Source organism: Nuphar pumila, chromosome 4 (genome assembly GCF_984573655.1).
Source record: "Nuphar pumila chromosome 4, dmNupPumi1.hap1.1, whole genome shotgun sequence".
NCBI classification, from domain to species: domain Eukaryota; kingdom Viridiplantae; phylum Streptophyta; class Magnoliopsida; order Nymphaeales; family Nymphaeaceae; genus Nuphar; species Nuphar pumila.
Genome location: NC_143252.1, coordinates 40,636,275 through 40,708,363, shown reverse-complemented (window position 1 = coordinate 40,708,363; position 72,089 = coordinate 40,636,275). Strand labels below are relative to the sequence as shown.

At 38.0% G+C, this 72,089-nt stretch overlaps 2 protein-coding genes across 2 annotated transcripts; both read left to right on the top strand.

The window, feature by feature from the left end:
- The first annotated feature begins 1,957 nt into the window (after window positions 1-1,957).
- On the top strand, window positions 1,958-8,607 carry LOC149840083 (two-component response regulator-like APRR5). The gene is made up of 8 exons (XM_090003031.1): window positions 1,958-2,492; window positions 2,847-3,008; window positions 3,113-3,243; window positions 3,360-3,515; window positions 3,804-3,957; window positions 4,047-4,503; window positions 6,941-7,769; window positions 7,900-8,607. Exons 1-8 carry the CDS (start codon window positions 2,297-2,299, stop codon window positions 8,002-8,004), a joined length of 2,190 nt encoding a protein of 729 aa, XP_089859157.1. The 5' UTR covers window positions 1,958-2,296; the 3' UTR covers window positions 8,005-8,607.
- A 42,147-nt stretch (window positions 8,608-50,754) lies between these two features.
- LOC149840082 (NDR1/HIN1-like protein 12) lies at window positions 50,755-51,342 on the top strand. Its single transcript, XM_090004990.1, has one exon. The coding sequence runs from the start codon at window positions 50,755-50,757 to the stop codon at window positions 51,340-51,342; it is 588 nt and encodes a 195-aa protein (XP_089861116.1).
- Window positions 51,343-72,089: the final 20,747 nt, after the last annotated feature.

The window sequence follows — 72,089 nt, the reverse complement described above, 5'->3', positions numbered from 1 at the left end:
TGCTAATGCTAAGTTAGATCAGGTTGAGTTGAGCTCAACAAAAAACCATTCCAACAAAGGTGGCAATGGCGCCATGGTCACTGGGCTAAGTCATGGTGAACTTAAAATTGGGCTCAATGCAGTTGAATCTCCTTGTAGATCGGTTTGGTAAGATGAAATTCTTTATTGTCAGGCACGTAGAAGTGTAAGCCAAGCACGCATGTGCACCATCGTGTGTTCCCAAGATCATGATCCCCGCGAACACCATCACCAAGTTCGTGAACTTGTCGTGTCGTGAAAGGCTCAAGATAATGCGAATCAATCTAGGCCCATAGGCAAACCGAACCAAGTCCCTAAACTTTGACTCGGGGTTTGACAAGATCTCAAGCCTTGACCCTGAAACTCACCAAAGAAGATTCATCGTGGGAGGTGTGTGCTGACGTGGATAGAGGTGGCCTGGACCAGCTGCCATGTCCCAGGCTTGGGCCTATAAATTAAGCTCAAGTTCAACCAGAACCCCGGCCAACACGGTTCGGCCTGGCCCGACCCATATATATGAAAAGCCATAAGAGTGGACGACTTAAATTTGGACACCCATCCAACGTTAATCTACGACGATGATGACCACTATTAAATGTTTGGGCGGAAAAATGATAATTAATATGGGTCATGACCGTTGTTAAATGTCTTGGTGAAAAATGAGAATTAGCCACAATTGCAACCGCTGCTAATCCGCAAGAATGGTGGATATTGATCCAAGTGAATAATTTACTTGTCCATATATATATATATATATATATATATATATATAGATAGATAGAGAGAGAGAGAGAGAGGCGTAGCTAGGATTCATGTGAGGGGGGGGGGGCAAACAGGGGTGTAGCGAAAAAAATTGTATTTGTGCGATAGTCGGGGGTTCGGGAGCAGCGCCCCCGAATTTTTTTTTTTGAGATAAAATAAAAAATGGCTACAATTATTAATAAAAATCTATTTCATATGGACAAATCAAACTATTTGCTGCAGTCAGGGCTGGGCTAGGACTGGGCTTTTAAAAAAAAAAAAATAACTGTTTCGGGAGGCAGGACTGGGCTACCACCCTTAGCTATGCATTTGTATATATATATATATATATATATATATATAGAGAGAGAGAGAGAGAGAGAGAGAGAGAGAGAGTCACTAAAATATGAGAACGAAAATACGAGAAGTAGAACTATGGGCATTTCCAACCATATGGATGAAATTTGAATGGTGAATTTGCTAAGAATCAACCATTGGATCGTATATTTTTTATAAAAAAAATGTGATTTTTGAATGCTTGAATATTTAAGAAGATTATGAGCCATTGATTTTAAAGTTTTAAAAAAAAAATTATGCATCAAAATAGGATGATTCAAGAGCAGGTTCTATTAAAACCAAGCATTTGGACGGTTAAATTTAAGAAAACAAAAACAAAAATATCATGAAAATCGTGATTCATACGTTAGTTCTTATATTTTATTGATTATATATATATATATTGTTTGTATAGGTCTGAAACTGGACGGCAGGTCATGGGCTAGGGTTTTCTTAAGGGACCCGTTGCCAACCAAGTGGACAACCCCACACCCCTCAGCCACAAAATGCACCACTACCAACGGACATCAAGCATCCACCATTTCACGTGTCCATCCCTCAGCTTTTGGCCATACACGGCACGCAGGCGGACACGTATCAGAATCGATGACATGGCACTTTAAGGCAAAATATCTAGTACTAGAAATCATGTAGGACACGTGTCGTCACGTCCATGGCTCCTCGCCAGCGGATCTTTTGGGGGTGTTCTGCCGAAACCAACGAAAATATCGTAACTAGTGGAGGCAGTACCCGCCACGTCACGATCGGTGGGCCGTGTGAGGTGGGTCCCAGTGATATCTTGCTGACGTGGAAGATTTGCAGGGCAGATATTTTTCGCCTCCCCACCACAGAAACGGACAGAGAATCGCAGTGGGTGGGTTTGGTACGCCAGAAAACCAATAATCAAATCCTGCTTTTTCATATTTATTTTAAAGTTGGTTAAAGGTGTTTCAATAATATCTTGACGATCACGATTCACACCCAGTTCAAGATATTTGGATATTTTCTAGAGAGAGAAAGAGATGTGGGGTGCTGGGATTCTTCAATCAATTTGAGGTGCTGCGATTTGTGCTGCGATTTTTGGTTGGTGATCTTGGGTAAATTTTGGTTGGTGAACTTGGGTAGGGGGATTTTGAAGGTTTTTGGGGTGGTGAGATTTTTTCTTGTCTGTTTGTTTGGTTGGGAGGGGTGGATTGATTTGATGGGAGAATTGGTGGTGAGTTGGGAGGATTTGGAGGTAGTTGTGGATGCAAAAGGGGAGGAGGTGAGGGAGAAGGAGATGTTGGTGAGGTGGGAGAAGTTCCTTCCCAGGATGCTCGTGAGGGTTTTGCTTGTCGAGTTCGACGATTCGACGAGGCAGATCATCGCCGCGCTTCTGAGGAAATGCAGTTACAAAGGTGTGTTTCTGTTTCTTCGATATTTGTTCTTTGGTGATTTGCTTTAGGGTGCGTTCTTTCGACTGAGATACATAAATTGTTTCTCTGGAACAATTGGCTGTGAGGGTATTCTTAAGAGTTTTAAGCATATCAATGCTGTCGTTTTTATTTTTAGAAATGGTGGCTTTGTATGTTCTATGTTACCATGTTTCTCTTTGCTTACATTTTGGAGAAAAATATTTGTGCTTACCATGTTTTACTGTGTATCCATGTACACAAAAAGCATATATTAATTGGTGAAGTCCTTTTTTGAGGAAAAATGTGTTATGCGTAGATATTGAGATGTGATTGGGTTTTATGTTCGGATTTGAGCAGTTTCTGCGGTTCAAGACGGGGAAAAGGCATGGGAGGTACTCAAGGAGAAACCCCATAATTTCGATTTGGTCTTGACTGAAGTGTCGTTGCCATCACTCTCTGGCTTTGACCTTCTTACCATGATCGCGGGGCATCCAATCTGCAAAAATATCCCTGTAATCAGTAAGTTCGAGTTTGTCATAAAGCCCATTTTTCGTACCTAAAGTTTTCATTGCACTTAATTGCTGATGTAAAACTTGTTCTTTCCATCTGGGAACTCCTTGCAGTGATGTCTTCTCATGATTCAATCAATATTGTCTTCAAATGCATGTTGAAAGGTGCTGCCGACTTTCTTGTGAAGCCCATCAGGAAAAATGAATTAAAGAATTTGTGGCAACATGTCTGGAGAAGGCGCTCTGTACGTCATCTCACACCTTGTGTCTGTAATTCAGTGGTTTCCTTGCGGCTTGTTTTTGCTTCCCGATAATGTTGTTGGTTGCTTATTTTTATTTCCCCTGTTTTTAATGGCCTTAGACAAATGATGGTGTGAGCGGATGCCAAAATCGAAATCCTGCAGAGCATAGATTTGAAGTTGTGTCTGACAATAATTCTGCAAGCAATCCTTCAAGTGATTATGTGGTTTCTGTCCATAAGAAAGAGGAAAACAGTGAGAAAGGGAGTGATACCCAAGTGAGTGTTCCATATAGTTTTTTACAGTTGTTGGTAACTAGTGAGATGTTTTTTTTATCAATATGCAGTGTGGTGGATAAAAGATCATAACATCACGGCTATGAATTTTGCAGAAAATAATTAGTTTATTGTTTTGGATACACAATTCTGATGATGGAGCACTAACTGAACTATCTTCCCTTTTGTTCTTCATAGATGTGTTACGATGAGACTTATAAGACTGTTTTATTTTAAGAAAAGATAAACCTTTCAGAATATTTAATATTGTTTGCATTGTGTTCATTACAGAGCTCTTGCACAAAGCCAGAGATGGAAGCTGAAAGCATAAATATGCGCACGACAAAGGTTTTCCCCCTCCCACAAGTACACTCAGAGCCACATAAATATGAATATGGCACAAAAGAGAATGGAAGTTGCTTGCTGAGAGAGAATGATGCACAAGGTGCATGTTATATGTTAACTTGTTTTGTTTGAATCATAGTTCATCCACTTACAAAGCTGTGGCTCATGAATGATATATTTTTTTGGCAGATTATTTGATAACGCAAACAACAGACACAAAACTGAGCAGTCAAGCAGTTAATTCAATGACTAAGATGCATCTGCAGGAAGCCCACGCACATGCAGGGCATTTGCTTATGGAGGAAAACGTTGGAATAGCAACCTGCAGAAAGGTTTCTCTCACAAATGGTGAGTCTAACCAATGCAATTCTGAATGGCATAGTCCTCCTAAAGAAGCCATCGACTTTCTTTGGCAAATTGGGGAGCGATCACTACGCAATTATGCACAGAATGAAGGCATCAATGTCATGCATGAGAACTATAATGATTCAGAAGAGACCTCCATTCCCAAGGATAATGCGTCCAATTTTGAATGTTTTCCACCATGTGACCTTTCCTTGAGGAGACCACAACTCAATGGCTATATTAAACAAGGGATAGAGGAAAAGCACATGTTAAACCATTCTAATGCTTCTCCATTTTTAAGGTGAGATGCTACCACAATAATTTCAAACAGGCATCATGAGTTCATGATTTTCATATAATTTATAAACTAACTATTTACAGGTTTTCTGCTCTTTTTGCCTATGATTCTTGTAAGGAGCTTTGATAGTATTAGTCTTATCTGTTATTATATGAGATAAATGGATTTTAGTTCTTTTCCTTTGATAGGATGAATGGTTAGTGTTTTGTTCTGTTGTATAGCATCTTACTATCAATAGTAGCATGTGATGGAAGTGATGTGTCCATAAAAGATATACGGAGATTGCATTTCTATTCGTGAACAGTTTGTTCTTCTTTCTTTTCTTGTGTTTTTTATTTGCAAGCTGGGGGCAGGTCTCATGGAATTCAAACTTGCACAGTCATTATTTTTGCCGAAATTGAATGAGAAGATTGCATCTTTACTTGTAATGGAGTATTCCTGTGGACAGGTGGATATGGCTGCCATTTTGCTAACTGCAATTTGAAACAGGATTCCCACAAACACTAGAAATTGCATTAATAGTCATATGAAGCTAAGAAGATTATGGTTGAGCATTCCATTGAAAGATGAAAATTTTAGAACTATAGATCATTTTTCTTTATAAGAATGGTATAAATTTTTCCAAAACCATTTAGGCTTTGTTTGGGAGCCGGTGTTGGAGAGGAGATGAGAGGAGTGGTGGGAGTGGAGATGAAAATGGGACATGAGGCTGGAGTTGTCAACATCATCCTTGTGAAGATGTAGTTGAAAATAGCCCATCTCCACTCTCAACACCATTCTCGTCTCTCAAAACAGGGTTTCCAAACACCTGTGCAGGTAGGTGGTATTAATTACACCCTCATTAAATACCATCTCCTCTCCCATCTCTGGCTCCCAAACAGAGCCTTAAGTTTGTCAAAATTCTATTGATTTTATTGTTGACAGTTAATATCTGACTGTCAAATTTTAAATAATTGAGTTTGGTTTTGGTCTGAGTAAGCTTAATAATATTACCATTATTTTTAAATATTTATTCAGGAAGTATATCTGCCTATTGTAACTTGAGAAATGTTCGACAGAAAGATTGTTGATTGGAACGACTGGGTTCGACTGAAATGGAATGGAAGTAGATAAGAAGTTTTAGGTTTGGGCAGTGTCATGATTAAACTATGACAAGTTCATTTTCCTTGTTTTTTCTTCAAGCGTGAAAGCTATGTTTTTTTACATAAATGACAATTAACTTTTCTATTCTTTTGGGAGATGTGCTCATCCTGTATTTCTTTTGTTCATTTCTATTTCCTGTTCATTGTTCTCTACAGGTTGAGGCTAAGCCTTGTTCTAAATTTGAAAAAATGGTTGCCGGCATCCTAAACCTGAATTACTATAAGGAACTATATGCATTCATGCTGCAAAAAACAATGCTGATCCATGAATCGGATTAAGCATTGCTAGTCTTTATTCTGGTGTTTTGTACAATCCAAGACTCAAATCTGGAATTGATTCAATTGGATTATTGTTATATCAGATCAAGAATGTTACAATGTCAAATGGATAGCATGGACTTTCTCTCTGGTTTAGCTTATGTATGTAGTCAATGTCAACCACATTGGTGAACAAACATTTTACACATCCATTGACAACTGCATGTGCCAATCTGCCATTGTTAACTCATAGTTGCATCGTTACATGGAACACTCTAATGTATCATGTATCAAGAAGATCAATACCTGGCACTAGTATGAAACTCATCTCAAAATCTACTAATAGGAGTACTAAATATTTAAGAAACTTGTATTACATTCTCTCTCAATTCTGGCAAACTATGCTTTACCTTGCAGTCAGTCATTAGTGTAAGATGACTCTAGCAGTAGAGCTTTTTGAAAACTTTAGTCCTTTTAGATTCTTTGGGTCATTCTCAAGCTTGGAGGTTGCTTCATTGAATGGTAGGTTTAACACAACAAAAAATTTCTGAGCCCACTCTTTCTAGTGGCTTAAATGTAGCTGTTTGCCTCACAATTACTTGGTGAAGTATGGTTTTGAAATTGTTATAGGGGAGTTATGTTTTGGTTGTGACTGTAGATAATTCAGTATGGATTTCTATTTCTTAGTTCAAATTTCCATTTTAAGTATCCTGGCCACTATAAATTTTTTAGTTTTTTTACCAAATGGAGCATTCTGTCAATTTTGTCAAGCTGAGATACTAATTTTGGAAATTACAATGAACCCATTAAGTATCCTCATTTAATTTTTCATCACTTTTCCTTGATGACTATTTTATGACAGTAATAGTACAAACATTTTTAACATACTCATACATGGATATCAGGTCATTTGAGCTATACACAGCTTTCTGATATAAAGTTTATTTGCGCTATTCATGTATATCATAGATTCGGTTATTTCCATCATACACTATGGCGCCTTTGACTGGGGACTTATAAGTGGTCTTTAACTCATGCAGGTACAGTAACAGGATTATTCCACATACTGTTCCCACATCTTGTTTCAGTCCAGAGCCTAAAGAAGGTGAGAATTACTCTCGTGCACCAACAGAAAGTAAACAAAGTGTAACTCCGGGAGTCGTATTTTCACCAAGGACAATTAAATGTAATACTCTAAATTGGAATGAGGTTTCACCAGATAGTAGAAAAGAGGATGCACACTCACATTCCAAAGGTGCTTATCCAAGTAGTGCAACTATGCCTGAGGAAGCAGTTCCCTGCTCACATCTTGGCATTATACCTGTGTCGCTGCCTGTTGGAAGAAACTTAAATTTTGATGGTTTAAGCTCTGAATATGGCACCATTCTACAACCTGCATTTTATGCACAAGGTCCATTTTGGAGTCCAATTACTACATGCAAGCAGGAAACCATTCATAAAAGTTCAACCCCACAATCTGATCAGTCACTGAGACAGAGCAACTCTGGGCATTGCTATCACTTAGATAACTGTGATGCTAAGCCACTTGAACAAGTCTCAATCACGCCGGAGAATAACTTGGGAGTTAATGAAGATCATGGGCTTGCTTCTTCTTCATGCCAAAGTGGAAGCAGCCTATGCAATGGTGTCATTAAATATTATAACCTCACCCCTTCTGGGACTGTTTCGAATGCAAACAATGGAAATGTAAGTACAGCAAATGTCACAGAAGCCACAACAAAAAGTGGTAATGAGGAACAGTTTGGTAACAATGGGGTTGGAATGGTGGAATATAATCTCTCAGCACAGAGAGAGGCGGCTCTGAACAAATTTAGACTGAAAAGGAAAGAGAGGTGCTTTGAGAAGAAGGTGAGCGGCTAAATTCAGTTCAGTTTTTGTTATTTGATCACCTTAAAATATCATCCTTTTGCTTTCTTGATCATATTGCAATAGCATCATTCTATTGGTAGTCTGAGAAATGACCAAATTGTTTTTGCAGGTTCGATACCAAAGCAGGAAACTACTTGCAGAACAACGGCCAAGAGTGAAAGGCCAATTTGTTCGCCAAGCCCATCATGACTCCTCAGTCATGCAAGTTGATTGATCTTTCTGCTCTGATGAACATCTCTTTCCTCCCAACTATTGCCAATTAAGCAGGAGGCCACTGAGTCGATGTAGATGACCTCAAATTGAGTTAACTACCATGGAATCGTATTGCCAACGTCTCTGGCCTTTCACATTGGCAATCAAGCAATGAAATTACAACAGTGATTACAGAGTTACAAGTGTGCGAGTGATAGAGTTGTAGAAAGAGTGTTTATTTGGGAGTGGCCAACTGGCAATTGGTCAGTTAATCCTCTGACATTCAAAATTTCACTAAACATCCAGCCACCTTCTACCACACAGAATGTATGAAGTAATTTTCTACTTTACGTAAGCAGCCTCAATTTTTGCACCTCCCTTTCCGTTTATTCAGTAAGTCAACTAGATCACATGATTGTAATTCTTATGTTTTTGATTCATATCAAAGTGGAATCCCAAGTCTGGACCTGGATATGTATTCATGTTGAGTGGGCTATGTTACACAGAGTTAGTAGTATGAGAATGTCAATGGAAGGTCACCAATATGGTGTCACTCATTCCCCAACAGGTTGGGAGCCTTAGGTTGGGTGTTGATTATATTATCAAGTGTGCTTTGATTACTGGATCCAGGTACAGATTTCACCATCTGCAGATTGAATGGTTATAGCAGGAGCTGTGGTTGAGTTCAGAGTCTTCAGACTCTGGTCTGAAACTGACATTACATAACTTGAGTCCTAACCTCTGAAGTTGTAGATATCATTCTTTAGAAGTACCACAAGTTCCTCTGTAATTTCTCGACTTTGGTCTGAATCTGCCATTACATACCTCAAGTCCTGACATACCTCAAGTCCTGACCTATTAAAGTTTGCTTTGCTGTTATTCAAATTTTCATGGTCAGTGTATTATGATTCTCAAAAAAAGATAATGGTGCCTAAATGGGTAAATATTGCCACTAATGATAGTACCATACTGTCTACTAAAAAGTCATAGATGAAGTTTGTTATCTACTAAATTGAACCAATTTATTGTTTATTTGTCAATAACGTGTTTTAGATCGAGTTGTTTCTACATAAAACTCAAAGTTTATATTATGAAATTTTGATGCATTTTGGATTTTTTTTTTTGTTATTTAAAAAAGATCTAAACATTAAAATATTGTAATCTAAAGCAAGTTTTAAGCTAAATGAACTAAGAAATTGTGCTTGTGTTGGATAATGAAGCATTGGATAATTTGTTAGAAAATAGATGGGGTTTAGTTGGTGACACAGTACCATCGTTTGTTTAGACATAAACTCCAGCCAAATGGTTTGCTGAAAGTCTAGTTCAAACAAGTATGTCCTGTTCCACAGAAAGGAAAATATTTCATTTCTCTTCTTTGGATCAGATCTCTAACTGAACCCAATCCATTTGCACGTTATTTCAAGACTTGTTTTTCCAACTTGTTAACGGGTGAAAATGATGTTTCCCTTTTGGTTATTCGCCTCCAGACAAAACAAAGTTTCCCTATCTTCATCTGGTAGTTAGTACCGGGGTTGGACATCAGGCAGGGCTGACCCGAGGCCCGATAGGGTCTGATCGCCCAATCCGGCTCTTGTCGAGTTCAGGGCGGACTCATGACTTATCAAGCTGGTTTCTGGGTGGGTCAGGGTCAAGCCCTTTGAATCCATATTAAATGGGTCATGCCACCGAGATTGATTGGCCTGTGATTGTCAACAGACCAATTAAGCTTGCCCAAAAAGTGGGCTGGACTAGGCCATCTTGACACAGCCCATTGAGCGCCTATTAAATTGGGTCAGATAGCCTCCGACCACAGGCAGCCCGGTACCATTTTTCTTGTACAATGTCCATGATAGGGTTGGTTCAAACTTTACTAGACCCAGTGACTCAGCTTGAGGTGGTATACCAAGGCCAGGTCAGATCCGGATTCGATTTTTAAGCTAGTCGGATTTGGATTCGGTTTTGTCTCATCCCATCTGACTCTGAATCTGATTATGTCAGATCCGATTAGGTCAGACTTGGTAATTGCTAAATCCAACCCGTTTACATTCCTACCCATGACCCTCTTGCCCACCAAATAGTACACCCACTTCGCTTAGTTAGTAGAAGCCACAATTCAGCTGGCATCCTGACTGTGATCTCACGGTGGTTTTCTAGATGTGGGTAGGATACAGGTGCCCATGGTACTGGATCAGCTTAATACAATTACAACCGTTGATTTTCAAGACATCAAAGATAACATATCGGGGCAAGCCCAATTTCAACTTGGATCTGATGACATTTGTTTATCTGTTTCGACCCAGATACAAATAGAACTGACCATGTCCGTTCCGATTCCGAATCAGATCTATATATCGAGAACTGGCAACCTTGCTTGGATCCGGTTCGGATCCAGGTGATCAGAGCTCTGACCCATTTGCATTCGTACGTACATATAGGAACTTTTCATATACCACTGAAAGCATGCCATCCCCTGGCCGGAGTAATTACTCACAAAGAAAATGCTGCAGAAAATTGAGAAATTTTGTTTTTGAAATTTATCAAGAAAGCAAGTAAATAGAAAAAAAAGTAAAATGATCATAATAATACCTCACAATATATTTAAAATAAGTGATATTTTTTATTTTTCGTGACTTTGAATGATATTTCATATGGCTGTGAGTGAGTGCTCTCCACCGCAGATTAGAATGTCATTGTAATATTCCAGCATTTAGTTGTAACGCTTACCCTGAAGCATCTATCAAAAGAGGCTCATATGACCACTACCAACAACCAAATCCTAAGGCTCTGTTTGGGAACCCGTGTTAGAGGGAGTTGTAAGGAGCAGGGAAAAGTACTCCCTCTTTTGTTTGGAAGCATAAACAACTCCTTTAAGCATTCAAACTTGCTCTAATTCATAACCATGCACTACAAGAAAAACCTTCATTAGCGATGAAAATTTGCGACAGAAATAATCTGCCGCAAATTTGCGACGGATTAGCTAGAGAAAACTAGTCATCCATAAAAATTGAAATTAGTTACAGAATTAGCAACGGAAAAATTTCGTCGCAAAATCTGTTGCTACTTAGCGACAGATTAGCGATGAAAAAATCCTCTCAAAATTTATCGTAAATTAGGCATAGATTAGCGATGAAAAGTTTTTTTCACTAATCTGTCATAAATTAGCGACGGATGTCGCGACAAAAATTTTCTATTTCTAATCCATCGCTAATTCAGGATATAAAAAGGCCCATTTAGGGCACGATCTCTCTCTCTTCCCTCCTCCCCCATCCTTTCTCCTCTCCAAATCCTCCTCGTCGTTGCCTTCGTCGATGTCGTCGCAACTCAGGGCGCCGAACCAACAACCGGGGATCATCGAACCCAGGCACTACAAGAAATCTGTGGATTAGCGACGACATCAATCCATCGCTAAACAATTTAGCGACGGATTAGCGTCGGTTTAGCGACATATAACTTTCATCGCAAAATTCTAGTCGCTAATTAGCGATGAAAACTATTTGTCGTAAGTTTCGTCGCTAATTTGTGATGAATTAGCGAATGCCATGATTCGTCGCAAGGTTGTCGTTAATATGCAGAGATTTGGTTTAGCAATGAATTAAAATTCGTAGCAAAAACATCGGCCGATTCACTTTTGCGATGGATAAATATTCGTCCCTAATCTGTCGCTAAATTGGACGCCGATAGTAAATAGCGATGGATAATACACATCGCTAATCCGTTGCAAACAATAAAAAAAAATTAAAAAAAAATATTTAAAACATAAATATCGAGAAAAAATTCTCGTGATACAATTTATATTTCCTGTATAATTTATATTTCATATGTATAAACAATATAGTACACATAAAAATACATATAAAAAGCAACTAAAACAATTTATAACTAAAACAATTTATCGATCCACTATAATCCTCGCCAAGTTCTAATTATTTACAAGTAAACATTTACAAAGATTTTCTTTTGAAACAACAAGAAGGTACAACAAATTCAACACATGAATCTAATCATTGCCAAGATTTTGTATGTCATCTTCTTCATTCTCTCGATCTGCCTCTTCAACTCCTTTATGCTGATTATCTCCAGCATCCTACAAGAGAAAAGAAAGGTTAGTATTGATAAACAAAATATAATGAAATAAATTATATGCAATGCACCTAAGTTAAGGCAATTAAAGTAACATGAGTGAATTACACATAATCTAGCTAGCAATAAAGTGAAGGATATTAAGAGAATTCAGATGTGTTCTAAGGCTGACATAAAAAATTCATAATGATTCAATCATGCAAATATGTGTTCTAATCATGCATATACTAGCTTGAAATCTAACAACATAAAACAAATCACATGAAACTTTTATACCTGAGAGGCACCTGCAGACGAAGTTTTCCTGTCCCAAAAAAAGATGCACAACTCATTACGGACAATGTCGAAAATTGCTTCATGTAAATAGTCATGCATTGTGTCCTTAACAAGCTGGTGGACACCATCCCAAGAATTAGGCGGGTCAGTCGGATGCTTGAAGTTGATGCTGGCGGGAGAACTCTGTAAGTCGTGACTGAAGGAGGCAACGACTGGTGAGGTATTCATATTACTCTCAAACCCGAACACACGACCCATTTTGGGTTCACTTGTTGCAGTCACCCATGCTGCAGGATCAAAAGATGGATGCTGAGTGGAGTCATCGCCATATCGCTCTACCATCTGTTGCTCATATGACTCCTACAAAATAATGATTACAGTATAGATTAATAATTAAGAATTACAATATTTATGATAACTTGTATATTATAATATTTATTAATACAATAAATACATATCGTTGTCGTTCTTGCCTTCTCTGATATGAACTCTCTCGTGGTCTTACATTTATGTGTTTCAACAAACACAGCTTTGTATGGCACAATGCCTCATTTTTCTGCTTCCTACCAAGTTAAATAATAAAAACAATATTTAACAGGTATGCAACAATACTTATAAAATTGACAATATATATTGATGAGTTACCATTTTCTTCAGTCGGCTCCCAAAAGTCCTAGATTCATCTTGTGTGTAGATGGGCATTGGGCATCTTCGTTCGGTTTTATGCAGCCTTCGCTGAGCAGTTTCAAAATTCATGCCCCGCCCACTTATCGCATATTGCATCCCAAACATCTGACCTGATAGTAGGAGGTCAATGGCCCTTCCACTGCAGTGGATTATCTATCCCGCCAGATGCTTTTCTTGCTGCAATCTTCATATTGTGCAATATGTCTGAAAATCGACTGGCAGCCACCTTCTGCCATACTTTCCTTGCATTCTGCTCCTCTATCATAGTCGTGAAGCGATTCGAAGACTACAAATACTTTCAGAAAGTTAGTAGACATGTCTATAACAAAAAATTAAATATGAAACACATTAACTATGAGAAACAATTGTATACCATGAATGAGGACCACAATCTGTCCAACACCTCCTTCGGGTACTCTTTTCATTGAGCGATCGGTCCTGCTAGATGTTGAACTAGTGAATGCCTAATCTCTCATATTAGTTCTTGTGGCTCGAACCTCACGCTGCATATGAATTGGTACACACTAACTATCAATATACAATATTTATAAGATAAGTTAGGATAAGTGAAAATGAAATACTTATGGTCGATTATCGATATACACTATTTGAATGAGTCTTCTTGTGTCAGACTGAGAAGACCATGCATTCAGCGTTGTCTCGTGACTTGTATGAACAGCTGGTATAGGTGGGTCATGTGCAAGCGAAACATCATATGTAGAAAAATAAGTTAGAAATTCACACAATGCATATTTAAACTAATCAAGTATACAATTAGTTAAATGATAGACCTACCAAAGCAGCCCGTGAAGATAAAGGTTGAGTCTGGTTACCACTGGGTGATCAACCACTATAACCTCCATAAAGCATATTCTAACAAATAAAAAACGTCATGCAATACATTCAAACATTATAATACCTTTAAATCATTCAAACCATTGCAATACATTTCAATATATTCAAATAATTCACATCAAATATTGCAATACATTCAAATCATTTAAACACGTTATAATATATTCAAATCATAACTCTATACGTATCAAATATACATAATCAAAGAATAAAAAATGTCATGTAATACATTCAAACATTGCAATACCTTCAAATCATTCAAACCATTTCAATACATTCAAATAGTTCAAATCATTCACATCAAATATTATAATACATTCATATCATTCAAACCCGTTACAATACATTCAAATCATAACTCTATACGTATCGAAGATACATAATCAAAGATTAAAAAATGTCATGCAATATATTCAAACATTGCAATACCTTCAAATCATTCAAACCATTGCAATACATTCAAATAATTCAAATCATTCACATCAAATATTGTAATACATTCAAATCATTCAAACACGTTACAATACATTCAAATCATAACTCTATATGTATCGAAGATACATAATCAAAGAATAAAAAATGTCATGCAATACATTTCAATACATTCACATCAAATAGAGGTATGTATTACAAGATTTATTTCACTAGCTCGAGAATTCTTCCTCATCACTTGTTTGACTTTCATATTCTTCTTCTTTCTCCTCCTCCTCTTCTTCATTGGCCGCCCATCTACTTGGTATATCATTTGGATCACATTCTTCCATGAATGTTTTATCGACCAATGGAGATATGACATGCATACCATGTGCGACATCGTGACTATAAGAGAAGTCATACATATCATCTGATTGATAGTAATCACTCTCTTTAGTTAACTTGTCTTCTTGTAACTGATCATACTCGGGGTATAGTTTGGACTTTACCTTGCAAACTGCCTACCATTCATTTCTATCTGACTTCTTTGTACTCGGATATGAAGTATAGTAAACTCGTTGAACTTGCGAGGCTAATATGAATGGTTCATATGTTTTAAATCTTGATTTATGATTCACCTCTACAATGCTTGAGGCTTTGTCGACTCTTGTTGCAGTGGGATCAAACCAATGACACCTGAATAAAGTTACCCTGTTATTTATGCCTAAGTAAGTCAACTCCATTATTTCTTCTATAACACCATAGTAGTCATGTTCATTTTCACCATAGCTGCTACCCTTGACACACATACCACTATTCATCATTGACTTGTTTACACCATAGTCTTTTATATGGAATCGATAACCATTTATGATGTACCCGTTGTAATATTGCACAACTTTGGTCGAACTATTTTGTAAATCACTATTCTTTGATCTTTAACATTACCATGGCGGACCTACAAGCATAAATAATGATTTTGATCACGACCAATTAAGTATCATCCTTACCAACTCTGTCAACCATGCCACAAACTTATTTTCGTGTTCTTTTTGTACTTTTGCATCAGTGAGATATGAAAGTTCTCTTCACAACTCCAGATCAAATCATCTGCACTTAACAAATACTTATATTACTGAATCATGTATGCACTTATAGAACATAAAAGGATATAGATTTGTGTTGCATCTACATATACTTACTCGATGTATGGGTCAATTGCTGAGCAATTAAAAAAGATATAGATTTGTGTTGCGTCTTGATCTTGATCTTCCAAGAGTCTTGACCGGCAACTGCCAAAGGCATGCCCAAGTGGTTGAAATATCGACATTTTTTCAGCTACAGTAAATTGTTCTCCATCATCGTTACGAGGTGGGCATGTGTAAAACCTGCAAATTTTTGATAATTTTCAAAATAAATAAAGGGAAAAATTCTTTGGAATAAATATGATAACGTGTTATAGAGTCAATCCAAATGAATCTTGAATCCAAACAAAATCAAAGGGATCCAATATTTGGATTTGGATATGACAAATGGATTTGGATCCTGGATGGATCCGAAACTCAATTCAAATCCAATTGGATCTTAATGGATCCAAATATGGTCGAATTTCAATCAAAATTCAAAAATCTAGTTAGAAAGTTCAGAAGATCTAAAATATATTTTTGATCCAACTCGTATTTGAGATTCAAAAAAAAAAACAAATTTGTACATAAAAGCATTAATAAAGACCCATAGTGCAACATGAGATGAAGTGGTGTTATGGCAAGAGGTCTTTTCTAGTTATGAGGCAACTTGAGTTCAAATCTCATTAGCCATATATATGGATTTTTGAAAGAGGACGTGTCTTTTTGTCAAAAATGTCATTTTTGGGATTCTGACCAAACGTCAGAAGGAAATAAAGGAATTAAGGTTGCAAGGATATGTAATGAAGTAGACATCGGCGCATTGGTGAGTTTTTTTGCCTCTAAGGGAGGAGAACTCTGGTTCGAATCCCCCTGTGCTACATAAGTTTTGCAAAAACGTTATTTTGTAAAACTCGTCAAACTATTAAAAAAAAGATAAATCAATTAATGTTGCAAGAATGTGCAACAGAATAAGCAATAGTGCACTGGTGGGGCTCATTACCCCTTAGAGAAGAGAACCCTGGTTCAAATCCCCATGTGCATCGAGATATTTTGCTAAAGAAAACTTTTATTAAAATTTTTGAAATAAAAATGGCTCATAACTCTTCATTTAAGAGGTCCTTAAAAAGGAAAATCTAATTTTTTTAGAAAGAAGTTGGGACGGATGGGTGTTATTGGAAACCCAACCGTCCAAATAGGAAGTGCCTCCTTCCCACAATTTTTGAAATAGGGGGGGGGGGGGGGGGGGTCAAAGAAAACCCTAATTTTCGAATTAATGTGGTAGAAGGGGGGTTATAATACACTAAATGGGAAGGGTGGAGGAGGGAGTTACAAAAAAAACTTGAATGTGGAGGGCAGTTTTCAAGAAAGAAAAAAATGGAAAGGGATGAGGCGTTACAAAAAACTGAGCTTTTTGGGTAGAGCCTCTTCCTCTCTACACATTTTTCACTATTGCAGTGCTTCTCCACCGTTTTCTCCCTCTAGCCATTCCTCCTCCATTAGAGACATGAGCCAAGCATTGCCGCATACCTCCGGGCTGAACGATGCAAGAGACCATTCGACGCATGTGAGAAGGTGAAGCGAGTTCACCTCCGAACTTCATATCTTCAACAAGTAAGGGGCCTTGTATCTCTATGCATGTGTTTGATGCTCGGTAGGACACGTATGTTGCATATCCTTTTAATATACGTATGAAAATGCATACATCTAGCCATGGTTTTAGCCATAGTCGATGTAGGTACAACATGACCTTTATGTGCATACAACATGTTAGGCGTTTCTCAGACACCATTCAATTATAAAATATATGTATTTGATACATATATGTGGTCACCGATGCAAATCGTGACTAGTTGCGGGTCTGTCCAACCCCAATAGAAAACAAATTAATGACAAGAAATACTTGTTTGTTTTGTTGAGGTCACTAATAGATTTGGGGTCTGTCCAAACTGTGGTACCATTACCGAACTCAAAATTTATGGCTTGAACCTTATACTTGTTGATTGGTTCATCTTTTGAATTCTGAATCGGTTGGGATAAAATTTTAATTCATAGTATAAGCATCAAATTTTGTTTATTGGAAACAGTTTTGAAATTGGATTTTTTTATTTGGATACTTGCTTATAGATGATTGCTTTGTGTGAGGATGTATGTGGTACATAGTTGAGAAGTTTTATAAGCAGCGATTTTTTTTTGTCCGGGACATATTTAGGTTCGAGTAATTTAGCAATATCTGTATCTATTGTTCCATGCATTTGAACCTTAATCAAGGCAACCCAAGTTTGATTATTTGTGTATTGCTTAATTATGATTGTATGTCAAAAAAAAATATAATAATAATGAACCATCCAGCGTGTTATGTTTTCCGTTTATTGTGTTGAGTTAACCTGACTGAATTTCTCCACTGTAATCGGTTGTTTAAGTTGCTTACGTTAGTACCATAATAGAATTCAGAGATGATAGTGGGGTGAGATCACACTCGCATACGGATCTGAACCCAGGCAAAATGCTTGGATCAGGTCATGAACAAAACATAGGGGGTCAGACCATCAAACCCTGTACCAAATACATAAAATACAAATTTGGTGGTCAATTGAATTTAGGTTTGGAATAATAGGGTATGAGTGTTTCACGCCAGACCCATGAATATTTTTGTAACAGACATATACCAATATTGTGTAGCAACTTTAGTAACTGAATATGTTCACTTTTGAATTTATAAGTGTTTTAATAGCCACCTGAAAATAATCTTTATATACATTTGCACCCTGATGAGGGATGCAAAATTATATAAAGTGGTTTGGGTCCTGTACCTGAGTATGCACTACTGTCAAATAGTAGTGTTGTTAAAAAAAAAAAAAGCATACAGGTTGATTCGACTGGGCATTGGCATTCATGCTAATGGGTTTGTTGAATAAAAACTATTATGTGAATCTGATTTACAAACACATAATCAGATACATAAGGACATGAGGTTTTAATTGGGGTCTTATTGTTAACAAAAAAAATTGTATCCTCCCTACCATGCTTCTAATTGCATTTGGTGTTGTTACCCAGCATGTTGTGTAACATGCTGGAGTTATTTTTCCCCAGCCTCTCAACCAGGGCACAATCACTGGTGTTGGGACAATGCGGTCCCAAATGACCAGATTTTGGTCTGCCACACTTCAGCTAATCCGGTGTGGTTGGTGGGGTTTGTCCGTGCACATCTTCAGGTGGTGGGTTGTTAAAGGTTCAAAACCCAGTTGTGCTACTGAATACTATCTAGTGGAGTTCGCCCTAACCCCATCTGGTCTTCTAAAAAAAAAAACTAAAGATACATACATACATACATATATATATATTATGCAAGGTTTCACGGTGTTGAGACATTTCAGGTTCAGACCTGCTGATGAATAAATTATTATCAAGTTAGAGTATGATTGGTTTCCAACCTGTCTATACGCAAAGCAAAAACTATATATATATAGATATATATATATATATATATATATATATATTTATTTATTTATTTATTTATTTATTTATTTATTTATTTATTTATGTGCATGCCCTAAAAAAAATAAAGAACATAAGTAAATGGCCAAGTAAGGTATTTTTATTCAAAATAATGGTTTTGGCCGTCATTTCATGCGAAATAATAAATGCTAGAGTAGGTTCACAAGTTGGTTTCATTTACTATTTTATGCTCAAGTGAATGAATCATTTCCTTGAATGGTAATATAAGAATTATGACGTTAGTTCAAATGCATTTACTTTGGAAATTTATTAAGCAAGATCGAGTCTCACTGACTATTGTTCATCGCACACATGAGATTATGTATCCTTTCCATGTAAGTGTCTTGACCATGGATCTAATTATAAAATGCTCATCTCATATATGAATTGGTTATAGAATCGAATTCTCGTTAAGGGTTGTCATGTACTCAACCGGGTAGTGGTTATGTGTGAAAACTGGTTAAAATTGATAGAGGGATGCATACTTTATTATTCTGGCCATTAGATTATTGGAATGAGTGTGCTTGTATGTTCTCGCAAAAATGCAATTTTTATCTCATACATATGAAAATAATGTTATGCTACCACTGTGTTTTGCCAGAAAAAGAAATAGCCATGTTGGAAATGGTTTCAATAGTAAACTAATTATGTGGTTCACATATGAACTTTAGGACTATGTCCAATCCATGGACCACGCATGATATGGATAATTGCACATTTAAGATCATTGCATGTTCATGATTATATAAAGGTTCAAAACGGAACATGTGGTTTCGCCAAATGTTGATAGTGTCATACGAGCACTTATGAATCGTTAAAGTTGGGTTATACCAGGTTGTAGCATAACCAGTGGGGTACGATACGTATACCTTAGAAACAAAAATAAAAGCTAAATTAAAATATGTTCACATAAATGAAAAATCTAGATCCTGGGTATACCTGAAAGACGGTATATGTTACCAGTTTCTATTGGGATTCTGGGTATACCTAAAAGATGGTATATGTTACTGGTTTTTCAGGGCTCTGGGTACACCTAAAATATGGTGTATGTTACTGGACCCAAACAAACAAGAATAAAAAATATGCACATATAAAATAAATGAGGGGTTCTAGGTATACCTGAAAGATGATATATGTTACTGGTTTCCTGGGATACTGGATATACCTGAAAACAGTATATGTTACTGGTTTCCCAGGGCTATGGGTACACCTGAAAGACGATGTATGTTATTGGACCTAAGGTCTACCTTGGAGAGGGTAGATGGTACAAACTCCGTGAGACATTCTAGTTTTTGTGAAAGTGAGGCATCTCACCCGGTCCCCAGTCCTCGGAGTTAGGGGGCAGGACTACCAATGCGTCCTAGGTGGTAGATCCAAGTCTTCTGCAGAAGTTACAGGGTGCATCCTAATTCTAGTTCTAGCCATTGGAGAGTACTCTCTCGGTTGTGAACCGTCCTCTTTGGATATTCGTACGGCTAGTCATACAGGTTATAAAATAATAGACCCTTGTGTGGTCCCGGTCCGCTATGATGTCGAATGCTTGTGCGTACCCACATGGTAATTAACAAGAGAAAATATAAAGTTAGAGCATTTTTGAAAAAAATCTTCAAGTAGTTGCATACTGCTTAATGTTGCAATTATTAGAACATGTTTGTGATTCATTCATATGATACTTAACTCATATTTGGTTTCCTTTACATGCAAATAGTGATAACCTAATTGTGATTCATGTAGTGCTAACTCAGAACGGTTTTTCTTTACATAAAAAATGTGATAGCTTAAATGTGAGTCATAAAATATGATGTGTTGTACATTGATATCTATACTTTATGCAAATTTTACATGAAATGCTTTAATTAAGTGAATTGTACATCCACATTGGTTCAAAAGTGGGTTACTGCTTATATACAGATGTAGCACATATACTTGTACACATGACACTGAGTACATTCATATGGATATTATGCTTCTTACTCAAACAAGGTAGTTTGACCCTTTCTGAAATTCTATTTTAAAAAAATAGAGAAAGGCTAGCAATTGCGGTCGCCGCTGCAAACAATGCCATGTGACCATATCTTTTGCGGATGTCCTAAGGAATTTTGACTTGTAATAATTCATAAAAATGTAATTTATGACTTATACTATTTCAATGTAAGAATTTACTATTATTGCTTTTGAGCTATTACTTGTAACCTGTGCAAATATATTGATTAAGGATTTAATAAAACTTTTTCGCTGATGTTTTAAAAAAAATTATTCCAAAAAAAATTCAGGTTAATTATTTGGGGCGTTACAACATGTGTAACGTGTTGGAATGTGAGGTTTAAAGTACATAGATGAGAAATTTGAAATCTCTTCTAAAGTGTACGCCTCACAAATAGAGCCCTCTACTCTTGCTTTATTCCGAACTTTTTTTTTGAGGTCAAACATGTATTTGTCAATAATATACATCTCGGATTACAATAAATTTCTCAATAGCATTGAAGAGAAAAATATAAGAAAACATATACCTTTCAAATGGGTACATCCACCGATATTGCATAGGACCACCAACCCTTAGTTCATATGGCAAGTGTATGATCAAATATTCCATAACATCGAAAAATGTTGGCAGAAATATCTTCTCTAGCTGACAAATAGTAGTGATGACAAAATCCTCAAGATTTTTTACCTCAGATACTATGACTTTTGATGTGCACAATGTTCTAAAACATCTACTCAACTCGGATAATACCCCCCATATAGGTTTGTTTAAAATATCATGGAATGCTAGGGGTATCAACCGTTGCATAAAGACATGACAATCATGGCTCTTCAACCCATATAATTGTCCCTCGTCTATCTTCACAGCCCAAGCAATGTTAGAGATGTATCCATCTGGAAATCTCAATTGTCTCAACCATTGACATACCTGCTTTACTTAATCTGGTCCAAGCACGTACCTTGGCTTTGGTTTCAGTACTTTGCCATTGTACTCTTTGAGTTCCAAATATGATCTTTTACATATTAGTTTTAAATCCGTACGGGCCTTCAGATTGTCCTTTGTTTTCCCTTTCACATTTATTACTGTATTAAACACATTATCAAACACATTTTTCTCTACATTCATCACATCCAAATTATGTCATATCAATAAGGTCGGCGAATATGGTAGTTCCTAAAATATAGATTTCTTTGTCCAATTGTGATCCTTCCCAAATTCAAGGAAGGGCATTGGGCTACAGGCATTTGTTAGTCTATATGAAAAGTATCGCAATCTTCTTAAAATCTCTATGCCAGACAATCTTATGGGTAAACCTTTCATTTCAGTTGTGCCTACTCGAAATACATTCCTTTGTCGTCGGAACGGATGGTCGCTGGGTAGAAATCGACAATGACAATCAAACTAACACAACTTCCTTCCCTGCGTCAATCTAAAAGATTTTGTATCCTCCGTGCAGTACGAACATGCTAACCTCCCATGTGTGCTCCAACCAAATAACATATCATATGCAGGGAAGTCACTGATTATCCATAGAACAACAACCTTCATATTAAAATTTTGTTTTTTGTGGGCATCATACGTGAGAATATTATCATCCCACAGTACTTTCAGTTCATCAATTAATGGTCTTAAATATGCATCCAGATTTTGGCCTAGAGAGGTCGGACCAGGGATCAATAGAGACAAAAAAAGATTTTGACGCTTCATACACAAGCTTGAAGGAAGGTTGTATGGGGTTACAAATATTGACCAACACGAGTATGGAGTTTATCTACCCCCAAGTAGATTAAATCCATCTGTACATAAACTGAGCCTAACATTTCTCACTTTCATTGCGAAGGTCTGATGAGTATGATCAAAGTGCTTCCAAGCTTCTGTGTCAACAAGATGCATGATCTTGTCTTCATCATGTCAAACTTTATTTGTATGTCATCTAATGTGTTTAGCTGTCCTCGAAGACATATACAATCGTTGCAATCTAGAGGTGAGAGGAAAGTAGCGGAGTGACTTGTATGACACTTCTTTTGACCTCATGCTACCATTGCCTCTTGTCTTTTGCTTGAACCGAGGATGCCCACATGATGGGCATGATTTGCTATTTTCCTGTTCTTTGAAATACAACATGTAGTGTTTTGGACAAGCAACTATCATTTGATACCCCATACCTAAAGAGTTGACCATAACATTTACACGATAGAAATTTTGTGGCAATTTTTCATCTTTGGAAAACATACTCTTAACAATAGAGCACAAACAGTCAAAACATGATTGACTCAAATTAAACTCGGACTTCAAATTCAGTAGTTGAAGAACTGCAGACAAGATAGTGTGACTCTCACAATCATTCCAAAGTGGCTCATCAACATTTCTAAGTAAATCATAAAATCTACTAGCCGCATCGTTTGGTGCTTCTTTCTCTATCCCAGTTGTTATATTATTAGGACCCATAGCAGAACCCAGTTCTGGTCCTGCGTCATCAAATATCAAATCTATATATGGATTATCGTGCACCACATCTACTTGTGCGTCAAAATTGTTTCTAAATTTTTCACCATGAAACGTCCAATTCTGATAATCACTCACAAAACCCTTCATGTATAGGTGTTGTCTAACGCCATGAGGTTCTACAAATCGATTGTTCTTACAAATCTTGTAGGAACACCTAATCCAACCTGTGGGATCCACTGTACTGACATTTGCCATTGCAAATTCAATAAAACTGTCAACACCATCCATATATTCAAGTGATACCTCATTGCCAACTATCCTACGATACATTCATTCATAGTTTGCAATCATTTTGTCGTATGATGTTACAGATATTATCCTAACCAGTTAAAAGATAATCATCAGAATCTTATGATAAAGAAAATATCATATTTATCATGGATTTGTGGTAGATGTAATGATTTGATACATATCACACACACACACACACATATATTTATATATATAATGTCATACAATCACAAGAACTATGATGCATGCATTGATAACTTAATATTTTCATGTGCAAAACCATTCATTTGAAGCATTGACAACTTATCATTCATTTTCATGTGCAAACTCATTCATAACACGATACATTCATTTGAAACATGTTTTCATGATACAATTTCACATGAAAGTCATAATCAAATTGAAAGTAACTTCATGCAAGCATGGATACAATCGCATCAAACATTAGAATACATTCAAATTATTCATATCAAAACAATGTCAAACATGTACCTGCAACAAACACACTCTAATATCTCGCTAACTACTACCATGACTAGCATAAAATCTGAACTCTAAAAATAAGAACACTTCTATTTTTATATATTAAAATCATGCTCAGCATGATCTTCGAACTCCATCAAAGCAGTCCTAGATATCCACAACTAAGTGAGTGTGTGAACAGAAAAGTGTTGCATCCAAGAAATTAAATAACTTGTGATGCACATGTATCACTTACTCACCACGGGTATTTACCTGATTTGCATTGCTTTTGTCACTTACTTACCACGGTTGGCGGGGAACAAGCGAGATCCGTTGAGAAATCTGCAAGAGACACTGTGTTAAAATGAAGTTTATTACCCGATGACAATGAGGTTGACGCCCTCTGTCGGAAATGAGCCCCAAAATTACAGGCGGCAAGGGCCTTACCCCAGCCAACCTGCCAAAAAAATGGTCAAAGTTGGCAGAGCTTGACCCTTACTGACCTACCCAGGCAAATAGGGAGGCGACATGGCTTGGTTGCGTCCTGCCGACTCACCGGGAAAACCTGAGGATGTATCAGGGCTTGACCCCTGCCCACCAAAAGAGAAAAAAGAGAGGGAGACGGCCACAGGGCTCAACCCCTGCCAACCTGCCTGAACAAGAGGCAAGCAGGGGTCCAGCCACCCTGCCGACTGAGGCACGAGCAACCCCTCCTTTGGGAGCCCTCTACCTGACAGAAGAGGCAACACATGCGGAAGTCTTGCTGCCTGCTGGAAAGGAGAGGGGGTGACAGAGGCTTGGCCCCTGTCGGCCTGCTCGAGTCAGCTGACAACAGGGTCTTGCCTCTACCAACCCTCTATAAGAGGAACACGGGCGATAGGGGCTGCCAAAAAAGAAAAAGGAAGGGGATAAAGGGGTTGTCGAACACAACAAAAGGGGGGTCGTTCGGGAGTCTGCCAGTCTTAAGGAGGAAGAAGACCCAGGAGATGGAGGGTGTATCTGGAAGGGGGCTCGCCGGATGTGGCTTGTCAGAAAACACAGAGGGGGAGCAACGAGAGAGAGAGAACGGAAGAGGAAAGAGAGATGAGGTCGTCGGGAGGTCGATGGGCAGTGGGCGGGCGATGAGAGGTCGTCGGGCGGCAGGCGGGTGGTAGGAGATCGACGAGCGGCGGCAGGCGGGCAGGCGACTGATGAAACAGAAAGGGAAAATGGGCTCGTATTAGGGATTTATGGAAAATTTAGCGACGGCAATATTCTATCGTAAACGCCATCGCAAATATGCAACGGAGTAGCGATAACAAATTTTTGTTGTTGAGCCATTGCAATTTTGCGACGGAGTTTGAGACAAAATTGTTCTGTCATGAATCCATCGCTAATTCACGACAGATTCCTGACGGAATTTTTTTCGTCGCTAATTTTGTAAATAATTTGAATGTTAGCGACAGATAGTTTTCTCTAGCTAATCCGTCACAAATTTGCGATGAAAAAAATTCGTCACAAATTTCCTTCGCTCATTAGAGTTTTTCTTGTAGTAAGGTGATCATAGAGCCCTGAGCTCGTCCTTGCCCTCTGCGATGTCCCTCGATCAGGAGACGACGTCGTCTTCCTTGTCCTCTTCCTCTATCCAGACCACTTTGTTCCCCCTCAGAGGTAACACATTACAAATCTCTCTCTCTCACTGTATTTCAATGGGGTTTTCCAGTGATGGATACATGATCAAAGGAGAAAACGAAAAAAAAAAGTAGAGATTATGTTCTCTTAATGCTTGATGTTGTTTTTCTTATGATTCAATTCCTTCAAAATAAATGAATGAGAAACCGTATGAGGATTGTTTTTCGTATAGTCACAACAAGGTGATTTTATCTGTCAACTTTTTCATGATCGCCTTCAAAAAACTAAACGGTGTCTTATGTAAAGTAGTCGGAGTGCGATTATCCTCTTGATTTAGAATCATTACTGGTTTTTGTTAAGAACATCGTTTTCTTTTTGTTTTTGAAGGAGTGATTTTGATTTCCCTTTGTTTGATTCACCTGTGAATGGATTCCGCATTGCAAGAATTGCCACTCTGTTTCTTCATTTTTTTGTTTTTTGTTTTTTTATCCTTATCGGCTTTTCCATTTGGTCTGTGGATGTTCAACAGGAAGTCGATCGTTGGTGGTGGCAAGGGGTAGGTTCTTGGGGCTCTTTCCTGACTCGAGTGAGCAAGCATATACGGTAGGGATGCAACTGAGCTTGAAGGATGGGGTTATCTGGTGCGATGTGCAGTTGTCGCAAGACAGAGTTGGCTTTTGCATTTGGGAGCTCAATCTCGCCAATAGCACCAATGTTAAGGACATCTTCCCCAAGGGTGCCAAGAGTTACAATGTTAACGGCGTCTCCATGAGTGGTGGTTTCCGGTTGATTATAGTTCATCAATCATACTTAACAATATCTCTCATAAGTCTATCAATGATTGATCAATTGATCGATAGATCACTCCTTTCATTTTATGCATTTTTTCTTTGTAATGGCAAAAATGTGATAGTCAAGTTAAATGAGATAGGTTGCTGCTTTAACGGTTGTTTCCTTTGTGAATCTAGGTGTTGCATTATGTCCAATTAGATCAAGTGTCCTCTCTTATATACAAATTTGTGGGCTATATAAAGACTAGCTTGATTCTGCTTCTTGTTTTCAATGCCATGTCACGAATTTTTAGCTCATAAGCTACCATGAATAATTGTTGCATTCTCCACTAAAGTTGCTTTGTAGCTTTTTAGGAGAGTCTCGCGTAAAGTAGCTGCTTAAGTGTACATTTTGAGGGAACAGGTGTAGGAATCTAGCTCTATTGGTTCTTACCATTTATGCTTTTCTTTCTTTCCATTTCATGTTTGATATTTCTGATTTTGTCTAATATTGTTTCTTTTCTTTCGCTTTCAGCACGATGTCTTCTATACATAGCATAAACTGAGCATGAGGGCATACATTCTTTCTATATCAAAGGGGGTGGCGGTTAATTATATTTCATCTCCAGAAGTTGGTTTCTTGAGGAGCATTGTGTCCAATTTTAATGACACCAAGACAAAGCTAATTTTATGCTTTCCAGATTTAGGAACTATTGATCCTTCAACTAATCTAAACTATGGTTCACTCTTGAAGAACTTCACATTTATTAAGACATTTGCTTCTGGAATTCTAGTGCCAAAGAGTTATATATGGCCCACAGGTGCAAATCAGTATCTACTGCCTCATACATCTCTTGTCTTGGATGCTTATACTGCAATACTGGAAGTTTATGTGTCTGATTTGCAAATGATAACGCTTTAAGCTATAATTACACCTATGATCTAGTGGTTGAATATCTGTCTTTTGTTTGAAATGCTGATTTTTCTGTTGATGGTGAACTCTAGTAGACATGGTATGTTCGAAATGTTGATTCCAATTATATGTTTATTATTATTTCAACAACATAAAGATTGAAATTATGTTGCAGCTCAGCTTGTTACAAATCAAGCACTTTTTCTAGGAGACTCTGAACTTCAACAACTATTGCACATATTCAGGTTCTACTAGCTCACCCTTAACTTTATTAGTTTTTCCTTCTATATGAACTACTGCATTGCTTTAAATGGTCAGCTAGAAATTATTTCCTTTGGTTGTAGGTTGCTGGGAACTCCAAATGAAGAGGTGTGGTCTGGTGTAAGTGCACTAAAAAACTGGCATGAGTACCCACAATGGAAGCCAAAGAGTTCATTAACAGCAGTTCTTGATCTTGACCCTATTGGTCTGGATCTTTTCTGGGTATTATATGCCCCATTTCATTTTTTTTCTTTTAGATCAATAAGTTCATGTTAACTCCTTGACTTACATATGTGTTCTTACATCTACAGAACATGTTGCAATATGATCCCTCACAAAGAATCTTTGCAAAGAAGGCAATGGATGATGCTTACTTTGATGATTTGAACAAAACTCACCTTTGAGAAGTGGTTTTCTCATTGGCAGTGTGCAATCTCACCCTCTTAAGTGAGATCATTTGCTTTTCTCAAGCACTTTTTTTAACATTTGTGAATAGCAAACAGATCATGTTGGATGCAGTTATGTAATTAACATGTTTGTCTGTTCTCTTTTCTAGTTTTTTAATTAACATGCACACAAGTGTCAAATTGTTTTAATTTTTTTATTTCAAACAAATTTTTTGAGTTTTTTTAATTAACATGTTCATTTTTGCAGGTCAGAGCATCAACTGTTTTTGGACTGGGTACGTTGTTGGATGTTGGATCCAATTTATTGAGGGATGGTCTAAGATGTGATGATGATGAAAAAAGCAAGGTTGAGTTGAATATAGTTCAAAGCCTTTTTTATGTTGTCATTGATGGAAGCCCTCTAGTTAGGGCTGAGGTTGTTGTAGGTATGTGCATTCAACCTAAAACTTTTAAATACACTATTGATTCTACCAAGGCTTGAAGTAAAAGGTGCAGTTACCCATGCAAACATGTGTAAACACTTATTATGGACATTTTTTCATGCATGTGCATGAAAACATGCTTGATGCATGTTGTTTACTTGGACAATCAGATTCACAGAGCCACCTGAAATTTTACCAGTGTACCTCATGCCCCATTATTGACTGATTATGCCTCGTATATGGAGTATCCAAACCTGATGAAATTTCATTAATTTTCTTATCTGATTGGGTATTTCAGTTGGTTTATATTTCTTAAGCAGTTCTGTGTGTGTGTGAGAGAGATCATACTATGCTTGTTTGTTTGTTTGCATGTGGTGTGGTAGTAGGTGGGCTATTGTATGGGTGCACATATGAGTGGAAAATCCTTTTATCATGAATATATTATACATGTGTATGCAGGTGCATGCATGTGTGATGTGTAGGTGCACACGTGGGGAAATGTTTTTCTATCAAGGAATTTGAAGGGTCCAAAGTTCTCTTATTATGCTATTCTTTTCGCAGCTCTGGGAAGATTTGCATTTGGGCACAATAAGCATCTGAAGTCTACAGTGGTTGCATACTAGAAAACACAATCTAACTCTCTGCTAAGTGCTTTGCCATCATTGACAAATATACGTAGTCCACCTAGTGGCTACGCAGGTTCCTCACAGTTTTTGCATACTACAAGTGTTGTCTCTTCCCAGATTGGTCCTATTTTGAGGGTTGGAAGTGACAACACTGCCCTCATTCGTGATGGAAGGACTTCAGCTAGTAGCCCACTTGCTTCTGGAATAATGCATGGTTCTCCATTGTCAGATAATTCGTTTGAGCGTTCTGATTCTACTATTCTATTAAATGATGCTACCAACAATGGGATCATTAACTTTTCAAAGCCAAAGGCAGTGGATAATGTTGTGTATTCCCAATGTGTAATGGTTGTATATGCCCTAGCTAAAGACCCATCTCCTCGTGTTGCTGGTATTGGTCGGCGTATACTTTCTATGATTGGTATTGAGCAAGTGCCAACAAATTCTTTGTAGGCAAGTGTTGGAAATATTCATCACGGTGATACAACACCTCTAACAACTCCCATTGCTGGATTGGCTCGATCATCATCTTGGTTCGACATGAAGGCTGGTAAAATCTTGTCAGATGTCTCTTTAAGTTATTAATATAGCCCTTTTGAGCTTCAAGGTCTGTCATTTGATTTGAAAGCTTGTTAGGATGTGGACTAGTACAAGCACCTCTAGAATATTCAGACATTGTAGATACAAGTTCAAGCTTGTTTATTTTTCATCAGGTCATTTGCCAATGACGTTCAGGACTCCTCCTGTTAGCCCTCCTCGACAAAACTACCTGATTGGAATGTGAAGAGTGTGTTCTTTAGAGTTCAGGCCAAACCAACTAAATTCTTCAGACTCTGGATTAGTTGATTCACTTTTAGGGTCTGCTGGGACTTTTGGAGTTTCAGAATATTGTTTGCTTCCATAATCAGCTATTTATAACTGGAGTTCTGGTCACTTCTCAATGCCCCTGTTGACCTCTAGCGGATGAGAATGAAAAAGCATTGGAGAAAAGAGAAGAGACAGAGAGAATTGATGAGTTGGGGAATCTGATTCAGAGTTTTTGCCCTTGCAGTATGAGGGGTTCGGGGGCTCCCCTGCGTGGGTCTCGCTAATCCGTCGCTAACAATTTTAGCGACAGATAACGTTCGTCGCTAATCCACAGAATTCTTATAGTAATGTTTGGAAACCCGTAACATGGTATTTGGCCAGGCTAGTGCCTATAAATTAGGCCTAAGCTAAGCCCAAAATGGGTTATGTTGAGGCTGTATGTATATATATTTTCTATAATATATAAACATATATATTATGTATGCATATATATTATGTATATAAATATATTATGTATATATACATACATATACATTATGTATTATTTTTATATTTTTGTTTTTCATGGAAATTTTTTTATTATAAAAAAATAATATTTTTACTGGTACAAAAACTATGCCTGTAAAAATAAATTTTTTTTAAAAAAAAAGGACTTTTGCTGAAGATATTTATTGTCAATTTTCAAAGACAATGGCGACAATATATATCGTTAGTTTTTAATATATAACCGATGATAAATATCATCATTGATATTAAATATAGTCGACAATATTTATAGTCGGCTATTTGAACATATATGATTTTTCAATATATCTACGACGATAATTATCGTCGACTTTAATATATAACCAATGATATTTATCATCGACTAAAAATAATATAGGTGACAATATTTATCATCGGTTTTAACTAATTTAGCCAACGATATTTGTTGTTAGCTATTTGGACATATATGACTTTTTAATATCTCTATGACGATAATTACCATCGACTTTTAATATATAACCGACAATATTTATCGTCGATTTTAACTAGTATAGCCGACAATATTTATAGTTGATTTTAACTAGTATAGTCAACGATATTTATCGTTGGTTTTAAATAATATAGGCAATGAGAATTATCGTCGGTTTAACTAGTATAGCGGACGATAATTATTGTCATCTTTAATTACTATTACCGACGATATTCTAAAGCCGAATGTTTTATACAGACTATATCAAATCATCAAAATTATTTTTATAAAAATGATGATATATAAATATCATTGAAAATAGTAATATAAACAATTATAAAAAGTCGATGCTTGTAGTGATGATATTTATCATCATTTATGTTATTAGCTATCATAAGTCATATATTGCCGATGTTAAATACCATCAATCACTTTTGTTTTCATAAATTGTGAGCAATTGATTTTTTTTTGTCAAAAAAATAAAATATTATACTATATTAGACATGATAAAACCTTCTAACATAGTAAATAAGTTATGCTAAACGAATATGTCAAACGAAAGCTACCACACACAAAATACGCAAAGTTTAACATGGTTTGATAAAGTCATCACCTACGCCTATGGGCCAAAGAAAACTCTACCACTACAAGAAAAATGTTATTTAGTGACAGAAATTTGTGACGAAAATAATCCATCGCAAAGTTATGACGGATTAGCGAGAGAAAACTATCTATCCCTAAAATTGGAATTAGTTGTAGAATTTGTGATGAAAAAAATCCCTCTCAAAGGTCATTGCAAATTTGTGATGGATTAGCGACGGAAGAATTTTGTCTCACACTTCGTCGCTACTTCACAATGGATGAGCGACACCATTTTTTTGTCGCTACTCCGTCGCAAATTTGTGATAAAATTTGGTTGTCGCTAATCCGTCGCTAAATTTTTTGTAGAACCCTAATGCGAGCCCCTTTCTTTTTCTTTTTTGTTTCATTCATCCCTTTCTCTCACCATGTTGCTCGTCCTCACTTCTTCCCCTTTCGGCGACTGCTTCTCTCTCCGACGACCTCCTCCCTTCCCTTCTCCCCTTCCGGCAACCGCCTCCCTCTTCGGCCACACCGACCGACGCCCATCCTCTCTTAGGTACACTCTTTCCCCTCTTCTCTTCTTCTTCTTTTGTTGCTGGAAGGCCGGCAGGATGTCGTCGGCCCCCTACTGCGCCTCTCCCTTCTCCTTCTCTCCCCCATCTTCTGGTTCTTCTCCCCCTCTTCCCTCTCTCTGTTGTCTCGATGGGAGGCCGACAGGAGGTTGATGGCCCCTATTGTGTCGTTCCTCTTCCCCCCCTTTTTTATTGGCTCGTCGAGAGGCCGACAAGAGCCCCACGGCCCCTGTCGCACCCTCCCTCCCCCTATCTCTTTGGGCTCGTTGGGAGGTCGGCAGGAGGCCAACGACCCCCTTCCACGCCCTCTCGCTTCCTCTGTTATGTTGCTGGGAGGATGGCAGGAGACCGACAACCCCTGACGCGCCCTCTTGCTCCCATTGTGCCCGTCGGAGGGCCGACAGGTGGCTGACAACCCCCCCCCCCCCCCCCCTGTCATCTCCCTCTCTCTATTGTGGTTTGCCGGATAACCGGCAAGGGGGCAGTCGCCCATGCGACACCCTCCCCCTTTTGTTGGTTATCAAAGGGTCGATGGGAGGTTGACAGTCCCCCTGTCATGCCTTCCTCCCTCTCTTTGCGTGCGAGAAGGGTCTGGTAGGTGGCCCTGTGTCGCCCCTCCCCCTCTCCTTGGGCCTTCTCTCTCTCTCTCTCTCTCTCTCTCTCTCTCTCTCTCTCTCTGTGTGTGTGTGTGTGTGTGTGTGTGTGTGTGTGTGTGTGTTCTGATGGGGTCGGGCTCGACCAGGTAGCCAAGCCCACCTCCCTCTCGGTTGAGGTTGGGGCCGGGCTTGGCTTGGCAATTGACCCACATTGGTAACCTTGTCATCCTTCTGTTTCAGTAGTCTCGCTCTGCAGCCGATTTGCGATCGTATATAAATATGCATTGCAGGTGCGTAGCTAAGTTAATTGTGCGATGTTTAGTGCTAAGCATCACATGCGGCTAAAAATGCAATGCAAAAAGAAATAAGAAAAAAATATAAAGGCAATAGCATGCAAATCGGGTAAATACCCGTGGTGAGTAAATGATGCAAGTGTATCTCAGGTTATTTATTTTCTTGGAAGCAACACTTTTCTTTTCACACACTCACTTAGTTGTGGATATCTAGGACTGCTTTGATGGAGTTAAGAGATCATGCTGAGCATGATTTTAATGTATGAAAATAGAAGTGCTCTTATTTTTAGACTTCGGATTCTATGCTAGTCATGGTAGTAGTTAGCGGGATATTGGAGTGTGTTTGCTGCAGGTACATGTTTGACATTATTTTGATATGAATGAATTGAATGTATTGCAATGTTTGATGTGACTGTATCCATGCTTGCATGAAGTTATTTTCAATTTGATTATGCCTTCCATGTGAAATTGTATCATGAAAATATGCTTCAAATGAATATATCGTATTATGAATGAGTTTGCACACGAAAATGAATGATAAGTTATCAATGCTTCAAATGAATGGTTTTGCACATGAAAATATTAAGTTATCAATGCATGCATCATTGTTCTTGTGATTGAATGACATCATATATGTGTGTGTGTATGATATATAAAATCATTACATCTACCATGAATGCATGATAAATTAGATATTTTTTTCATCATAGCATTCTTATGATTCTCTTTTAACTGGTTAGGATAGTATCTGTAACATCCGTCGCCCAAAATGGCTGCAAACCATGAATGGATGTATCGTAGGATAGTTGACAATGAGATATCGCTTGAATATATAGATGGTGTTGACAGTTTTATTGAATTTGCAATGGAAAGTGTCAGTACAGTGGATCCTACAGGTCGGATCAGGTGCGCCTGCACGATGTGTAAAACAATCGATTTGTAGAACCTCATGGCGTTAGACATCACCTATACAGGAAGGGTTTTGTAAGTAATTGTCAGAATTGGATGCTTCATGGTGAAGAATTTTGGAATAATTTTGACGCACAAGTGGATGTGGTGCACGATAATCTATATATGAATTTGATATTTAATGTTGTAGGACCAGAACTGGGTTCTGCTATGGGTCCTAGTGATATACCAACTGGAGTAGAGGAAGAAGCAACAAATGATGCAGCTAGTAGATTTTATGATTTACTTAGAGATGCTGATGAACCACTTTGGAATGGTTGCGAGAGTCACACTATCTTGTTTGTAGTTCTTCAATTAATGAATTTGAAGTCTGAGTATAATTTGAGTCAATCATGTTTTGACCGTCTGTGCTCTATTGTGAAGAGTATGTTGTCCAAAGATGAGAAATTGCCACAAAATTTTTATTGTGCGAAGGTTATGGTCAACGCTTTAGGTATGGGGTATCAAAAGATAGATGCTTGTCCAAATCAATGCATGTTATATTTTAAAGATCAAGAAAATAGCAGATCATGTTCATCTTATGGGCATCCTCGGTTCAAGCCAAAGACAAGAGACAATGGTAGCACGAGGTCAAAAGAAGCGTCATACAAGTCACTCCACTACTTTTCTCTCACCCCTAGATTACAACGATTGTATATGTCTTCGAGGACAGCTAAACACATGAGATGGTATGCAAATAAAGTTCGACATGATAAAGACAAGCACCACAACAAAGCAGTGGATTAGCGACGACCACATTCCGTCGCTAACTGGCTTAGCGATGGATTAGCGACGACTAGGCGACAATATGCTTACGTCGCAAATTTTTTGACGCTAACTGGCGACGGAATAAATTTGTCGCCAGGTCCATCGCTAATTGTGACGGACTAACGAGCGTTGTATTCCGTTGCCAATCCGCTGGTACTAAACGACGACCTCGGCTTGGCGACGGATTTACGTCCATCGCTAAGCTGTCGGTAGATTTATATGCATAGCGACAGATGTTTTTGTCGCTAATCTGTCGCAAACACGAAAAAAAATAAAAAAATTATTTGAAAATTAAATACCGAGAACGGTACAATTTATATTTCCTGTAAATAAAAAACAAACCACATAAAAAATTTCTTATAAAATGAATCTACAACAATTAATCGTTCCACCTTAAAATTAACAAGTTTAATTATCAACAATTATATTTAAGAAACAAAAAAAAATAGAACTTCTTCAACATAGTTCTCTAATCATCGCCAAGATTTTGTGTGTCTTCGTCTTCATTGCCTTTATCTGTCCCTTCAGCTCTGCTACGCTGATTATCGCTAGCAGCCTACACAAGAAAAGAACAATCAGTATTGATAAACAAAATATAATGAAATAAATTACACACTATATGTGATTCTATCATGTGCTCATATGTGTTCTAAGGCAATAAAAAAACTTTATATGTGATTCTATTATGCTCATATGTGCTCTAAGGCAGGCAAAAAACTCTATATATGATTCTATCATGAATTATATATGTTTTAAGGCATTAAAAAAAAATTATATGTGATTATATCATGCTCAGATGGGTTCTAAGGCAGCTAGAAAAACTCTATATGTGATTCTACCATGCTCATATGTGCTTTAAGGCAGGCAAAAAGCTATATATGTGATTCGATCATGCTCATATGTGTGCTAAGGCAGTCAAAAAATTGAATATGTAATTATATCATGCTCATATGTGTTCTAAGGCAGACAGAAAAACTCTATATGTGATTCTATCATGCTCATATGTGCTCTAAGGCAAGCAAAGCAAAAAACTTTATATGTGAATATATCATGAATGATATATGTTCTAAGGCAGTAAAAAAACTCTATATGTGATTATGGCATGCTCATATGTGTTCTCAAGCAGTCAAAAAACTGAATATGTGATTATAACATGCTCATATGTGTTCTCAGGCAGTCAAAAAACTGAATATGTGATTATAGCATGCTCATATGTGTTCTCAGGCAGTCAAAAAACTGAATATGTGATTATAACATGCTCATATGTGTTCTCAGGCAGTCAAAAAACTGAATATGTGATTATAGCATGCTCATATGTGTTCTAAGGCAGTCAAAAAAACTTTATATGTGATTCTATCATGCTCATATGTGCTCTAAGGCAGGCAAAAAACTTTATATGTGATTATAGCATGCTCATATGTGCTCTAAGACAGGCAAAAAACTCTATATGTGATTCTATCATGCTCATATGTGCTCTAAGGCAGTCAAAAAGTTATATATGTGATTCGATTATGCTCATATGTGTTCTAAGGCAGACAAAAAACAGAATATGTGACTATACCTGAGAGGGACCTCCAATCAAAGATCCCCTGTTCAGCACAAGATTGTTGATCTCATCTCGGAGAAAGGGGGCGACGATGTCATGGAAGTAGTCATTCATTGTGTCCTTAATGATCTGGCGTACATCATCACCGAAAAGAATAGGTTGCTGCTTGGAGCTTATGTCGGTGAAAGAAGTATGTGAGCCATAACTGGAAGAAGCAATAACTGGTGAAGTGTTCAGATTACTCCCAAACCCGAACACGCGACCTTTTTTGGGTTCACCTGCTGCAGTCACCCATGCTGCAGGATCAAATGATGGATGTTGAGTAGCGTCATCGTCATATCGCTCTACCATATGTTGCTCATATGCCTCCTACAAAATAATGTTTAAAGTATGCATTAATAATTAATGATAACATTATGATAACTTGCATATTGCAATGATTATTAATAGAATAAATACATACCGTTGTCGTTCTCGCCTTCTCTGATACGAAGACTCCCGTGGTCTTTCGTTTATGTGTTTCAACAAACACATCTTATATGGTACAGTGCTTCCTTTTTTTATTCCTGCGAAGTTAAAGGACAAAATATTTAGTTTACAAGTTTGCAACAATACTTATAAAATTAATATTATATATTAATGAGTTACCATTTTCTTCAGGTGGCTCCCAAATGTCTTAGATCCACCTGTGTGTAGATGGGCTTCGGGCATTTTCGCTCGATTTTGTGCAGCCTTCGCAGAGCGATTTCGAAATGCATCTCCCATCCACTTATCACATATTTCATCCCAATAATCTCTCCTGATAGTAATAGGGCCATGGCCCTTCCACTGTAGTAGATCATCTATTACGCCAGATGTTTTTTTTGCTGCACTCTTCATATTGTGCAGCATGTCTGCAAATCGATTGGTAGCCACCTTCTACCACACCTTCCTTACATCATTTTCTTCCACCGTAGTTGCGAAGCGATTCGAAGCCTACAAATATTTTCAGAAAGTTAGTAGACATTACTTAAATAAATTAAATATGAAACACATTAGCTATGAGGAACAACTGTATACCGTGAATGAGGACCACAATCTGTCTAACACCTCTTTTAGGTACTCTTTCCATTGAGCAACCGGTCCTGGTAGATGTTGAAGAAATGAATTCCTAATCTCTCGTACTACTTCTTGTGGCTCAAACCTCGTGCTGCACATGAATTGTTTCACAGTAAATATCAATATAAAATATTTATAAGATATGCAATAATTGAAAATGAAATATTTACGGTCGATTATCGATATACACTATTCAAATGAGTCTTCTTGTGCCAGACTGAGAAGACCCTGCTTCCTGTGTTGGCTCCTGACTTGTGTGATCAACTGGTGTAGGTGGGTCGTGTATAGGCGAAACATCATCTGTAAAAAAATACGTTAAAAGTTCTCAGAATGCGCATTTGAACTAATCAAACATCCAATTAGTTAAATGATATACCTATCACAGGAGCCCGTGAAGATGAAGGTTGAGCCTGGCTACTACTGGATGAGCGACCACTATAACCTCCACAAACCATATTCTAACAAATAACATATGTCATACAATATATTCAAATAATTCACATCAAGTATTACAATACATTCAAGTCATTCGCATCAAGTATTACAATAATTCAAATCATTCATATCAGGTACTACAATGCATTCAAGTCATTCACATCAAGCATTGCAATGCATTCAAATCATTTGCATCAAGTATTACAATGCATTCAAATAATTCAAATCATTCACATCAAGTATTGCAATAATTCAAATCATTCGTTGCATAAATTACAATACATTCAAATAATTTAAATCATTCACATCAAGTATTGCAATGCATTCGAATCATTCGTATCAAGTATTACAATACATTCAAATAATTCAAATCATTCACATCAAGTATTACAATGCATTCAAATAATTCGTATCAAGTATTACAATACATTTAAATAAATTTTTTAATCATTCACATCAAGTGTTGCAGGAAATATCAAATTTATCATGCAATATATGATGTCATACAATAACAAGAATTTTGATGCATGCATTAATAACTTAATATTTTCATATGCAAACTATTAATGACACGATACAATCATTTGAAACATGCTTTCATTATACAATTTCACATGGAAGTCATAATCAAATTGAAAGTAACTACATGCAAGCATGGATACAATTACATCAAACATTGCAATACATCGTAATCATTCATATCAAACAAATGGCAAACATGTACCTGCAACAAACACACTTCAATATCTCACTAACTACTATCATGCCTAGCATGGACTCCGTACTCCAAAAATAAGAACACTTCAATATTCATACATTAAAATCATGCTCAGCATGATCTCCAAACTCCAACAAAGCAACCCTAAATATCAACAACTAAGTGAGTGTGTGAACAATAAAGTGTTACATCTAATAAATTAAATAACATGTGATACGCTTGCATCACTTACTCACCATGGATATTTACCCGATTTGCATTGTTTTTTACACTTACCACAGGTGGCTGAGCACGAGCTGGTTCCGTTGAAAAATCTGCACAAAAAAATACTGTTTTAAAATGAAGTCACCACGAAAAAAAAAAGGTTGTTCCGGCAAGGGGTCGACCCCCTTACGGAACATAGGGGGTTAACTCCCTTACGGAACAGAGGGGGTTAACTGACCCCCTGTTCTGGCAGAGAGTCGACCCCCAGCCTTTCCGCCAGTGAGTCGACCCCCTGCCGGGGTCGACCCCCTGCTGTTCCGGCAGGGGGTTTAACCCCTGCCTTAAGGCAAGGGGTTAACCCCCTGTCGAAAAATACAGGGGGTTAACCCCCTGTCGGAAAACGCAGGGGGTTAACCCTCTGCCGGAAACGCAGGGGGTTAACCCCCTGCCGGAAAACGTGGGGGTTAACCCCTTGCCGGAAAACACAGGGGGTTAACCCCCGCGTTTTTCGGTAGAGGGTTAACCCCCTGCGTTTCCGGCAAGGGGTTGACCCCCTGCGTTTCCTGCAGGGGGTCGACCCCTTGCCGGAAAATGTGGGTGGGGGGGGGCGTCCTTTACCTTTCTCCGGGCGGCGGGGCCTGCGGACGGTGGGAGTGGGACCGGCGAACGGCGGGAGCGGCGAACGGCGGGAGCAGCGAAAGAAGAAAAGGAAAAGCTGTTTGGGATTAGGGTTATTCGAAACTTAGCAACGGAATTGATCCATCGTTAAGCCCACGTAAATCAAATTTACGAAACCAGCGACAGACTATCTTCCGTCGCCAAGTCCGTCACTAAGTAGCGATGGACTAGTGTTTGTCGCAAGAGTCGTCGACAAATGGTGCGGCCGTAATAATAAAATAATATGTCACAAAATCCATCGCTAAATAGCGACGTACTGGGTGACAGACTATATTCTGTCGCTATTTTTTTATGCTTCATTGATTATAGCGACGGATGTTTGTCGCTCGTTAATCCGTCGCTAACTAGCGACGGAAATATTCCATCGCTATAGTCTGTCGCTAACAACGTATTTTCTTGTAGTAAAGATCACGCATTCTGTTGACAGAGAAGCTTAAAAGCACTTTGATCATACTCATCAGACCTTCACAATGGAAGTGTGAAATGTTAGGTTAGGTTTGTGTACAGATGGATTTGATCCATTTGGAGGTAGATCAACTCCATACTCGTGTTGGCCAATATTTGTCACCCTATACAACCTTCCTCCAAGCTTATGTATGAAGCGTCAAAATCTTTTCTTGTCTTTATTGATCCCTAGTATGACTTCTCTAAGCCAAAATCTTGATGTATATTTAAGACCATTGATTAATGAACTGAAAATATTGTGGGATGATAGTGTTCTCACGTACGATGCCCACAAAAAATGAAACTTCAATATGAAGAATGATGTTCTATGGACAATCAATGACTTCCCTGCATATGGTATGTTATTTGGTTAGAGCACACATAGGAGGTTGGCATGTGCGTACTGCATGGAGGATAGAAAATCTTTTAGATTGACACATGAAAGAAAGTTGTGTTGGTTTGATTGTCACTATCAATTTCTACCCAACGATCATCCGTTCTGAGGATAAAGGAATGTGTTTCGAGTAGGCACAACTGAAATAAAAGGTCCACCTACAAGGTTGTCTGACACAAAGATTTTAAGCTGATTGCGATACTTTTCATATGGACTGACAAATGCCCATAGTCCAATGCCCTTCCTTGGATTTGAGAAGGATCACAATTGGACAAAAAATCTATATTTTGGGAACTACCATATTGGCCGACCTTATTGATATGACATAATTTGGATGTGATGCATATGAAGAAAAATGTTTTTGATAACGTGTTCAATACGGTAATGAATGTCAAAGAAAAAATGAAGGATAATTCAAAGGCTCGTATGGATTTAAAAATAATATATAAAAGACCAGAATTGAAACTCAAAGAGTACAATGGCAAAGTACTGAAACCAAAGGCAATGTACGTGCTTGGACCAGATCAAGTAAAACAGGTATGTCAATGGTTGAGACAGTTAAAATTTTCAGATGGATACGTCTCTAACATTGCTTGGGTTGTGAAGATAGACGAGGGACAATTATATGGGTTGAAGAGCCATGATTGTCATGTCATTATGCAACAGTTGATTCTCCTAGCATTCTATGATATGTTAGACAAACCTATATGGGGTATTATCCGAGTTGGGTAGATTTTTTAGAACATTATGCGCATCGAAAGTTGTAGTAACTGAGGTAAAGAATCTTGAGGATTCTGTCGTCACTACTATTTGTCAACTAGAGAAGATATTTTCACCAGCATTTTTTGATATTATGAAACATATGATCATACATTTGCCATATGAACTTAGGGTTGGTGGTCCTGTGCAATATCGGTGGATGTACCCATTTGAAAGGTTTTTTTTTTATATTTTTCTCTTCAATGCTATTAAGAAATTATTATATTATGAGATATATATTGTTGACAGATGCATGTTTGACCTTAAAAAAAAGGTTCAGAATAAAGCAAGAGTGGAGAGTTCTATTTGTGAAGCATACACTTTAGAAGAGATTTCAAATTTTTCATCTATGTACTTTGAACCTCATATTCCAACATGTTACACTTGCCCACCTCGTAATGATGATGGAGCATGATTTACTATAGCTGGTAAACTAACGATATTTCAATCACTTGGGCATGCTTTTGGTAGTTGCCGGTCAAGACTCTTGAAAGATCGAGAGCAAGATGCAGCACAAATCTATATCCTTTTTAATTGCTCAGCGATTGACCCCTACATCGAGTAAGTATACTTAATATGTAACACTAAGTTCTATACGTGCGTACATGGTTCGATAATATAAATATTTGTTAAGTGCAGATGATTTGATCTAGAGTTGCGAAGAGAACTTCCACATCTCACTGATTCAAAAGTACAGAAAGAATATGAAAATAAGTTTGTGGCATGGTTGAAAGAGTTGGTAAGGACGATGACATACATTCTTTTCGTGTAAACAACAATAAGTTACTTAATTGGTCATGATCACAATCATGGTTTATGCTTGTAGGCCCACCATGGTGATGTTAATGACCCAGGAATATGTGATTTACAAAATGGTCCGACCAAAGTTATACAATGTTACAACGGCTACATCATAAATGGTTATCAATTCCATATAAAAGACTACGGTGTAAACAAATCAATGATGAATAGTGGTGTGTGTGTGTCAAGGGTGGTAGCTATAGTGAAAATGAACATGACTACTACGATGTTATAGAAGAAATAATAAAGTTGACTTAGGCATAAATAATAGGATAACTTTATTCAAGTGTCATTGGTTTGATCCCACAACAATAAGAGTCGACAAAGCCTCAGACATTGTAGAGGTGAATCATAAATCAAGGTTTGGAACATATGAACCATTCATATTAGCCTCGCAAGCTTAATAAGTTTACTATACTTCATATCTGAATATAAGGAAGTCAGATAGAAATGAATGGTGGGCAGTTTGCAAGGTGAAGTCTAAACTATACCTCAAGTATGATTAGTTACATGAAGACAAGATTGCTGAAGAGGGTGATTACTATCAATCAGATGATATGTATGACTTCTCTTATGGTCACGATGTCACACATGGTATGCATGTCATATCTCCATTGTTCGATGACACACGTATGGAAAAATATGATCCAAATGATATACCAAGTGGATGGGCGCCCAATGAAGAAGAAGAAGAAGAGGACGGAGAGGAGGAAGAGAAAGAAGAAGAATATGAAAGTCAAACAAGTGATGAGAAAGCATACTCGAGCTAGTAAAATACATCTTGTAATACATACATTATGTTTGAATGTATTGCAATCTTTTAGAGTTGTGTAACTGATCCAATTATATTGCAAGTTAAGGATAAGCTATCTATGATTAGCAAGTGATGTCATATCTTATGTTTTAATGTATTGTAATATTTGATGTGAATGATTTGAATGTATTGCAATGATTTGAATGTATTTCAATATTTGAATGTATTGCATGAAGTTATTTTCGATTTGATTATGTATTCATGAAGATATAGAGTTGTGTAACTGATTCAAATAAAATTTTTATTTGTTAGAATATGGTTTATGGAGGTCATAGTGGTCGAGCACCCAGTGGTAGTCAGTCTCAGCCTTCATCTTCATGGGTTGCTTCGATAGGTATATCATTTAACTAATTGTATACTTGATTAGTTTAAAAGCGCATTATGTGAATTTTTAACTTATTTTTCTATAGATGATGTTTCGCCTGCACATGACCCACCTACACTGGTTATTCATACACGTCACGAGACAACGCTAGATGCAGGGTCTTCTCAGTTTGACATATGATAACTCATTTAAATAGTGTATATCGATAATCGACCGTAAGTATTTTATTTTTACTTATCTAATACTTATCTTATAAATAGTGTATATTGATAGTTAATATGTACCAATTCATGTGCAGTGCGAAGTTCGAGTCACAAGAAGTAATATGAGAGATTAGGCAGTCACTAGTTCAACATCCACCAGAACCAGTCGCTCAATGAAAAGAGTACTCAAATGAGGTGTTGGATAGATTGTGGTCCTCATTCATGGTATATAATCGTTTATCATAGCTAATGTGTTTCATATTTAATTTTTTGCTATAGTCATGTCTACTAACTTTCAGAAATTATTTGTAGGCTTCCAATCGCTTCGCGACTGCGATGGAGGAGTAGGACACGCGGTCGGTGTGGCAGAAGGTGGTTGTCAGTCGATTTGAAGACATGTTGCACAATATAAAAACTGCAACAATAAAAGCATTTTGTGGGATAGATGATCCACTGCAGTGAAAGGGCCATGACCCTCCTACTATCAGGTCAGATTTTTGGGATGCAATGTACGACAAGTGGGTGGGGCATAAACTTTGAAACCGCTCAGCAAAGGTTACACAAAACCGAGCGAAGATGCCCGATGTCCATCTACACACAGGTGGATCTAGGACTTTTGGGAGCCACCTGAAGAAAATTGTAACTCATCAATATATATATATATATATATATATATATATATATATATATATATATATATATATATATATATATATATATATATATATATATATTATCAAATTTATAAGTATTGTTGCATACTTTTTAAATAATTTTTTTATCATTTAACCTTGCAAGAAGCAAAAAAAAGAGGCATTGTGCCCTACAAGGATGTGTTTGTTGAAACACATAAACGTAAGAACATGGGAGAGCTCGTATTAGAGAAGGCGAGAACGACAATGGTATGTATTTATTATATTAATAAACATTATAATATACAAGTTACCATGAACATTGTAATTCTTAATTAGTAATCCATACTATAATCATTACTTTGTAGGAGTCATATGAGTAGCAGATGGTAGAGTGATATGGCGATGACTCTACTCAGCATCTGCCTTTTGATTCTGCAGCATGGGTAACTGCATGCAACCGGTGAACCCAAAAAGGGTCGTGTGTTCAGGTTTGGGAGTAATATGAACACCACACCAGTCGTTGCCTCCTCCAGTTAGGGCTCTCAGAGTTCTCCCGTCAGCATCAACTTTAAGCGTCCAATTGACCCGGCTAATTCTTGGGATGGTGTCGGCCAGCTTGATGAGGATACAATGCGTGACTATTTACATGAAACAATTTTCGACGTTGTCCATAATGGGTTATGTAGCTTTTTTCGGGACAGGAGAACTTCGTCTGCAACTGCCTGTCAGGTATGAAAGTTTCATATCATTTGTTTCATGTCATTAGATTTCAAGCTAGCATATGCATGATTTCATCACATATGAACATGATTTCATCACTATGAAAGTTTTTTACTATCTTATAACACATATATGCATGATTGAATCACTATGAAAATTTTTTGACAATATTATAACACATATATGCATAAATGAATTACTATGAAAGTTTTTTGACAAACTTTGAACACATATATGCATGATTGAATCACTATGAGAGTTTTTTGACAACATTAGAATACATATAAGCATGATTTCATCACTATGAAAGTTTTTGACAACCTTAGAACACAAATATGCATGCTTGAAGCACTATGAGAGTTTTTTAACAACATTAGAACACATATAAGCATGATTTCGTCATTATGAAAGCTTTTGACTGCCTTATAACGCATATATGCATGATTGAATCACTATGAAAGTTTTTTGACAACATTAGAATACATACATGATTGAATCACTATAAAAGTTTTTTACAACCTTTGAACACATATATGCATGATTAAATCACTATAAAAGTTTTTTGACAACATTAGAACACATATAAGCATGATTTCATCACTATGAAAGTTTTGACAACCTTAGAACACAAATATGCATGCTTGAAGCACTATAAGAGTTTTTTTATAACATTAGAACACATATAAGCATGATTTCATTACTATGAAAGTTTTTTACCGTCTTATAACACATATATGCATGATTGAATTACTATAAAAGTTTTTTTACAACAATAGAACACATATAAGCATGATTTCATCACTATGAAAGTCTTTTTACTGCCTTATAACACATATATAAGCATGATTTCATCACTATGAAATTGTTTGACTGCTTTAGAACACATATATGCATGCTTGAATCACTATGAAAGTTTTTTGACAACCTTAGAACACATATATGCATAATTGAATCACTATGAGAGTTTTTTTACAACATTAGAACACATAAAAGCATGATTGTGATATAGAAGACATTTATTTGACAGCCTTATAACACATATGCATGCTTGAATCACTGTGATATTTTTTTGACAATCTTAGAACACATATTTTCATGATTGAATCACTATGAATTTTTTATGTCAGCCTTAGAACACATATCTAAATTTTGTTAATGTCCTTCACTTTATTGCTAGCTAGTCTATGTGTAATTCATTCATGTTACTTTGATTGCCTTAGATTAGGTGCATTGCATATATTTTATTTCATTATATTTTGTTTATCATTACTAACCTTTCTTTTCTCTTGTAAGATGCTGGAGATAATCAGCGTAGAGGAGCTGATGGAGGCACAAATGAAGGGGTAGATCGAGACAATGAAGAAGATGATGCTCAGAATCTTGGCGATGATTAGATTCATGTGTTGAATTTGTTGTACCTTCTTGTTGTTTCAAAAGAAACTCTTTGTAAATGTTCACTTGTAAATAATTAGAACTTGGCGAGGATTATAGTGGATCGATAAATTGTTTTAGCTGCTTTGTATATGTATTTTTTATATATACTTTATTTTTTATACATGGGATATATAAATTGTATAATGAGAAAATCTTTCTCGATACTTATATTTCAAACAATTTTTTTAAAATTTTTATTTTTATTTTTTGCGATGGATTAGCGATGGATATTATCCATCGCTAATTAGTATCGGCTTTCAATTTAGCGACGGATTAGGGATGGATATTTATTCGTCAAAAAACTGAATCTGTCGATGTTTTACGATGAATTATAATCCGTCGCTACATTAGCGATGAAATTACCGATGGATGTATATTTGTCACAAAACCAAATATCTGCGGATTAACGACGACCTTGCGACGAATCATGTCATTCGCTAATTCATCATAAATTAGCGATAAAAGTAGTGAAAAATATTTTTCGTCGCTAATTAGCGACTAAGAAATTATGATGAAAGTTATCTGTCGCTAAACTATTCAACGACGGATTACGACCATCGCTAATCCACATATTTCTTGTAGTGTACTCAACCGGGACTTTGGATGAAGCCTTCCATTATAAATAACCAAATACAATATGCTAGGAGTTTTACATCAACATGATTTCTAACTGGTAACCATATAAGTTTATATACATTAAATATTAGGATTGGATGAGACTCATTTTGTCTCCAAAATTGGCATCACTCCATCTTTCTCTCATTTGATTTCTTTTTTAACATGGACTCTCATGGAACTCCCTTGAAATGTGTGGTTCTTCCAAAATGTACGATTCCTCTTAAATGTGGGACTTCATCTCCGGAGTACTTGAAGTCCACTGGGAGTCTATCTTGATCTCAATCTCTTGAGTGTTGGACGTCCACTGAGACTGTATCTTGATGTGGTTCCTTGGAGTGGGTCAGGATCATCGCGTGATTATCAATCATATGTATGGTTAGATTTACCAATTGGTGGCTAGATCCATATAAACAAAAGAGTACGTAAGACCGACGTATCACACCATCTATCAAAGCAGTCAGTCCTATAATATCTTTAATTAAAATATTTATGATCAACTTTTGATCTATTTACAAAAACATACCCAACCTTTGAAAAATTACGAATACCCGCCTGAGTTAACTAATTCTAAAAAACACACCTCCCACATTTTGCTGGCTTTACCATGATTAAACCGTAGTTTAGTATGGTTAAATTACTGCATTGCCCTTCTCTTTTAATTCTACTAAACTTGGGGTTGTCTCACTCGTTCTCTCTTCCTTCATTCATAGCCTTTTGCTGAAGCTAGATTATGCCTCCCATCGTTGCCCATCGCCTTGTTGGAGGAATCCCGCTTGAGCGAGGTGGTGCACTCTGATCACTTTTTTTCTCTTAACTGGATAAGTTATAGTTTCGTTGCTTCCACCATAAGAGCACGTTTGAAAGCAAGAAAAACTCTCATAGGAAAAGATAACCCTCATCGTTTGGAACAGTTGGAACAGTTGGAAAAGTTGTCACTTTTTTTACTTGCATTTTTCTTACCATTTTCAAACTGTCAACCGTTCTCTTTGGTTTTGCAACGATGTTGATGGTTTCAAGTACCCACTTTTGTATCATTCCCTTACTTTTCCATTTTGTGGGGTTCCAGTAATATACGAGCTTCCAAAAGAAGAAAAACAATAGAGAAAAAAACCATCTTTCCATTTCGGTTGAGATTATGGGCAAACTTGTTAAGACGTGTGGTCAATCCCCATGCATCAAAGGTCAAGATCAAGATCAAGAGAACTATTTCAACAATGAGACTTGTGTGAAGAACTCTTGCTGATGAAACAAGTCTATATAACATGAGTTCAAGGAAAGATGGGATTTTCAGTAGGTCAACCAACATGGATTCCAATGACCAATCTTGTAAGCTTTCCAAGACTGGATGTATTCCTGAGAGGAGCTTATTGAGAGTCCTCTCTCTAAATGTGGATATGTACATGGCTCTAAGATCAACAATCTCCTCCTCTCTATCGTGTAAAGTAGAGAGAGAGAGGTTTGTGGACGTAGATCATGTTAAGACCGAACCACGTAAAAATCATGTGTTCCTGTGTTTGAGTTGTGCGTGTATTCATCGTGTGCCTGGGTTTGGGTTGTGCGTGTGTTCAGCATGATTGAGATCGTCAAACTGAAGAACTAATATGGTTGTTGTGGTAATGGTGGTAGCTGTGAACCAAAATTCTATGAATGACCATGTTGTGGGCGAGCAGCAATCCTCAATTACAAATGGGTGCCCTCTTGATGCAAGCATCGATCAGGTCCACATCTGTGAGGTTGGGAACCTGGAAACGAGCCATGTTCTAGAAAGTTCCAATAATGGGGCTTCAAGGTCTAAAAAGTTCCAACCATGAATCCTGCACCACCTCTTGCACACAAGGTAGCATGAGAAATGGGGCAGCAGGAGCTTTGAGAGGATTCTTGACAGGATTTGGTCAGAGAGGAGGGTGAGGTTGCTTCCTTGCACTTGGTTTAGCAGCATCTTGAATAACACATGGCGGTTTAGGTTTTTGGGGTTGTGGGTGAGGAAGAATGCGGGGACACAGGTGGGTTTTGAGAGAAGGCATGGGGGTTGTGGGGGATTTGAAATTAACAAGGGTAATAAAGTAATTTTATCATATTAAACTATGAGTTAACCATGTTAAAGCCAGCTAACTAGGGAAGGCGTGTCTTTGAGTGGTAGTTTTTTTTAACTGAGGGGTATCTGTAATTTTCCAAAGAATAAGCCAGTTTTTGTAAATAGATCAAAAGTTGAGCATGTTTTTGTAAATTTTTCTATCCACTTTGTAAGCATTAAATTCCAAGTGGAATATCTTTTGCTCTTTGACTGCGATATCAAACACAACTATCGGTGTCAACGGATCGGGTTTGGTGCTGACTCATGTGAAATCAGACCCAAACCAAATTTGAGATGATGGTAGAGGGTTTCTAACCCAGGTTTAATCGGATCCACCATAAAAAAAAAACATACCTAGGTCATATAAAGATTGCATAAACCAAAACAGCACCATAATGGGCTCGTGCCAAACACATTTGGTGCTAAATCAGAGCTAAAATGGGCTGACCATCCATCGCACGTATTGATGGACAGCCGGTGCATAAAAAAATGTATGTGGAAAACCCTTTGCTGGCAAACTAAAAGCGCGAGTAAAAGTCATGCAAAAGGTCTAGGACCTTTACCGACACTTTTAGTGCACCACTAACGGCCTTTTTCAAAAATGTGCTTGACTTTTAGTACACCAGTAAAAAAAAAAAATTTAAAATCATATTTTTGATGCGATTTTTGCATGCTGACTGTCCATCAATGCGCGCGCAATGGATGATCAACGCGCTTTAGCTCTGATTTAACACCAATGTGGTTTACATGAACCCATTACTCACCCGGTAAAATAATACTTTTTAGCATTTTTATATTGAAAATTTCTGAATCTTAATCAAAATTCGGGTTGAATCTTTTTTGTCCGACCCAGATTTTAATTGGGCCTTCATATTTATTACCAAACTCTGACCTTACAGGGGTTTGGTACAGGTTGGGTCTGTGTCAAACCCGACCCATTGACCCCCCTAAACACAACCCTGGACCAGCCATTGCTAATTGTTATATAAAACGAGCATCAGTTCTTATATTATTATTATATAATTCCACAACACTTTTTCTTCGACAAGCAATACCGCAATACCTTGCCCTTTGCCTTTATTCTTTCTTTCTTTTTCTTTTTTTATCTCTTAATTTAATATAAGGGAGAGCCTCCTTCTTCACACTTTAGCACGGGAAGTATTTAAGACTTCGACTGTACCATACTTTCTAGTAGAAACAACTCGTTGCATTTTTATTTCAATTTTTATTTTTTATGAATCAAACTTTGCAAATTTATACCGTCCAATTGTGCTGCATGATCAGATTTTCTAAGGGCTATAAAATGCAACGGTCTGCAATGCATTAAAATTTCAATATTAAAAGAATCATATTTTTTTACATCAAAACCACACGTTGCAAATTGCATTTCCTAATAAATGGACCATACCACACGCATGGCCAAATAAAACTGGCACTAGCAATGTAAACTGTTGGGATTTAGATTGCATGTAGTCAATACCATATTTGACTAATGGGAATGCTGGCTAAACAGGTCGGAATTCAGATGGTGAAAATTAAGCTCATACCATATTTATTATTTTTGCATGTAAATGGGTTCAGGTATCTGTTAAATTGGGCGGATTCGGTGGCGCATTCGGATATGGTTTTAGCTTATCAAATGCAATTAAACCGAATGAAATTCTGTCAGATATTGGATAAATCTGATTTATTGATATCCCTAACTGGAACCAATAAAATTCAGTTAGAATGTACCATACTCTAGAGCGTAGCTATATTTTTTCATTAACACTGTCTCTCTCTTCTTTTTTGAAAGGCAAGCTGGGTTAGTCAGACCCCTACCAGATATCTCTTAAGCTCCATGTGACAAGGGATTCGAACCTGGGCCTTCAGCTTGACACAGGACCCCGCCTACCATTTTTCCTCTTAACTTAATATAAAGGAGAACCCCTTCTTCGTGACACTTAAACACTGCTACTCTCTCTCTCTCTCTCTCTCTCTCTCTCTCTCTCTCTCTCTCTCTCTCTCTCTCCAAATGAGAAAATATTTCATTTTGTTTTTTTCCTTCCTCTTACCATCCCACCACCACCCTCCCTTTATCTTTAAACACGAGCCACCTAAACTCACACAAATCTTTTGAAAAATGGCAGAGGAATAAGAGAAGAAGCAAGACAACGGCACCATCACGAAAGACAAGGACCCCTTAACCACCACATCAGCACCAGAGGCAGCAGCACCGATCAATGCCACAGACAAGCGGCCATATCTGCCGCTCCCTCTGCACCTTTCTGGTGGCCCTCCTCCTCCTTATGGCTGTCACCGTGCTGGTAGTGTGGCTCATCTACCATCACCACCGCCCCCGCTTCGTCGTGCAGGCTGCCGCCATCTACAAGCTCAACACCACCGCCCACACCACCATCATCGCCGCCATGCAGTTCACCGTCTCCGCTTGCAACCCCAACAGTCGCTCCGATGCCGAGTACCGTGACCTCTACACCTTCGTCTCCTACCGAAACCAAGCCATCACTGCGCCCACTCCCCTCCCCGATCTGCAGCAGGCTCGCAAGAGCACCATCATCATCTCGCCCATAGTCAGCGGTGGGCTCATGCCCATCTCGCCCAAGGTGGTCAGTGTGCTCCAAATGGCTCAGGCCTATGGGCTCGTGTCCATGAGGTGGGTCTTGCAGGGCAGCGTCAGGTGGAGGTCCGGTGTTTTCAAAAGTGGGTTCTATGGGATCTATGTCAGGGGTGATGTCATGGTAGGTTTGAAGCCGGGGGTGGCCGGTCAGGTACCCCTTCTTGGTTCCCCTGAGTGTAGCGTCGATCTCTGAGACTCTGACCCAGTTTGGTGTTTTTCTCTATGAATCTTTGTAAAGCCAAGTGCTATGAGATATGGTGGTATGAGTTCGAGTTCTTTTTAGTTTTTAATTGTCAGGTTGTGTATTAAAAAGAGGGTGCGGGGCTGCTGGAAAGCCAACGTCCCTGTGGTGGTACGAGTTCGAGTTCATTTTAGTTTTTAATTGTCAGGTTCTGTATTTCGAACAAGAGGTTCGGTACCATTATACCAGCATTAATGCACCCATCAAAACTTCCAAATTAAGTGTTTCGGTGAAAGTAGTACTGTAAGGGTACGTTTGATGTGCCGCTCCCAGCGTGATCCGAATGAAAATCACGCTGGAAACAACGATTTTCAACAAACGTTGGACACGGCGGACGGCGTTCCGTGTGTCCGTTGCATCCATTTTGATGTGTAATTTTTGCTCCACCCCTCCCCCCGTTACAAAAAAAACAGAACTGAAAGAACATAAAAAAAATGCATCGATGGGTGCACCGACTCTCTCTCTCTCTCTTTCGATCCACCTCCACAGATCGACCACAGCGGCATGGCCATCCTGTCGCTCTGCGCCTCCCCCTCTTGCCGAAGCAGGAGCAGCCCCCTCTTGCCGGAGTCGGAGGGAGGGTGCCGAGCACCCCCCTCTTTCCCTCTCTCTGTCCTCTCTTTCGATAGGGGAGGGGCACAGCCCCACCCTGTCTCCCTGCGCCTCCCCCTCTTTCCGGAGCCGGAGGGAGGGTGCCGAGCATCCCTCTCTTTCGCTCTCTCCGTTCTCTCTTTCGACAGGAGAGGGGTGCAGCCCCTCCCTGTCTCCCTGCGTCTCTCCCTCTTACTGGAGCCAGAGTCGGAGGGAGGGTGCCGAGCACCCCCCCCCCCCCTCTTTCTCTCTCTTCGTCCTCTCTTTCGACAAGGGAGGGGCGCAGGGCCTCCTTGTCTCCCTGCGCTTCCCCCTCTTGTCGGAGTCAGAACCAGAGGGAGGGTGCCGAGCACCCCCCCTCTTTCTTTCTCTCTGTCCTCTCTTTTGACACGGAAGGGGAGCAACCCCTCCCTGTCTCCTTGTGCCTCCCCCTCTTATCGGAGCCGAATGGAGGGTGTCGAGCACCCCCCTCTTTCGTTCTCTTCAGCTTCTCTTTCGTCCTCCCTGCCCCCCCCCCCCCCCCCCCATTAGGTTATGTTCCCAGACCTTATATAATGACCCTCTCTCCAGGCTCCCCATAAGTCAGAAAGAAATTTAATACCTCTTATTAGGTTTAGAGAAAGGAAAATGGCCAAATATACAGGTTCTGGAAGATCATACCCCCAAGGATCTACTTGAGCGCCAATGGATTCAGGTACATTTTTGCTTCAAGTTTGATTTTCGTTTTGTTTCAATGATTTAATGAGAGCATGGAATCAGTCCTATTTGGTTTTTGATGGATTTTTAATCTAACAATTGGTATCAGAACACAAGTTCTTGTTGAATCGTTGAAATATAATTTTATTATATATGCTTCGCTTTATTTCGTTTATTGCAGTGATCCAATTTATCTGCGTTAAGGCACGGGCAGAACAGGGCCGATCGGTCCTTCTCGCGCTGTTTGGTTTTGCCCGAACACAGGGAGGGCTAACCAGCTCTCCATCTCATGCATATCGGATCACCGTTATGTGGCAAGGGATTACCCATTTAGTTTGCCGGTCTGAATAGCCATCGTGCTCATCCTTACTTTCTCGATTGGGTGGAGGGCCATTTTGGCCTTCCCCGTTTTTCTTTTATTTGATCCTCGATCTATTGTCGAGTGATGCAGGGCTTGCCCCTTTTCTGACCACAGTTCGTGTGTACGCCCGGTTTGATCGCCGGACAGGATTTTTCCTACTATGATCACTCGATGACTCAGGCGACCGCATGATCAGGATCAACATAGTATTACAAAGCATGCAGGAGGGTTGTTTGGCCTTCCCTCGACTTTTCTTTTGGGTTGCCAGACGACAAGAAGGGTTGCCGACTACTCGATTCATTAAGCAGTGGATGGTGGCCCTCATCAGGTTGTCCGACAATGGAGTGCACTTGTTGACACTATCGTCGGAGGAGGGTTGTCATCTTCTTTCTGGTCATCAGATGGTGGGAGGGGGGACACCTGTTAAGACTAGTATCTGCCAACATCCAGGGTCGACTTTGACCATCGTCAGATGGTTCTATCTTGTCGACAAATTAGGACTGGTTTTTGGGTGTCGTTGGGATTAACTTCAAACCTTCGTCGTCGACCACCAGTCCATCATTGATGCTTTGATCAGCTTCGGTCCTCACCGGCCACTTCAAATATCGACGTTGCTCGGACCAGGTTCAACCATGGTCGAACATCACACAGTTGGTGGAACTTGGCACCCTGTACAGGCTCGACCTGTAATAGTCAGAGTCGGTTTGGGCTTCCACTGATTCGAGCACCCTGGATGATTCGGCCATTAGGTTGAGGATCGAGTCAAACTAAGACAAGCTAGTTCAATTGTCTATCCCAAGATGGTTTGGCCATTAGGTGAGGGATGACTTAGCGCATCTTCAGGCAACTCCACAAGGCAAACCGTTTCAGCTGACCGTCTCAAGCCGGATCGACCATATGGTATGGGACAGTTTGACTTATCTAACCTGGAAAGTTGTGTGAGTCAGTTCTGTTACCAGCACATGGTTGGTTCATTTTGGATTGGTCGATTCAGTCTTTAGCCAACCAACTCGAAGTCTGTTCGGCTTTTAGATGACCGGTTCAGGGTTGGCTCGACATTAAGCCAAGTCTAGACCGACTATTTATGTCTGGATCGGGGTACAGCTGACCCGGTTCGGTCCTCATTTAGGCGAGGGACTGAACTGAGTCGTATGTGGGCCATGCCTATTCAAACCTGACCCTGTGACTTTCACCCATATACAGTGGGTTAGATATGATCCGATTCGGGTCAAATCAACCTCCGGACCCGTGCACTATGCCTTATAAAAAAAATTAAGGATTTTATAGGGCATTTTGGCATGCATCACGGGTTACTTTGGCGGACCTATTTTCTATTACCCTACGACCCATGCATGTTATGATTATGCTTAATTATATTCATATGCATGTGTAGACATATTTGAACGTTGGTATTATTTTTTATTCTGGGACCAATTTTTTGAATTGAATTAATCGAAGCAATATGTTGCCAAAGTAACCTCTGTTGTATAGGTTAGTTCAATTTGAAATATTGTGATATTTATATGTTTGAGGTTCATGCGAATAGTGATCGGCCCAAAGGAAGATTACTATTTGGCCAAGCCCAAATATATACTTTCAGTAATAAATATGAGACAATCATTCATTTTTTTATGTGAATAATGAGTCAGGCCAAAGAAAGGCTCATTGTTTGATAGGACTGACTGTCCATGTTTTGATTACTGTATTCAGAGTACCACTTACAAGTTGACACTTATGTCTAAAAACTAAGTGTCAATGTTGTACTGGCTATCTTGTAATGAGGTTCACCATTATTTAAATATATTATTTGATGTTGTTGCATTTTAATATGAATGTTAATCGTGAGTTTGTTTGTTCTTTATTCAGTTAATATCTCTGCTTCTATGATATCTGCAAACATTAATTTCATCCATGTTTTGAGAGGTTCCAATTTTAAGAACGGGAATAAAAATATTATGATTGTGCTTGGATGTATGAATTTGGATCTTGCATTACGAGAAGATCAACCGTCTGCTCTTACGGATAAGAGTTCTTCTGAGGATAAAAAGAACTTCAAGCGGTGGGATCGATCTAATTGCATGAGTCTCATGATCATGAAACGTGCAATTCTTGAATCTTTCAGAGGCACCATGTCTGAAGAGGCAAATGCCAAACATTTTCTTGAAGAAATTGAAAAATGTTTTGCGAAAAATAAAAAGTCTGAGACTAGTACTCTTCTTTCGAGTATTGTCTCAATGAGGTATAAGGGCAAATAAAATATTTGGGAGTACATCATGAAGATGTCTCATCTTGCTTCAAAACTCAAGGCACTAAGGTTAGAGTTGTCTGAGGAATTACTCATGCACTTGGTTCTGATATCCCTTCTTGCACAGTACAGTCAATTTAAGGTCAGTTATAACTATCAGAAGGAGAAATTGACTCTTAATGAACTCATTTTACACTGTGTGCAAGAAGAGAATAGGATGAAGCAAGAGAAGACTGAGAGTGCTTATTTGACAGTAACTTCTAAGGACAGGTTTAAGAAAAAGAAAAGGACTAAGGAAGCTAAAGTTGACCTCAAATCGCAGAAGAAATAGAAAAGATATCCGAACTCAAAGTCTAGTTGTTTCTTTTACAAAGGAGAGTCACATAAAGAAGGACTGTACCAAGTATCATGCCTGACGTGAGAAGAAATGTACTCTTTACTTTGGTTTGTTCTGAAGTTAATTTGACTTTTGTGCCCTAACACACTTGGTGGATGGATTCTGGTGCTACCACTCATATAAGTGTGTCTATACAGAGTTGCCTAAGTTATCGATCATCAATTGGTGCTGAAAAATTCATCTATGTGGGAGATGACAAAACAGTTGAAGTCGAGGCAATAAGGACATTTAGGTTGTTATTAAAGACTAAAAATTATTTAGATTTGAAAGAAATATTTATTATGTCATATTTTAGATGGAATTTAGTTTCTATTTTCATTTTGAACAAATACGGTATTTTTGTTTATTTAGAAATAATAAATTTAAATTATTTCTTGATTCAAATCTTATTAGGACTGGTTCTTTATCTACAGTTGATAACCTTTATTTGCTCGATATTATTGCCTCATTTAATGAAACCTTGCAATTAAGTTCTTGTGGTACAAAACAAAAATTGATAAATGAGAATTCTGCTTTGTTATGGCATAAGTGCTTAGGTCATATTTCTAAACAAAGAATTGAAAGTCTTATGTCAAATGAGATTCTTGATTCCCTTGATTTCACTGACTTTCAGGTTTGCATTGAGTGTATAAATAAAAAATGAATAAACATAAGAAAATTAAGTGTCGAAACAAGAACAAACGTCTTAAAACTAATCCATACAGATATTTATGGACCCTTCTCTATGGCTTCTTGGAATGGTCAATAATATTTTATTATGTTCATAGACCACTATTCTCGTTATGGGTACCAATATTTGATTCATGAAAAGTCTTAGTCCCTAGATGTGTTTAAATCGTATAAGGCCGAAGTTGAAAACTAACTTGGCAAAAGAATTAAGGTCGTCAGATCTGACTGTTGTAGTGAGTACTATGACAGATATGATAGATCAAGTGAACAACGCCCAGGGCCTTTTGCTAAATTTCTAGAGGAATGTAGGATCGTTCCTCAGTATACCATATCAGACACTCTTAGCATGAATGGTGTTACTGAAAGACGAAACAAGTTGCTTAAGGATATTGTAAGGAGTATGATTTCTCATTCTACCTTACCAGAGTCCCTCTGGGGAGAAGCATTTAAGACTGCAGCTTATGTTTTGAACAGGGTACCTTCTAAAGCAATAACCAAGATCCCATATGAATTGTGGACAGGCCAAAAGCCTAGTATAAAACATTTTTATATTTGTAGATGTCCAATTGAGGCTAGGCCCTATAGGCCATATGAAAAGAAACTAGATTCCAGAATGGTTAGCTGCTATTTTGTTGGGTATTCTGAAAGGTCCAAGGGCTATAAGTTTTATGACCTTGCGAATAAGTTCTTTTTTGAAACGGAAAATGCTTGTTTCTTTGAGGGTGCTGAGTTTGGGGGGAGTGATAAAGTAAAAGACATTATTTTTGAAGAAGAGTCTCTTTCTCTTCCTACAGTTGTGGATGACAATGATCAGATTTTCATTCCTGACATTATTCTCACAAATTCGAATCAAGGTAATGCTTTATATTTTTCTATCCAAAATCAAGTTTTTACTCCTAGAGTTCAAACTCAACAACATCAAGAAATACTTTAAGAACCAGTGTCACTAAGGAAATCCACTAGAGAGATAAGAAAGGAAATTTTAATTGATTAGATTATCTTTCTACAAGAACATGAGGGTGATACTGGCCAAATGGAAGATGATTCAATCAACCTTCATCAAGCCACACAAAGTTCTAATTCTCAAAAGTGAATTGAAGCAATGTATAAGGAGATTAAATTCATGAGAGACAATGATGTGTGAAATCTTGTCACATTACCTAAAGGTGTGAAACTCATTGATTGTAAATAGATAGTTAAAACTAAAAGCGATTCAAAGGGTAATGTAAAAAGATATAAGGTTTGTCTTGTTGCAAAAGAGTTTACTTAAAGAGAAGACATTGACTATACAGAGACTTTCTTTCGAGTTTTCACGAAAGACTATTTTAGGATTATGATGGTACTTGTAGCTCATAATGACTTAGAGCTATATCAGATGGATATTAAGACTACATTCTTTAATGGAGACATCGATGAGACAATATACATGATCCAATCAGAATATTTTGTCTCAAGCGATGTCAAAAAGATAGTTTGCAAATTAAAGAAATCTATTTATGGACTTAAGCAAGCTTTTCGTCAATGGTATCATAAATTTCATCTAGTTGTCCTCTCGTTTGATTTTGAGATGAATATGGTTGATGAATGCATATACCATAAGTTCAGTGGAAGTAAATTTATTTTTCTGGTTTTGTATGTAGATGACATATTGCTTGCCAGTAATGATATAGGCATATTGCACGAAACTAGGAGATTTCTATCAAAAAAAATTGAAATGAAAGATCTTTGGATGATTCTTTTGTATTAGGGATCTAAATACATCGAGACCGTTCTCAGGGTATTCTTGAATTATCACAAAAGAGCTATATCGAAAAGATTCTGGAAAGGTATAGCATGAAGGATTACGAACCAGGAAATACTCTTATTGCTAAAAGAGACAAGTTTAGTCTCGCTCAATGCCCCAAACACCCGTCTGAAATTAAGGCTATGGAACATATTCTCTATACACCTATTGTGGGGAGTTTTATGTATGCTCAGGTATGTACGCGTCCGAATTTAGCGTACATTGTTGGGATGTTAGGAAAATATCTTAGTAACTCAGGTATGGATCATTGAAAAGCAGTCAAACGGGTTATGCAGTATTTGTAAAGAACAAAAGGTTACATGCTCACATACAGGAAATCAGATCAGTTGGAGATCATTGGGTATTCTTATTCTGACTTTGCGGGATACCAAGACAGTCACATATCCACGCCAAGCTATGTTTTTCTGTTGTCCAGGGGAGCTATTTCCTAGAGGAGATCCAAGTAGACACTCATTGCTTCTTCATCATGGCAGCAAAATTTGTGGCTTGTTATGAGGCATTCAACCATGGGATATGACTAAATAATTTTGTCATAAAGCTGCAAATTTTGGATAATATTGAAAGACTACTAAAGTTATTTTGTGACAATAATTCAGCAGTGCTATATTATAATAACAACCGAAGTTCTTTAAAGTTAAAGCATATTGACATTAAGTTCTTTGTTGTTAAAGAAAGAGTGCAGAATTGTTAAATATCAATAGAACATATTGGCACAAACTCCATTATTGTGTATTCACTTACTAAAGGATTGTCACCCAAGGTCTTTCACAAGCATACTACTCACATGGGTGTTTTATCATTTTATAATGTGTTGGTTTAGTGGGAGTTTGTATTTCGATATTCTATGATATAATAAAGTTCTCTTTTGCCACTTTGGTATAAAAGTTAAAGTTTCAGTTTTATTCTTTACTCATTATGTTATGATCTCACTAAAGTTTTCAGTAGGACCAGTTAGAAATAAGCATGTTTGATCACATTGCATGTAATTTTTATGCTTCACATCCATACTAGATTCATGTCATTTGACTATATCGATATACATGATTATTGATGAGTCTAATTACGTTATTTGTAATGAAGACCGCTTTGGTTCTATGTTGACATGGCCAATGGACCAAATTGGTAGAGATATTAATTGATAAGATAGTATTTTTGAGCTCATAAGGTTACAATGTGTGATTATAAGGTTATGTATGTGGCCCAAGTGGGAGATTGTTAGAAAATTGTGTGGGCCTACATATGTTGAACCACACATTGTAAGGTTGTCTTAGGTTCGGGCTCAGTTTATATGATCTAATCAGGATGGGCCTTGTGGTATCTTGTATGGTATGGTGCACTATATAGAGAGATCTGCCTTATCTACAACTCTTTAATAGGATGAGTTGGAGACAAACTCTTAAACACATTAGGTTATGGTCCCCAGACCTTATATAATGACCCTTTCTCCAGGCTCCTCATAAGTCAAAAAATAATTCAGTACCTCTTATTAGGTTTAGAGAAAGGAAAATGGTCAGATATACAGGTTCTGGAAGATCATACCCCCAACGATCTACTGGAGTGCCAATGGATTCAGGTACGCTTCTCCTTCAAGTTTGATTTCCGTTTTGTTTCAATGATTTAATAAGAGCATGGAATCAGTCCTATTTGGTTTTCAATGGATTTTTAATCTAACAATTGGTATCAGAGCACATGCTCTTGTTGAATCATTGAAATACGATTTTATTATATATGCTTCACTTTATTTCGTTTATTGCAACAATCCAATTTATCTACATTAGGGCACGGGCAAAGGAGGGTCGATCAGTTTTTCTCACGTTGTTTGGTTTTGCCTGAACACAGGGAGGGCTGATCAACTCTCCATCTCATGGATACCGGATCACTGTTGTGCGGCAAGGGTTTACCCATTTAGTTTGTCGATCTGAATAGCCATTGTGCTCATCCTTACTCTAACGATTGGGTGGAGGGCCATTTTGGCCTTCCCCATTTTTCTTTTATTTGATCCTCGATCTACCGTCGAGTGGTGTGGGGCTTGCCCCTTTTCTGACCATCGTTCATGCGTACGCTTGGTTCGATCGTCGGACAGGATTTTGCCTGCTATGATCACCGGACGACTCAAGCGATCGCATGATCGGGATCAACATAGTATTATAAAGCATGCAGGAGGGTCGTTTGGCCCTCCCACGTTTTTCTTTTGGGTTGCCAGACGGCAGGAAGGGTCATCGACTGCTCAGTTCATCAAGCGGTGGATGGTGGCCCTCATCAAGTTGTCCGACGATGGAGTGCACTTGTTGACACTATCATCGGAGGAGGGTTGTCACCTTCTTTCAGGTCATCGGATGGTGGGAGAGGGAACACCTGTTAAGACTAGTATCTGCCAACATTCATGGTCGACTTTGACCATCACCGAATGGTTCCGGCTTGCCGGTGAATCAGGACTGGTTTTCGAGTGTCATTGGGATTAACTTCAACCCTCCATCGCCGACCACCGGTTTTGGTTTTGGCCATCGTCGATGCTTTGATCAGCTTCGGTCCTCATCGGATACTTCAAAGATCGATGTTGCTTAGACCAGGTTCTGCCATGGTCGAACGTCACGCAGTCGGTGGAACTCGGCACCCTGTACAGGATCGACCTGTAACAGTCGGGGCGGTTTAGGCTTCCACCGATTCGGGCACCCGAGATGATTCGGCTATTAGGTTGAGGACCGAGTCAGACTAAGACAAGCTAGTTCGACTGTCCATCCCAGGATGGTTTGGCCATTAGGTGAGGGACGACTTAGCGCATCTTCAGGCAACTCCACAGGGCAAACCGTTTTGGCTGACAGTCTCAGGCCGGATTGATCGTATGGTATGGGATAGTTTGACTTATCTAACTTGGAAAGTTGCATGAGCCAGTTCTGTTACTAGCACATGGTCGGTTCATTTTGGATTGGTTGATTCAGTCTTTAGCCAACCAACTCAAAGTTGGTTCGGCTTTTAGCCGACCAGTTCAGAGTTGGCTTGACATTAAGCCAAGTCTGGACCGGCTATTTATGTTTGGATCGAGGCACAGCTGACCCGGTTTGGTCCCCATTTAGGCGAGGGACTGAACCGAGTCGTATGCAGGCCATGCCTATTCAAACCTGACCATGTGACTTTCACCTGTATACAGTGGGTTAGATCTGATCCGATTCGGGTCAAATCAACCTCCGGACCCATGCACTATGCCTTATAAAAAAAATAAGGATTTTATAGGTCACTTTGGCGTGCATCACGGGTCACTTTGGCAGACCTATTTTCGGTTACCCTACGACCCATGCTTGTTATGATTATACTTAATTATATTTATATGCATGTGTAGACATATTTGAACATTGGTATTATTTTTTATTCTGGGATCAATTTTTTAAATTGAATTAATCGAAGCAATATGTTGCCAAAGTAACTTCTGTTGTGTAGGTTAGTTCATTTTGAAATATTGTGATATTTATATGTTTGAGGTTACGAGCCTTGTGATATATATATATATAGGTACTTGTCTTTGCTTTACTATATGCCTCTTATTACCAACTTATGTACTCTATCTAATGGAAGTGAACAAATAAGTGATTGAAACCATACAATACAACCACTCTTATGTTGGTTTTATAGCAATTTTATTGAGCTTCTGTTGTCTGAAAATTGTGTGGGCCTACATACGTTGAATCATACATCGTAATGTTATCTTAGGTTTAGGCCCAGTTCATGTGATCTAATCAGGATGGACCCTGTGGTATCTCATATGGTATAGTACACTATGTGGAGAGACCTGTCCTATCTACAACTCTGTAATGGGCTGAGTTAGAGACAGACTTCTAAATACATTAGGTTATGGTCTTCAAACCATATATAATGGCCCTCTCTTCAGGCTTCTCATAAGTCAGAAAGAGATTCAGTCCCTCTCATTAGGTTTAAAAAAAGAAAAAAGGTTAGATATATAGGTTCTGGAAGATCATACATCCAACGATCTACCGGAGCGCCAATGAATCTAGGTACGCTTTCGCTTCAAGTTTGGTTTTCGTTTTGTTTCAATAATTTAATAAGATCATGGAATCAATCCTAGTTGGTTTTCGATGAATTTTTAATTCAACATCTGCATTTGCTCATTCATCTTCTTTTCAATGGTGAATAGTTTAGAGGTGGGGGTAAAAGAATGGGAATTGAAGGTAGATCTGGTTTTCGTCTGCATTGGGATGCTTTTCTCTTGTCTTCGCGTGCACGGTGAGGCTCAAAAAGCGTCGGTGTATCGACATGAATCGGAGAAGTTATGGTGCGGAGAGTGGAGAGTAATTGCAAGTGACGATGCATCGCTTTAACCTTCTTGGCAGTCTGAACTTTGAAGCAGAAAAAGAGTTGGAGTGAAACGCTAATAATTGTCTATTATTGCATGGTTGTTTGGGTAAATTGGATAAAAGGGAAGGTTCTTTGGTTCTTTTTTAATGGGGTTCGATGGCCAATGTGCATATCACATTGGATGCTTCCAATTGAAAGTGGGCATGGGCTCCGATCCTAAGAACTGTTGGTTTCGCTTAAAGAAGAGTGGATGCATGAAACGGTGGGTAACATTAGCAATGTCATCCAGCAGCCAGAACCGTTAATTCCACATCCTCCACTGTAACTCAAGTAAAGCGGGACCCAGTCAGGACAGGTTTATGAAATTTCATACCAGACCGGGGCTCAGCCCAAGCTTTGATTAAAACCTGCATTTTTTTACTGTAAAATTATGGTAATTATTATTTTATCAGGTATGGTTCAGGTCTGGTTTATGTAATCCTTATAGGACTCGGGTATGGTTTCTCTTATGGTGGGCCTGACTAGCCCCGATATCATCACCTCAAATCAAATAGGGGCTTGGTCCCACCCGGATCTGAATGAGATCCAACCTGTTGGCATCCCAAACTAGATATCGAGTCTAAACTATCAAGATTCCCGGTTTGGACAGCCATGGTTACAGATGCATACATCTGAGACCGGATCAGGAACTGAATGCTCCCAACATCACCCATACGACACTTCTGAGTGGGAACTATAGGGTACTGATAAGATGAGCAAAGCGTTGGATATGGAAATGTTATCATATATCAACTGGGGCACTGCTTGTCTGACAGGAGCAGTAAGTGCACGTCACCATGTGTTGGGACGTTGCAAGTTCGAATCCCAAATAGTATGGTCCTATAACTGTTAGGGGTCAGTTCAGCTTTCTCTGTCCAAAAAAAAATAGAAAAAAAATAGTCATATGTACAATTTCAATAATTATGCAGAGTAGAGCTGTTCCATACATGCCAACACAGAATTCAAAACCTTCATCCTGAATCCTACCCATTTGCATCCCTAGTATTTTTGGATCGCTCTCAAACCAACTGAGCCTAAACTCAATCTGAGTCATTGCCAAGGGCACGTTTGTTTCATGAGAGGCCACAAAATGCCCTTTGGTGGATTTTCATTAGGGATGGCAGTGGATTAGGGCAGGGTCGGGGGTGGGGAACAACGTCTCCACCCCTGCCCCGTCTCAAAATCCTATCATCCATCTCTGCATGGGTTTTGATTTTAACCTCCATCTCCGCCTCTATCCTTGTTTCATGTCCTTCATCCTTAGTCAAAACAGAGCAAGGTGGGATGGGGCTCCGTTTCTTATCGGTCCATTGTCATCAGGGATCAAGGACGGAGACAAGGCGGGGTGGAAGAAAGTGTAAGTCCATCCCCACCTCCATCCGTGTACGGGTTTTGATTTTAACTTCCATCCCCGGTCCAAACGGGGCGAGATGGGGTGGGCCCCATTTTCCTCCCATCCACTGCCATCCCTAATTTTCATAGAAAAGCCGTAGGCCCCATCAAAATATGGGTCCACTGTAATGCAACACTGGCTCATCACTTTCTTGCGGGACTTTTTTGTTTCATGTCCAGCAGAATAAAAAAAACACTTTCTCATGGGGAAGGATTTTTTTCACGCGAGAAAAAGAAGGGAAGCCATGAATGGAGAGTTGCACATTTTACTGGAAAAAGGAGAGCCGAGATCAGGTGATTTCCTAACTCATCTCTTATATCGTTAAAGGCTAATCACATTGTGTCACTCCATAGGCCCCACTGCACCATAACATGGGCCCCCCTTAAAGTGCTGCCATTTGATTGGTCCTTGAAACGTAAAATATGAGTTAAGAGACCATTCAAACGGAATCTCAAAAATCTCTAATTTTTGAGTATCTAAAATTCATTTTCAGATTCAAGAGTCTCTAGCCCCGACCTAGGGAATCATGAATATTAAACCCTCACTTTTCAAATCTGATCAATTCAGATTTGAGAACCAAGGGTATATATTCAAAGACACCTAGAGGAAAACTTCATGTGTTAAATTTGATAGCTTTTTTATGAGATTTATCAAGGGAAGATCCTGGTTCAGGTGGTGGGGGCAAGCCCACAGAGTTTTATGCTGCCAGGACAGTGGTCATAAGTATGGCAGGCAGAACCAGTGCAGTTTCTCCATGTAATTATTAACTACCTGTAGTTTGTAGAGTCGGTAGTTAAGGAAGTTGATTGGTGTCTCGAGGAGGATTCAAAATCAATGTCAAATAAGATAGTGGGTTGCATGAGAAAGGTGGCTAAGGAGATATTGGGTGAGTCTAAAGGCGGTGCATTGCTAGGTAAGGATACATCATAGTGGAACGAGGATGTAAAATTAGCTATTAAGGTTAAAAGAGAGTGTTATAGAAATCTAAGTAAAAGTCATGATAATGAGAATTTGGAAAAGTATATGATAGCAAAGAAAGAAGCTAAGAAAGTAGTTCGAAACGCGAGGGATAAGGTATATAAGGAGGTTTATAACAAGTTGGATACCAAAGATGGAGAGAAAGATATTTATAGGCTTGCAAAGATGAGAGATAGAAAATCGAGGGATCTGAGTATGGTTAGATGCATCAAAGATGAAACTCAAAGGGTTTTAGTCAAAGATGAGGAGATTAAGGAGAGATGGAAAGATTATTTTAATAAGCTTTTTAATGGAAGTCATGCTCAGGATCTTTGAGACTTCTTCATTCCTTCTCATGAGATGAATCGTGACTTCATGCGCAAGATTCAAAAGAAAGAAATTGCAGAAGCTTTAAAGAAAATGAAATCAAGAAAGTCAGTTGGACCATATGATATACCTATCGAGGCTTGAAAATGCTTGGTTGAGAATGATTTAGAATGGTTGACAAATCTTTTTAACAAGATTTGGGAGACAAATAAGATGCCTAAGGAGTGGAGGAAGAGTACTTTGGTGCCTCTATATAAGAATAAGGGTGACATACAAGATTGCACAAACTATCGTGGTATAAAACTCATGAGTCATACTATGAAACTTTGGGAGAGGGTGATTGAGCATAGGTTAAGGAAGGTTGTCATGATATCGGAGAATCAATTTGGTTTTATACCTGGAAGATCAACTATGGAAGCTATACATCTTCTTAGACAAATTATTGAGAGATATAGAGAGAGGAACAAAGATTTATGGTTTTTATTGATTTAGAGAAGGCATACGATAGAGTACTTAGGGATGTTCTCTGGTGGACAATGATAAAGAAAGGTGTTTCTCTCAAGTACATTAGTATAATTAAAGATATGTACGAAGGAGTGGTAACCAATGTTCGCACTTGTGGAGGGGTGACAAACAATTTTCCTATAACAGTTGGGTTACATCAAGGATCTACATTAAGCCCTTTTCTATTTGATATAGTGATGGATGAGCTTACAAAATCAATTCAAGAAAATGTGTTGTGGTGTATGTTGTTTGTTGATGATATTGTTTTGATTGATGAGTCTAGAGTTGGGGTTAATGCTAAGTTAGAATTATGGAGACAGACATTGGAAGCAAGAGGTTTTACGTTGAGTAAGAGTAAGACAGAATATATGGAATGTCGGTTTAGTAAGCAATGCAGTAGTGATGAGAGTGTAGTGAAGCTTGGCAAGCAAGAAATATTGGTGGATGACTGTTTCAAATATTTAGGATCTATCATTCGAAATGATGGAGAAATTGATGGAGATGTAAACCATAGGATAAAGGTTGGGTGGATGTAATAAAAAAGTGCAACTGGTGTGTTGTGCGATCGTAGAATGCCATTACGGTTGAAGAGAAAGTTTTATAGGACGACAATTAGGCTCGCTTTATTATATGGTACGGAATGCTGGGCTGTCAAGAGACATCATATTCAAAAAATGAGTGTAGCTGAGATGTGTATGCTTCAATGAATGTGGAAATACAATAAAAGATAAGATTCGAAACGAGGAGATACGTAAGAAGGTAGGTGTTGCATCCATTGAAAATAAGATGACAGAAAATCGTTTACGGTGGTTTTGACATATTCGGTGAAGGCCTAATGATGCTTCAGTTAGAAGGATGGACAAATGGAAAAATATATTAGTCAAAAGAGGTCGAGGTAGGCCTAAGAAGACTTGGATGGAGATGATAGGAAAGGATATGAATGCTTTGAACCTCACCGAGGACATGGCATTGGATAGAAATGATTGGAGGAGAAGGATTCATGTGGATGACCCAGAATGATTTTCTTTTTTGGTTCATATTGCTGACCCCAATTGTTTTGGGATGAAGGCGTAGTTGTTGTTGTTGTTGTGGGGCGTGGGAGAGATTGACGCCATATGATCCAACCCCAAATGAGTAAAACCCCTCGGCTGCCTCCCCTTGAGCACCAGGGAGCCAGATTCGTTTGTCATAAGGCAAGGGATGCACACCCTGAGTATCAAACTCATCAAACTTGATAGCCTGAGTTGCACTTTCTCAACCACTGGTCTTAGTTAGAATCCCGCAAGGGAGATTGTCATCCTCCAGCCTGGCCAAAAGTGAAAAAACATCTCCATATGAAGACAGAAATAAACTCAGTCCAAGTGGTAAAAATGTTGCACAATTAGATCCAAATTCATCATCGTTTATATATGTATAACAAATAATCCAAACTTATTGTCGTTTTACGTAGATTAAGTAAATTAACTAGGGATATGAATGGACCAACGGCAGCTCCGCTTGTCTGGCAGGAGCAGCTAGTGCATGTCACCTTGTGTTGGGACGTTGCAGGTTCAAAACCCAATGGTATAGTTGTATCACAGGTAAGGGTCTGCCTAATCTCAGCTTGCCTATAAAAAAAAGTAAGGATATGAATAGGTTCTAGGCTAGGACTTTTACGCTGCTGGCACAATGACTGTAGGTATGTATGATAGGCTGAGCAAGCACGACCAGGTCTTCATGCCGGGTGCAGTTTCTTCGGGTTATAAATCCAAAAAAAATAAGGATATGAACAATTCAAATTTGGTTTATATCTGGGGATTTTTTGAAAGAAAGAAAAAATATCTGGGATTTCACTGAACAATAGTCCAAAAATCTCGTTATCAAGGTTTTCTTAGCATGGGAAAATCTGGTTATATGAATTGAAATTTTTTGTTTGGACAATGAAAATATCAGGATTATCATGGCATTTACAGTTAAAAACATGAGAAAATGGGTACAAGAATTTGTGAAGTTATTCAAAGAATAGCATAAAAAATCATGAAAATATTGCGATGTGTTGAAAAATATCAAGAACTTGTGATTTTCTGGATTCTCATGGCTTTGTATAAAAAGTCTATCAAAATCTTGGTAATATTTGTGGCACTATCGAAGCATATATAATTGGATCCAACTTGACTATTGACACAAATAATGCAAGACCTTGAGAGATTTAGATCCAATTAAATTTTAGAGATGATTGGGTATTATTTTATGATTCTGGGTTCTTGGGTCAATATCTTTTTAGCTTTGGATACAAAACCCAACAAGAAAATCTGGCTGATTTCGGATTGGCCTACTGAATCGATGTAACTATATCCAGTTGCCAGGATATCCAAACCTAAATAGCCAATCCATTTACATACCTAAAACACTACAAGAAAAATGTGTATTAGCGACGAACGCTATCCGTTGCTACGTCGTCGCTAATCCGTCGCTAAATATGTTAGCGACAGCTTTTGCGACAAATTAGCGACGGATAGCATCCGTCGCATAACCCTATTCACTAAACTGGGCCAGAATTTATCTGTCGCTACTTAGCGATGGATTAGTCGCGGATCATGTTCGTCGCTAAATAGAGACTGATTTGGTTATGCGATAGAATTTAATCCATCGCTACTATTTAGTGAGGGATATGTATCTATCGTTAGTGTCCATCGCTATTTTTGTGACGGACATTAGCGACAAATTTAATTTCGTTGCAAACTGACGACTGCTTTAAATTGGCGACGGAGTAGCGACAGATATTATCCGTCGCTAAGTTTTAAAAAATATATATATATATTTTTTTAAAATTTAGTGAAACTCGAGAAAAAATTCTCGTTATACAATCATATAACCTGCTTATAAAAAACAAAATACACATAAAAAATACATATGCAGGTGGAACAAATGTAACACAAGTTCTAAGTTAGGCAAACTTTAACAACCAAATACAGTCATTGCCAAGTTATAATTAGTTACAAGTATGTCAAAGAAATTAAACAAATGAATCTAATTTTCGTCAAGATTCTGGGCATCATCCTCTTCATTTTGTCGATATATTCTTCCCTCCATGCCTACATCAGCTCCTCTACGCTGATCATCTCCAGCATCCTACAAGAGAAAAAAAATGTTAGTATTTATAAACAAAATATAATGAAATAAATTATTTGCAGTGCACTTAATCAAATGCAACAAAGTAAATGGCTGAATGACACAGAGAATAGCAATAAACTGAAGGATATTAACAGAATTCAAATATGTGTTCTAAGACTAAAAAAAATGTACAGTGACTCAATCATGCAGATATGTGTTTTAAGTTTGTCAAAGAATTTCACAGTGATTCACGCATGCATATATAGTTTATAAGGCTGTCAAATAAATGTGTAATGTATCACAATCATGCATATATGTGTTGCAAGACAGTAAAAAAACTTTTATAGTGATCAAATCATGCTTATATGTGTTCTAAGGCAGTCAAAAAACTTTATATGTGATTCAATCATGCCTATCATGTTCTAAAGCAGTCAAAAAAAATTATAGTTATTCAATCATGCATATATATGTTATAAGACATTAAAAAACTTTCATATATGCTAATATCGGGATCATATGTGTTATAAGGCATTAAAAAACTTTCATATATGCTAATATCAGACTCATATGTGTTCTAAGGTTGTCATAGTGATGAAAGCATGCTTGTATGTGTTCTAAGGTTGTCAAAAAACTTTTATAGTGATTAAATCATGCATATATGTGTTATAAGGCACTAAGAAAAAATTATAGTGATGAATTCATGCATATATGTGTTGTAAGGTTGTAAAAAAACTTTCATAGTGATTCAATCATGAGTATATGTGTTTTAAGGGTGTCAAAAAAATTATATAGTGAATCAATCATGCATATATGTGTTATAAGATGTCAAAAAAAATCATAGTGAGGAAATCATGCATATATGTATTCAATCATGCATATACTAGCTTGAAATCTAATGACATGAAACAAATGACATGAATCTTTATACCTGACGGCCACCGGAGCTCATGTTGAATACAGACAAAGTTCCCCTGTCCTGAAAAAAGTTGCACAACTCATTACGGACAATGTTGAGAATGACTTCATTTAAAAAGTATTGATTTTATCCTCAAGACGCTGACAGACATCATCTCAAGACATAGCAGGGTCAATCGGACGTTGGGAGTTGATACTGACGGGAGAACTCTGAGAGTTGTGGCTGCAGGAAGCAACGACTGGTGTGATGTTCATGTTACTTCCAAACCCGAACACACGACCCTTTTTGGGTTCACTAATTGCAGTCACCCATGCTGCAGGATCAAAAGGCGAATGCTGAGTGGAGTCATCACCATATCACTGTACCATTTGTTGCTCGTATGACTCCTACAAAGTAATGATTAGAATATGAATTAATAATTTAGAATTACAATGTTTATGATAACACAATTCAAAGTAACTTGTATATTACAATGTTTATTAATACAATAAAATACATATTGATGTTGCTCTCACCTTCTCTGATACAAAATTTCCCATGCTCTTACGTTTATGTGTTTCAACAAACACATCCTTGTAAAGCACAATGTCTCTTTTTTCTGCTTTCTGCAATGTTAAATGATAAAAAAAATTGATTAATAAGTATACTAAAATACTTATAAATTTGACTATATATATATATATATATATATATATATATTGATGAGTTATCATTCTCTTCTGGTGGCTCCCAAAAGTCTTAGATCCACCTGTGTGTAGATGGGCATCGGGCATCAGACATCTTCGCTCGGTTTTGTGCAGCCTTTGTTGAGCGGTTTTAAAATTTATTGCTCGCCCACTTGTCGCACATGCCCTCCCAATAATCTCTCCTAATAGTAGAAGGCCCATGGCCCTTCCACTACAGTGGATCATCTATCCCACCAACTGTTTTTTTATTGTAGTCTTTATATTGTGAAGCATGTCGGCAAATCGACTGGCAGCCACCTTCTGCCACACTACCCTCGCGTCTTTCTCCTCGTTTGCAGTCGCAAAGCGATGGAAAGCCTACAAATACTTTCAGAAAGTTAGCATACATAAATATGAAACACTTCTTGTTATGATAAACGATTTCATACCATGAATGAGGACATTAATCTATCAAACACCTCTCTCAGGTACTCTTTTCATTGTGCTACCGGTCCTGGAAGATGATGCAGTAATAACTTTGCAATTTCTCGTATTACTTCTTGCTGCTCAAACCTCACACTACACATGAATTGATACACATTAACAATCGACTGTCGATATACATTTTTTATAAGTTAAGTATTGGACAAGTGACAATGAAATACTTACGGTCGACTATCGATATACACTATTTGAATTACTTATCGTGTGTCACACTAAGAAGACCCTGCGTCCGGTGTAGGTAGGTCATGTATAGGCGAAATAACACCTACAAAACAATGAGTTAGAAATTCACACAATGCACATTTAAACTAATCAAGTATACAATTATTTAAATGATATACCTGTCAAAGCAGCCCGTGAAGATGAAGGCTAAGACTGGCCACCACTGGGTGCTCGACAACTGTGACCTCCACGAACCATATTCTAACAAATAAAAAATGTCATGCAATACATTCAAACATTGCAATATATTTCAATACATTCAAATCATTCACATCAAATATTGCAATATAATACAACATAAGATATCAAATATTGCAATACTTATCCTCAACTTGCAATACAATTGGATCAGTTACACAACTCTATATCTTCATGGATACATAATCAAATCGAAAAAAACTTCATGAAAGACATTCAAATATTGCAATACATTCAAATAATTCTAACACGTTACAATACATTCAATTCAGTAGTTGAAACCTATCGAAGATACATAATCAAATCGAAAATAAGTTCATGCAATACATTCAAACATTGTAATACATTTCAATACATTCAAATCATTCAAATCAAATACAGGTATGTATTACAAGATGTATTTCACTAGCTCGAGAATGATTCTTTATCACTTGTTTGACTTTTATACTCTTCTTCCTCCTCCTCCTCCTCCTTCTCTTCGGCATCATCTTCTTCTTCATTTAGCGTCCATCAGCTTGGTATATCATTTGGATCATATTCTTTCATGCATGTGCTATTGGACAATGGAGATATGACATGCATACCATGTGCGACATCATGACCGTAATAGAAGTCATACATATCATCTGATTGATAGTAATCACCCTCTTCGGTAATCTTGTCTTCCTGTAACTGATCATACTCGGGGTACAGTTTAGACTTCACCTTGCAAACTACCCACCATTCATTTCTATCTGACTTTCTTGTACTCGGATATGAAGTATAGTAAAATTATTGAGTTTGCGAGGCTAATATAAATGGTTCATATGT

Coding starts and splice junctions, on each gene's coding strand:
- LOC149840083 (XM_090003031.1), top strand. CDS start 2,297: ATGGGAGAATTGGTGGTGAGTTGGGAGGATTTGGAGGTAGTTGTGGAT. Junction 2,493..2,846: donor GAGGAAATGCAGTTACAAAG/GTGTGTTTCTGT, acceptor GGATTTGAGCAG/TTTCTGCGGTTCAAGACGGG. Junction 3,009..3,112: donor CAAAAATATCCCTGTAATCA/GTAAGTTCGAGT, acceptor AACTCCTTGCAG/TGATGTCTTCTCATGATTCA.
- LOC149840082 (XM_090004990.1), top strand. CDS start 50,755: ATGCCACAGACAAGCGGCCATATCTGCCGCTCCCTCTGCACCTTTCTG.